Below are 58363 nucleotides of genomic sequence, written 5' to 3'. Positions count from 1 at the left end.
ATTGGGGACATAAAAGGCGGTTACGGGGACCTGTGCCAGGGTCAGGCTGTTGCTGTTGGGCCTCTCTAACCCTGTCCTCCACCTCCCAGGAAACAGGGGCTACAACACAGGTTGCAGGTAAGATGATATCAGGTGAAACTGCAGTCTTGGGTGGAAATTGGCGAGAGAGAGAGTCCGGTTTCTGGTTTTTGGACCCAGGTCTGTATGACAGCGAGAAGTGGAATCGATTGAAGAAAAGAGACCAACGGGCCTGTCGGGGATTCATTTGTCTAGCAGACTGTAGGTATTCCAGGTTCTTATGGTCAGTCCAGATGAGGAATGGCACTTTGGATCCCTCCAACCAATGGCGCCACTGCTCCAGGGCGAGTTTGATGGCTAAGAGTTCCCTATCACCGACATGGTAGTTCTGCTCAGCTGGTGTTAGACGTCGAGAGAAAAAGGCACAAGGATGTAACTTCTGAGACTCTGGGGATCGTTGGGACAAGACAGCTCCAACGCCGACATCTGAAGCATCAACCTCCACCACAAATTGATGGTTGAGATCAGGGTGGAGGAAGACAGGAGCAGTGGTGAATAGATCCTTTAACTTGACAAAAGCCTGAGCCGCCGGCTCAGACCAGATAAATGGGACTGTAGGCGATGTAAGTCTTGTCAGGGGAGCTGCGATGCGGCTATAATTGCGAATGAATCTGCGATAAAAATTAGCAAAACCCAAGAAACGTTGCAGCTGCTTGACAGAAGTTGGGACTGGCCATTCGGTAACAGCTTTGACCTTCTCAGGATCTGCTCGGACCTGCCCACTCTCAAAAATGTATCCGAGAAAAGAAACAGTGTTCTTATGAAAATCACACTTCTCGGCCTTAACGAATAGGCGATTCTCCAGAAGTCTCTGCAGGACTTGTCGGACATGTTGTATATGTTCGGTGAGGTTGTGGGAAAAGATGAGGATATCGTCTAAATAGACGAAAACAAAACGGTTCAGGAAGTCTCTCAGCACATCATTAACTAAGGCTTGGAAAACAGCAGGGGCATTACAAAGTCCAAAAGGCATGACTCGATACTCAAAATGGCCGAGTGGGGTCTTGAAGGCTGTCTTCCACTCATCTCCCTCTTTTATCCTGACCAGATGATATGCGTTGCGGAGATCTAGCTTTGTGAAGATTGTTGAGCCATGGAGAGAGTTGAAGGCAGACTCAAGAAGTGGCAGAGGATACTTATTCTTTATGGTTATAGCATTTAATCTCCGGTAGTCAATACAAGGCCGAAGAGAACCATCCTTCTTAGAGACAAAGAAAAAACCTGCGCCAACAGGGGAAGAAGAAGGTCTAATTAAACCAGCAGCCAGCGAATCCGAAATATATTTCTCCATGGCCTCAGTCTCTGGCTTAGAAAGATTGTACAGACGACTGGCTGGCAACGGAGCCCCAGGTAACAAGTCTATGGCGCAGTCATATGGTCGGTGAGGAGGAAGAGAAAGGGCCCTCTCTTTACTGAACACCTCAGCGAGGTCATGGTAGGCTAGAGGAATGTCTGACAAATCCTTAGAAGTGGGACAATGACTGGTAGTGGTTATACCAGATGGGACGGCAGAGTGAAGACAAGTTGCATGACAATAAGAACTCCAGTTAATAATCCTCCCAGTAGTCCAATCCAGATGGGATTGTGTAACGATAACCAGGGGTGTCCTAAAACCAGGGGTGAATTTGGTGAGTTTACAACAAAGAAACTGATAAACTCCTGGTGATTTCCCGAAACAATTTGTTTAACCGGAACAGACTCTTGGGTGATGGAGTAAAGAATGCTACCATCCAGAGCCCGGGCAGAAACAGGAGGGAAGAGAGACTCCAGGTCTAGATTAATCCTTGCAGCCCATTCCTTGTCAATAAAGTTTGCTTCAGCTCCAGAATCCACTAAAGCCTGTACTGGATGAGAGAAACCCTTGACATATAGCACCGCTGGAATGAGTGTCTTTGTGTGGGGAATTACCTTTGGAGTGGTGGTCGTCAGTACTCCCACAGCTACTGACGACCCAGATCTTTTGGCCGTTCTGTGCAGACAGCTCTCTGGTGTCCTGGTCTTCCACAATAAAAACAAACGCCGGTGTCCCTCCTCCTCTGTCGTTCCTCCGTGGACAGATGAGCTCGGCCCAGCTGCATGGGCTCCTCGGACTGTGTTGTGCTAGGAAGGGAAGGGCGGACCGCTCCGATGGTGGAGCCGGGAAAATACAGCTCAGAACGAGTCTGCCGCTCTCTGTCTCTCTCCCGTAAGCGGTTGTCCAGCCTTATTGAGAGGGAAACCAGGTCGTCCAGGGAATCTGATGCATCACGGGTGACAAGCTCATCCTTAAGCCGGCTGCTTAAACCATTTGTGAAGATTCCACAAAGAGCCTGATCATTCCAGCCCGAATCCGCAGCCGCAGTCCTGAAATCCACAGCAAACTCAGCAACACTCATTTTTCCTTGTCGGAGATTAATCAGCCGCTTAACGGCATCTCCCCCTCTCACTGGATGGTCAAACACCTTCTTCATCTCATCCATAAAAGCTGGATAAGACATGTGCCTGAAACCCTGCTGTTCAAACGCTGCTTCTGCCCATGACAAAGCCTTGCCCTCCAGAAGTCCGATGACGTAGGAGATCTTGGATTTGTCACTGGCATAAGTGATGGGCTTCTGGTCAAACACAAGTGAGCATTGGAGTAAGAACCCTCTACAGTTACCCAGATCCCCGGCATAAGGTTTGGGGTCCGGGATGTGTGTCTCTCTTACCGGGGTGGCAGAAGCGGTAGGATGCCTGGATGAGTCAGGAACCTGTTGCTGATCGGGAGCAGGCTGTACCAGACCAGCCACATGACTGGTGAGTTGAGACAACTGCGTAAGGATGGTGTGGTAATTCTGGTCCAAAGTTAGAAGCATCTGCTCATGTCGAGCTAAGTGAGCATTCTGACCGGATAGGGCTTGCTGAAGTTGTCCGGCGGCGCCTTCTGGGTTAGAATCTGCTGGATCCATACCTCATGGCCTGATTGTTCTGTTGTAGTGTAGGACAAACAAGGACCCAAGTGCAGATTGGATGTGGATACTAGGACAGGTTTATTGTTCTCCTGGGCAGAATGGTAGGTGGCCAGGCAGGCAGGTTGGCGGGCAGGCAGGCTGGTTGGCGGGCAGGCAGGCAGGTTGGCGGGCAGGCAGGCAGGTTGGCGGGCAGGCAGGCAAGAATCATGCACTGGTGACAGAACAGACAGTTGTGAAACAAGCAGTTTTAAATTCTTAAGCAGAAATGCTGCAATGGCCGAGAGCTGTTACCACAGATGAAACAACAATCAGGCGATGACTGGTGAACTGAGCTGGCCTTTTATCTTGCTGCTGCTGCTGCTTACCCGATGAGAACCTGGTGTGGACTTGATTGCCAGGGAAACAGGCACACCCACTGCAGCACAGGTCAGAGCAGGAACCACAACAGCATCACTTTATGGTAACAACTTTGCTCAAAAGGAGCAGTTGTGTCTCAATTATGTTGAACACAAGTTAATACTTGTCTTCTGTTCCACGAAGCAGAAGATCTCACAATAACAGTTTTGATAAAGGCCAAATAAAGGCCTTTATATAAAAAAAAATAGACTTTTCTTATCAATTTTCCATGGTTGGGGCTTTACAGGGTAACAGCCAACACAGTTGAACCAGATTCTGTCCTTTATTGTTCATGGCAGGAACTCATGGTAACAAGTTTCCTTCACAATTTGCAATGGAAGTAATAATAATTACTCCCTAAGCCATCACCTTGTCGTGGTGGTGGGGTATGTGTGTCCTGAAGATCCTAGCAGCTATGTTGTCTGGGGCTTTATGCCCCTAGTATGGTCACCCATGGCAAACAGGTGTCTAGGGGAGAGACCAGACTAAGCACGGCTCATCGACCCCCATGATGACCACAAACCTGGGCAGAAATGTTCCCTTGCCCAGACGCGGGTTACCGGGACCCCCCTCTGGAGCCAGGCCTGGGGATGGGGTACGAGAGTGAGTGTCTGGTGGCCGGGCCTTTGCCCCATGGGGCCCGGTCGGGCTCAGCCCGAAAGGGTTACATGGGCCCCACCTCCCGTGGGCTCACCATCTGCGGGAGGAGCCGTAGGGGTTGGGTGCACTGTGAACTGGGCGGCAGCAAGGGGTAGGGACCCTGGCGGTCCGATCCCCGGCTGCAGAAGCTGGCTCTGCAGCCAGTAGGCTCCTTCCCCTCTCTGGTGGGGAAGGAGCCTGACCTTGTACGTGAGGTTGAGTGGTTCTGACTAGATATAGTTGGACTCACCTCAACGCATGGCTTGGGCTCTGGAACCAGTACCCTCGAGAGGGGCTAGACTTTCTTCCACTCTGGAGTTTCTCATGGTGAGAAGCGCCGAGCAAGTGTGGGCATTCTCATCAGCCCCCAGCTTGGTGTCTGCATGTTGGGGTTTACCCCGGTGGATGAAAGGGTAGTTTCCCTGCGCCTTTGGGTGGGGGAACGGGTCCTGACTGTTGTCTGTGCTTATCCACCGAACAGCAGTTCAGAGTACCCACCCTTTCTGGAGCCCTTGGAGGGAATGCTGGAAGGTACTCCTTCTGGACTCCATTGTTCTGCTGGGGAACTTCAATGCTCGCGTGGGCAACAATAGTGAGACCTGAAGAGGAGTGATTGGGAGGCATGCCCCCTCCCCCCCTCTGAACACAAATGGTGTTTTGTTATTGGTATTCTGTGCTCATCATGGATTGTCCATAACGACCACCATGTTCCAACATAAGAGGGACCATATGTAAACCTGGCATCAGGATTCCCTGGGCTGCAGTTCGGTGATCGATTTCGTAGTCGTATCGTCGGACCTGTGGCCACATGCCTTGGACACTCGGGTGAAGAGAGGGGCGGAGCTGTCAACTGATTACCACCTGGTGGTGAGTTGGCTCAGATGGTGGGGGAGGAAGCCGGTCAGATCTGGCAGGCCCAAACGTATTGTTGAGGGTCTGCTGGGAACGTCTGTCTGAGTCCCCCGTCAGAGCGAGCTTCAACTCCCACCTTCAGCAGAGCTTCAAATGTCCCGACATTGAGGGACATTGAGTCCGAATGGGCTGTGTTCCATGCCTCTGTTGTTGAGGCGGCCAGCCAGAGCTGTGGCTGTAAGGTTGTTGGTGCCTGTTGTGGCGGTAATCCCTGGACACGTTGGTGGACACCAGCAGTGAGGGATGCCGTCAAGCTGAAGAAGGGGTCCTTTTGGGGCTTCTTGGATTGTGGGACTCTGGAGGCAGCTGATGCGTACCGACAGGCTAAGGGGCATGCGGTTTCGGCTGTCGCCAAGGCAAAAACTCGTGCATTGGAAGGAGTTCAGCAAGGCCATGGAGAAAGACTTCTGGACGGCTTCAAGGAGATTCTGGTCCACCATCCGGCGGCTCAGGAGGGGGAAGCAGAGCTCCATCAACACTGTGTACAGTGGAGATAGGGAGCTGCTGACCTCAACTCAGGACGTTGTGGTTCGGTGGAGGGAATACTTTGAAGACCTCCTCAATCCTACCAACACGTCTTCCGTTGTGGAAGCAGAACTGGGGGACTCAGGGGTGGACTCTTCTACTCTGGGGCTGAAGTCGCTGAGGTGGTCAAAAAGCTCCTTAGCGGCAAGGCTCCGGGTGTGGATGAGATCCGCCCGGAGTTCCCTGAGGCTCTGGATGCTGTGGGGCTGTCCTGGCTGACACGCCTCTGCAGCATGACGTGGACATCGGGGACAGTGCTGCTGGATTGGAAGACTGGGGTGGTGGTCCCCCTTTTTAAGAAGGGGGACCGGAGGGTGTGTTGCAATTACAGGGGAATCACACTCCTCAGTCTCCCTGGTAAGGTCTATTCAGGGGTCCTAGAGAGGAGGGTCTGCCGGATAGTGGAATCTCAGATTGAGGAGGAGCAGTGTGGTTTTTGTCCTGGTTGCGGAACAATGGACCAGCTTTATACCCTCTTTGGGGTCCTGGAGGGGGCATGGGAGTTTGCCCAACCAGTCGACATGTGCTTTGTGAACCTGGAGAAGGCGTTCGACCGTGTCCCCCGGGGGCTTTTGTGGGGGGTGCTCCGGGAGTATGGGGTACCGGACCCCCTTGTATGAGCTGTCCGGTCCCTGTACGACAGGTGTCAGAGCTTGGTCCGCATTGCCGATAGTAAGTCGGATTCGTTTTTGGTGAGGGTTGGACTCCGCCAAGGCTGCCCTTTATCACCGATTCTGTTCCTAACTTAGATGGACAGAATTTCTAGGCGCAGCCGAGGTGTTGAGGGGATTCGGCTTGGTGGCCTCAGGATTGGGTCTCTGCTTTCTGCAGATGACGTGGTCCTGTTGGCTTCATCTGGTCATGATGTCCAGCTCTCACTTAAGCAATTCGCGGCCGAGTGTGAAGCAGCTGGAATGAGAATCAGCACCTCCAAATCTGAAACCATGGTCCTTAGCCGGAATAAGGTGGATTGCCCTCTCCGGGTCGGGAGTGAGGTCCTGCCTCAAGTGGAGGAGTTTAAATATCTCGGGGTCTTGTTCACGAGTGAGAGAAGGATGGAGTGTGAGATCGACAATGGATCAGTGAGGCATCTGCAGTCATGCGGACTCTGCGCCGATCTGTCGTGGTGAAGAAGGGGCTGAGCTAGAAGGCGAAGCTCTCAATTTACCAGTCGATCTAAGTTCCTACCCTCACCTATGGTCATGAGCTGTGGGTTGTGACTGAAAGAACGAGATCTCGAATACAGGCGGCTGAAATGAGTTTCCTCCGCAGGGTGGCCAGGCTCTCCCTTAGAGATAGGGTGAGGAGCTCGGTCATCTGAGAGGGACTCAGAGTAGAGCCGCTGCTCCTCTGCATCGAGAGGAACCAGTTGAGGTGGCTCGGGCATCTGGTCAGGATGCCTCCTGGACGCCTCCCTGGTGAGGTGTTCCAGGCACGTCCCTCTGGGAGGAGACCCCGGGGAAGACCCATGACACGCTGGAGGGATTATATCTCTTGGCTGGGCTGGGAACGCCTCAGGATTCCCCCGCAGAGTTGGCAAATGTGGCTGGGGAAAGGGAAGTCTGGACCTCCCTGCTTAGGCTGCTTCCCCCGCGACCCGACCCAGAATAAGCAGCTGAAGATGAAGATGAAGTAATAATAATTTTTTTTTTTTTTAAAAAGAACACCAAAAGAAGAAATATGGAAGTGACAGAAGATTATGTTAAAAAATATATAGTTGATTACAATAAGTTCAATGCCTACACACATGCAAAAATGTTAAATGTATAACTTTGCTTACATTCAAATATCTCACCAGTTTCTTTTTATGTATCGAACATTGGAAGATACACACACAATGATTCTTGCTATTCATCAGAGGACATGGCAGTCAATCCACACCACATACAGGTTCTGCGTGATCCATTTAACAAAACAAGACTGGATTTATGTGCAGTGCCAAGAGGACCTAAGTCAACTTGGGGGGGACTTGCATGAGCCACTGGATCTAAACACAATTACTTCTGTTTTCTTTTATTATCATTAGATGTTAAGAAATGTAGGGCTATCCAAGCTTTAGAGCTGGGGTAGGTAATCTTACTCAGAGACATTGTTTTACTCTGAATTAAGTGGTTCCTCGTCCTGATAGTAGTCTATACATTTTGTTGTCATGCACAATGAGAAATATAGTTAGACCCCTCAGTTTACTGTAAATCTGTAAAAATTCTGACCCATCCAAACGTTCAGATCAAAATGGAGTTGTTCATTCTTTATATTTTGTAAGCTTCTTTTCCAGGCTCCCCTCCTCCCCGTCCTGCAGCGCATACCTGACAGCCACACCCTGCATATAAATAGCGTGTTAGGATGAAAATACAAAGTATTGAAGAAGAAACTCGGAAAGGAAACATGGCTGAGAAAATGCAGGAAGGATTTCCCCGACCCGGTTCTATTTACTTGCCTCCTGCCGCTAAACGGCAGAGAAAGAGAAAATCATTCGAAAAAGCTGCTAATAAAAAAGCCTTGGATCAAGCAAGGAGTAAAACCAGAGGGGGAAGAGCCAGGAGAGGGTGTCACTTTCAAATCTTGCTAGCTCCCCAGCATTACCTACCCCAGCTTTAATACATCTTAGCTTTATTTTGCTTTATTGTTTTTCAGTTTTTTGTTTGCTTTTGTCCTAGTTGCTTCTTCTAAATGTATTTGCTTGAGTTTTAAAATTAGCATTGTAAGGTCTGAAACTGAAGGCAGAAGCATCCAGGTGCATGAAATTCCTTTTTAGGGTTGGAAACATGCGCCAGATGTGATATCTGGAAATAAAAACTTCCAATTCCTGTCACAGTGCTCTAATCTGAATGATGCAGACCCTTGCTGTCACTTTGGGGATCACGACTGACAGCAGAGTGACAAGAATCAGAAGTTTTCTATCCCAGATTCAGCTGAACACATGCCTGTACTCATCCAGCGCATCGTTCATTTCTGACCGTGAGCAGATTTTTCAGCCATCCAGAAATCAATGCAGTAGCTGGCACTATGCTGCACTGAACTTTGGTTCCACACAATGCTTTTCAGTATCCATGGTTTGTTCTCCATGTCACTGCACTCATCGAACAGCCATGCCCATTCTGGGACAATTACAGGATGGACATGGACCACCAGCCGTGATGTGAAAACAGCTTTTCAAAGTTTTTATCGGGTGCCATTTAAAGGCAAGGCACGTAAAGTTGAATGGCACATTTCATGTAGGCTGCAAGACCATTCAAAGTGCTTTACATGAAACATTAAAAGCATTTCAGCAAGAAGCATTAAAAAGTAGAATAAAATCAAGTATTAAAAAGAAATAAAACAAGTTAAATAAAACCAGAAAAAAGCTAAATGTTAAATAAAAGTTACATATTGAGGAATTAATAGTTGTTTTGATGGAAGGCAGTAAATGGAAAAGTGTTTAATCTTGATTTAAAACATTTCAGTTTCAGTAAACCTAAAGCTTTCTGGAAAAATTGATCTGCACATGTGAGGAGCATAAAAACTGAATGCTGAATTTAAAGTCTGAATGGGCCAATAAATCGATAAGAATTCCCTGCGTGGTATGGTCTTCAGTATCATTTTCCATGGTAATCCATAAGTCATTTTACTGAAAACCATAAATGTGAACCTCATTGCTTCATTAAAAGTTGTTAAGGATTTTTTTTCTTATTAATAATGACTAAAACTTCATGATACTGTGTTGCTGGATCTACTGGTTCACATGAAGACCACTACAAAAATATGGCTCCTAAGCTGGCATCATCATTATGTTGGCATTGAAACGCTTGCAGCTGTACTCAGGTTTCTGGGTGTTTGCAGCTTTTGTAAACACACCGATGCACATGGCCACACACAGTCCCAGTCCCCTCATCAGGAATCCAGTCTTGTTCTCAGGTATTCACTGTTTATCACTCAGTTGGGACTGCCTGTTACTGAATAAGTGCCTGTGACTCACCACAGAGTAGAGCAACAGCTTTAGTCTCCCTTCTGTAATCCTTCCGTTTCTTACTGGTTTCCTCTCTTCTTAATAAATCCTGAGTACGCACACTGATTACATGTGGCGTTTTACCTGTTAAAACACCAATGCAGCCTAGCAGTTATCAGCCTGTACAGCATGCGGTAGCAGAGACTTACAGTGACACCGGATTGGAGTATTAAGAGAACTAAAGGAGAAAGGAAAGTGATCCAGACAGAAATGATAAAACACTGAAGACAGAACAGGATTATGGTAATGTGTGCTAATTTTGTGTTAATTCTCACTCTGAAGCTTTAAGTTCCCCAGTGCCACAGATTCACTGCTGCACTGTATCTGGCTTTGTCTTATCTCCCCAACACTCCCACCTTCACTCACCCCTTTCATCCCAAGCCGAGACCACTTCCCCAAAGCTGCTTTTCCTGATTGAATATTAATACATCATGGGCTTATCTGCCTTCACCCTCAGAAAACATATTTTCCTTTAAGGTTGCTAACACAAAACTTCAGTTCTGAAACACAGCAGTCTGAGATCTGTTGGATTTTCTTTAAAGTTAAAGTTTGGACAGGATACAGCAGCATGCATGAAATACTGATCACATTTTACTCACCTTGAAGAAGCACATATAAAATTTTACTGTTATTCATATCCAAAGTTATTTAGGTAGGACTTTAGTTTCCATGCACATTTTGCCTTTTCCTTGTCTTCAGCTGCATGGCTAGGCCTGCAGATATATGTTCACAGCATGAAATGAAATCTGTAATCATAATTTTGCAACAGTATGTTGTTGCATTCAGAAGCAGATTTGAATTGCATGCTAAAATATTTTTAACGCTGCTTTTGTTTTAGTAAACTGGTGCAATCTAGAAAAAAAACAAGAGATACTGACAACGTTTTTTAAAATGTTTGTCGCTTATTTCTTACTTCAGCATATCATAGGAATATTTACGTCGGAAATAGCAAGCTAGGAGTTTGATGAGCTAAAACTAAAATACTGGAAGCAATATGGTAAGCCTGATAAATGTCTGTCAGCCACTGCCAAAAAGGAAGATTGGAAAAAGCTCTGTATCTCCAGAGAGAAACTTCACTGAGAGTACAGATTTACATAGAGTGATATAGCTGGAGTAATCTGCTGTGTCATTCAGTTCCAAAACTGGCTTAGTAATGCTGTGGATTAAGGGACACTGCATGTTTATGGTTGGTTTAATGGGAAGTGCAGCCATTTCTCAAGCTTTATGATCACTGCTTTGCTGATCAATACAGTTTTTAGTGCTTGTTAGGCTATTTGGAGTTTAAGGTTGCAGTCTGTGAACTGCAAATATGAAGAGGCAAATCAGATCATATGTGCACTTAAGCAATGTATTTTTATATGTAGGAGTGTTTTTCAATATAAAAAAGCTATTTTTTTCCCCTGCTGCTGATTGGTCCTTTTAATTTCTTAATCCAATATATTACATTATTCCATGTGACTGGAAATTTGTTCAATGAAGTCACAAGTTTACTCATTTATTTTTGTTTACAATCAGAAATGGCTGGTTTGTTTTCTAGAAAAGGGTGAAAATCCATGCATATACATACGCTTTGTTTACATAAAACATGTCTTATGTGATGAAATGGTATTGATATGATCCCATCATGGTATTGATATTGAATGTGATAATAAGACCGCACAAATAACATGCTTTTAAAAAGATTAATAGTCTTAACACTGTAATAATACATGGATATCTATCTATACACAATAATAATACAAATCTATTAAGTGAACACATACAATGATATTAGGGACTTCATTAAATAAATATCTAACTGATTGCATATATTAGGACTGACAAATGATGCACTTTTCAATTTATCTTTCAGTGTTTTCACCCTGTAAAGTTTTATTTTTACTCGTTTTATTTCATGACTACCCATATCTACCTCATTGCAGTTTCTATGATTATTGTGATTGCATCACCTCACTATTTCTTAAAATTTATGTACTTAATGTGTTTTAGTTTAGAAAACAAAGTTTACTGTGTGCTAAATCAACCCGATCATGTTATATTTCAGACTTAGGTAGCTTAGCTGCTCCACTATGCAGAACATTGCAGTTAAAGGCTACAACATTTAGCTGTTTCTACAACATTTATTTTTCTTATTTTTCCACCACAATGGAGACAAACTTTGCACATTAGTAAACAGTGCAAGTCCCAGTCAATCAAACTGATTGATGGACTCAGATCTTGTAACTAAGTTGCCCTAATTTGCACCATATTTCTACTGCTTATTATAATTGCATCACCTCCATGTGAGCCCTGTCTTAGTGTTTACCTGGCTCCAAACGATTATAAGGAGGAGTTGGTGGGAGGTCCAAATCAAGGAACCTTTGTATGCAAGACATTGCTGGCTTGATAGATGGATGGTTAGAGCGTAGAAAGTTATACATTCTCAAACTGTGATTCATTTAATAGAATCAACAATGTGGGGAGACATGACAATCCCACAATTTACAGCTATGGATTGCAAACTAGTATGCATTAGCAAGTGGAAAAACATGTGTTTATATATTCAGAGCATATTGGGCATAAGTCAGTTCTCCCTTTAAAGAAAGAAATAAAGAAAAGGAATCTTGTCTTTAAAGTCTGGTGCAGCTTTTGTTTATTCTTCTGCAAACACGAGAAAAACACATGTTAAGACATGCTAAAAACCAGTCACAACTCAAGCCCAGCTAAGTGTATATAAAATTACGGATTTAGAACACATATAATTTTTATTCCACAGTATCAAGAAGCAATTTAACTGGCTGAACTGATATTTGTTTATCAGCATGTTTGAGATTAATAATGTAATTTCACATTCGCAGCAGCATTTGTTCCCCTAAGAAACCTTTCACATTTTCAATATGCAAATATTTTCTGTTATTTTAGTTGCTGCAAGTCCTGTGGAAAAGTTGGGACAAACTCAATTTCACACATGAGATTTGGAGGATGACTTCCTGCATATGTGTATGAAGATGGAGAGATTGCAGTTGTGTTGTAAGGCCTTGCAGTTATCTCCTCATCCAAAGAATCATATATATTTTGTATTATCTCTTGCTGGACGATTTAGATAAGGATCATAGTAAAATAACTTCTTTCTTTTTTTTTCTTCTGTTATCTCTACTGAGTTTTACAAGGTGGAGAGGATAACCGCATCACATCTGTCTCTGCAGATTTCCAAACCACAAGGGAAAGCGCTACAGAACAATTACCTCTTACTTTAGAGATAAGCTGTTGCCTGCAGTGATCTATTAAGGTGGGTTAAAGAATTTCCAAATACGTTATCCCCCCTGAACTCCCCCCTTGGGTGAGATGCATTGTAACAGCAGACTTAACTTTCATTCATTAGTGCTGTAAAGTTCAGCTGACGTCTTGGTGTGTTAAGACGCTCCCATTCTCGCATCTAAGATTTTAAACATGACAAAAAACTAAAAGAAGAATAAACAGAAAATCTCAACAGGAATAAGGAAAGTGAAGTAATGAATGGGGACTCAAATATACAGCAGTAAATCCAATAAAACCAAGACAGGTTAAGTTGGTGGTGGGACCCGCTGACTCTAAATCACTGGGGTGAATGCTTTAACAGTGAAGGTGATACATCTTCTTTGGTTTTAGTGTCTTATGTCTGTGGCAACTAATAAAGAAAAAGCCGTGCAGGGTATTAATGTGTAAAAATCTATTGCTTTGATATCTGAGAAGCTGGGTGATGCTGAACTCGTGTCTGTGTTCATTACTGAATCTTTCTAAGTTGTCCACTTGTAAAAGAAAAGCAAAAAATGGAGATAAATGTGCTTTTGAATTCCAACAGAAAAACAGTCAGTCATAAATTGTGTATCAAAAACATAATTTCAAATTCATTTAAATCCAAACTGATTTGGATATTTTCTGCATAAAATTTCCTGAAATGAAAACAGCAATAGGAATCATGGATGGCCTAATTTGAACTGATTAATAGAACTGTTTTCCTGTGCCAGGACATTTGAATGCAGTGGTTTGATATTATTCCATAACTAAAAAGGTCCAGTGAGACTTCTTGAATCCAATAAATGTTTTAGAAACGGTTTGTGGTGTATCACCCCCTGTGACTGGAGGGCAAACTTAACTCAGAGCTGTTCCTCCGCTGCTCGCCACACAGTCCCACCGGATGCTCCCACCACTCTGCCATCACCGCATGCTCTACTTCCCCTTCAAATGTGAATACTCTCGATCCCTCTGTCTTCTGTATCGCTTCGTGACAGCTGCTGGTGATATCTGTGTGTGCAGTGTATTTGTATGCTTGTGTATCTGCTCTGTACCTGTTTGCATGAGTAAATGGACACGTGTGCTGTGCAGTTAAATGCACTCACACAGAATTGCACCAATGTCCATCTCACTGTAGAGTTTTTGCCTTGACATTTTTCTAAGCACTGGTTGTTGTACGAGTCTGTGTTCATGTATGTGTGCACACTGGTTGACTAGAGATCTCTAGAGGGTTAGCAGAGAGAACAGAGGGACTGAATGTCAGACATTTTGGATGGCTTCCAGTTCGATACAGTGCAATATCTTTCTTCTTTTCCCCACAGGCTTGCTTGACATTTATTTTTTTTTTTATCCTGGTGACCAATGTATAAAAGAAAAGGTCCTGCTGCAATTACAGCCAAGGTCAGTGCAGTGAAGTGTAGTGTGCTGTGATGTTAAGATGTTGCATGGATGCATTTATGACATCATTTTTCTCTCCTGTGCATACACACGAAAATATGCACACTGCTGTCCTCATGCAGGCAAAAGGAAAAGTCACTCTTCATTTTATTCAAACGAAGGCATTATGGTTCAGCTCTGCTGGAGTCATAAATGTAATGCAGCATTTTGCTCTGCCAATCAGGATGTGTGCATGTTTAATTTAATCCATTTATGTCTTCTTCAGTTAACAGGCATGGGAGTCATGCATGTCATGAATTCTGTCTCCTGCTAATGGTTTTAACATAATGCTTTGGTTTTACTCTGTCAGCCTGATAAATATATGGGATTTCACGTGCATTAATGACCAGTCTGTCATGGAGAAGCCCAACCACAGCATCCTCGGATATACATACTGAGACAAACAAACAGTACTGAAACATAGAGACAGAAAGGCATCCAATCACCCTTGTGGACACACTTATAGAAGTAAAGAAGCAGACACAGGCATATGAAGAGTTTTATTTTTATTCATTTCTAGTATTGCCTCTTAGTGTGCAGATGTTGTTTGTCATATCCTGCCAAAGCATTATACACGACTCTTTACACCTGGCCAAATGAAGCAGGATTGCAACACCTCCTTATCACTTTTTTTTTCATTTAACCCCACTCTCTGCAGCTTTCAGTCGCGCCAATATTTTTTTTTCTTTCCTTGCATCTCCTCTGCACCTCTCCTATCTCATTTTGTTCCTTCCCTGAGGCTCATTAAGAGCTTACCCTGGACGAATGCCTGGCTCAGGATGCTGCCAGTTTAAATGGACATGGAAGATGTAGTTGCGATGAGCTACCACCAAGAGGCGGTAGTGTGCCACAAAGTGTTGATCAGATCAAAGAATTTCTTCTTTTTTTTTTTTCCACCTCTCAAGTTAAAATGAGCTCAAAGATCAAAATAATACCAAACAGCCAAAACACATGTGCTGCAGTAATGGAGGAGGCTTAGAGGAGATGAACAAAATGAAACTGTAGTTGATTTAGGAGTGGAGGTAAGGAGTTGGAAGGATGGAACAGATAGTAGACAGATGGAAGAGGGAGGACAGAGAAGAGAGACGTTGCAAGAGAGGAGAAAGGGCAGCATTGAGGGTGAATCCATCAGCCCCTTCCTGTGAGGCGTGACAGAGCGCCAGACAGATAGATGGATGCCTCTGGGTGTAGCTCGCTGAGTGGCAGAGCAGCTGGCTGTTCACTCCTCTGTCTTTTGTTGGATTCATCTGGATGCCCCATCAACACATACTCTGACACGCCACCGGTGCCGCACACACTCACATCTCCCTCGCCCACCCTCAGCTAATCACACTCTCACCAAAACATGTTTAAAATCACATTAAGTTCTGTGAATAGAAAGAAAGTGGTAGCGCAAAGCGGTGGAGCAGACAAGCACGGCGTTGTATAAAACAGGATTGATATGCTTGTGATGCCAAGCAGTTTCAGGATGTCACCCAATCGGCTTCTTCAAATGGAAGTTAGTGCAAGGGTAGCTCTTTAAAATTTTTCTGAGATGTATTTGTGAGGATATCTGACCCCACTGGGAGAATCGTGTGGGAATATGTAGTGCCAGTGAACAACCAGTGAGGCTCAGTGGAAGGGATGAAGAGACAGGGGGAGATAAGTTGGTAAGAAACTGAATGCTGTGCAGGTCTTGCCTCAGGGCTGTGAGCCAATATCCGTCACCGTGGCAGTAATTATATTCTCTATTCATTAGAGCACACCCTCGGGACTGCCTTTATTAGACACAGCCCAATTAGGCCTGCAGTGAACTGACGATGGCGGAGCGAGGGGCAGTGGGATGAATAAGAAAACCTAGAGGGCTGCAGCAGCGCCTCCATCAGCTCCTTTTCTGGGATTGGGAGGACACAGAGCAGATGGAGAAAGATGATGTAAGAGGAAATTTAATCTTACAAGACATATCCTCAAAGAAATAATTTATTTTTGCTGTGATTCTCTTTGAGCATACGAGGCACAAAAATTAGGATTTATCTTTAGTGAAATATTTATCTGAAAGAAAATCGACGTCAAAGGATAAAGCAAGAGAAAAAAAAAATTACTGACGCTTTTATTCCCACAGTGGAACTGAAATCTGCACCAGAAATGAAGCTCTTTGTAGACAGCAACATTGTGACATAGTGTGAAAGCATCATGTTGTAAATCTGAGAGGCGTTGTGTCTTTTGAAGACTCATATTTCAGGGATTTCTATATTTTTACTGCTCAAAGAAAGCCACTTGGGAAAGTCTGTCCCATGAAACATACTGGCATTTTCTATTGCTCATTTTTATTATCCCAGAAGGATGCCTTGGAAGTAAAGAAGAGCATGTGAATTGAAGAAATAATACTTCATTTTTATTGTCTGGTAAGCAGCTTCCAAATTTAAATGGGCTTTAGCTGTGGAGAGGAGACTCAAAGTTAGTACCGCAGAGTGACTATGAAAGTTTTACTGCAAGAATTCCTATATTTCATGTTGGCTGAAATATAGCACAAAATTATTCAGAGAAATATTTTGCGGTCTGATTTATTTTCTCTGAATCAATGTTAAGATATCGTGATGTCAGAATCAAACAGCAACCTCCGTGGGTTAAAAGTGAAGCCTGTGTTGAAGTGCCAAAATTGCAGTTCCCCCTTGATCCACTAGGTGCTTCAAAACAGAACAAACCCCCATAGACCCCTATGTTAAAAATGCCAACTTCACAGCGGATAAAAACAAGTTTACAGCCTGCAACAAAAACCATTTTAGGTTTAATAGGTCAGGTCAATATCCCGCTTCAAGGAGGAGGAATGTAGAAGACTTGCGGTTTTTAGCCGGTTAACAGCGTGATTTAACTTTAGCCATGAGCTGGTTAGCTCCTGTTAGCTCGGATAGGTATTAGCTACAGGCAGGTCGGAGTTTGCTAAATGTCAATCATTCACCCCCATGCTCACAACCCCCTCTCAGCTATACCACTTTGCCCATTTTTGTATTTTCCAGGAGAGACGACACGTGTGACTGTCAAGATGACGATGGTAGGAACCGCCCAATGAGCTTCAATTCAGCTCTTCAGAAACCTTCAGGTGATGTCACGGAGGCTTTGCCTATCTTTTATATACTGTCTATAATCAGTCTGCAAAAATGCCTGAATCTATGTTATCTCTCTCTTTGCTGTGACAGCTGTGTGTTTGAGAGTACTGTGTGTTTGGCTGTTCTGGATCAGGCAAAGCAGATAGGCTGTTATGGCTGGAGGTGAGGTGAATCATTGTGTCAGCACTTTTTTGATGCAGAGCCTGTTTCCCCACACCGTGTCTTTGGTTGATTAAACACATTGACTGGCCTGTCAGTGGCTGGAGGGATGGCCCACTGCAGTACTCTGTGGCACCTCTTCTCCACCAGCTCTGAGTGTTAGCTGAAGGCAAAAAATTAAGAAGCCACCCTGGATGTAAGGTGTTATCAGTGCAATAAATTTGGCAATGGAGAGAAGTATTTCTTCATCTCCTTCATCTTGCGTTTCGCTACAACTCTGCCAAGGCTGTCTTTTTACCCTCTATCCTTCCCCACTGCACATCCTGCAGGCCTTTTCAAGGTTCAAGACTAAACAACCGACTATCAATGGCAATAACGATCCAATTTAAATGCTAAATAGATGGTCATATTCTGTAATTGCCTCAGCCTGCTCTGTGTCTTTTATTACTGATTTAATCCTTTCAGACTGCCCTCTGTCGTTGTTCCTATTCCCTTGGTCTCTTAACTGCCTTCCTAACTATCTCTGTCTCTCTGAGGGTCAGCTGATGCCATCATATCGACAACTGTCTGACTCCAGTACATCTTAAGGCTGATGGTGCAGTTTTCCTTCCTATCTAATCCAACTAATGATCCAGGGATTTCATATTTATTAGACAGCACAGTGTAATTTATCATTTCTCAGCACCCTGCACAAATTTTCATACAGGCTTTGAGCAAATTAGAGAAAGGCAAAGCTTAATGTCTAGATGCTCAGACAAATGCTGTAAAGGGCTGAAGCAGACATTTGTCTCTCAAAATAATTTTCTCATTGTCTGCTAAAAATGAATTAAGTTTCATTTTAGAAAATGTTAATTCAATAAGACCCCTGGCTATTTGTTTTTTGTATTTCTTTGAACATGGTGTGTTGCCAGTTTAACACATCTGTACAATAAAGTGGGATTTGTAGTGCAACCAGATAATTTGGGTTTAAAACTAGTTTTTTTGGTGACATGAAGTTGGTTCACCTTTTTTAGCAGAATGTATCACTATGACGCAAGAACTGTTGCCTGGTAGGTAGCAAAGATATGCATCAATGAAAGGGTGAGTGATTGGATACGTCCTCTCCAGTCCACAAGCCAAAGTGCTGTTGGACAAGACACTGAAGCCCAAGCTGCCCCTGATAATGAGAATGTATTCTAGGCAGGCCAACTTCCCACCAACATTAACAGACCAGGCAATGGGAGCAATAATGAGAGAGACAACAAGCTGATTAAACTCTGGAACTGGGAAGCTCCATTGCAGTGATTGGTGTTTGTTTACATCATTCGAGTTTGTAGAATGTCCTACACTCTACAAAGCTGGGCTATATGGAATGGTAGCCACAAAGTCCATTGCATACAGAAAAGTTTTTCCAAAGGTATGTGGGAGACTGTCCAAACATATGAAAAAAGACCACCTGGTCAATGGAGATTTCTCTTTGAGAATTCTCTGTCTCTTCCCAGCATCTCTGCAAGAACACCTTTCTTATGCTTGTGACGTACTCCACGTCTTGTTGTTCTCAAGGATCCGAGAAGAAAATGACACAATTTTGTTCTCGCGGACGTATTTGAAGACAGTTCTCGACACATCAGGCTGACAGAAGTTTTTTTTTTTTGAGGGGCTCCGAAAAATATTGTGTGACTGGCCGGACATTTGTGGTGGGCGTCGTAAACACAAAAAAGCATGAAGCAAACCGTTGCTGCATCCGTATTTTTGCTGTTGCAGGTAAAACGGATTGGTTTGATAAAACTGCAGATCGAGGTGGTGAGAAAGTACGAACATTTTTACAACATGTGTTATTAAAATACCCGGACCCAGCTATGCGAACAAACTGCCTGCCACGGACGAGGTTGCTCGTTAAATATGAAACTAGAAAAGCACTCAGAGAGCACAAAACTTCTCCAAGCACAATGTTTAAGAATCCTTCAAAAATTCCTGGATCCAAACAGTGATACGGTGAAGCAGGGAAGCATGACAATGGGAGGATCATTGCAGGGATGCTATCAATCCACATCCACTTGGAAAATGGTAGTTGAGTAAAAGATTTAGCTAAATACAATTCATCCTTGAGGAAAACCTACTGAGTCTTTCAGAGTCTGAAACTGGGATGGAAATTGATCTTTCAGGACAACAATCTAAAGCATATGTTAAAATCACATTTGAGCGGATTAAGGGGAAACATTTATTTCTATAGCAATGGCCTACACAGGTTTCACCTTTTGCAGCTGTTGTAAATCCACATCCAGCATCCCAGCAGAGGCAGATATAAGAACCTCCTGTTTCATTTTTCTTTAATCCTTTTCTGTGCTGCATTTCACTAACTCAGAGTTTTAATCTTCCAGTGGAAGATATCCCACTGGATATCTTATGCAGAACCTTACATTCACCTGTGCCTGTGTATGGAAGCACACACACACACACACACACACACACACACACACATACATACACACTGGAGAAAAAAAAAGTGGATTACAGATGGATTTGATATAGTGTTTGCTTTCAGTCGGGCCCTATGTTCATTGACCCCATTGATTCTGTCAGACTGATCCAGAGCCTGCAGGCTCTGTGCCACCCGCACTCTTCAGCACACATTTTCACCTTAGTTCATATTCCTTCATTCATACATACACATACACCCAGTATTCTAAGACATAGTGCTGCAAACAAATGCATATTTTAGATCATGATACTACAGACTATGAAACTGGTATTTAATTTACTCCTGTCCTATAATTACAACCACTGTGCTGATATTAATGAAATGGAAATTCCTCTTGTTTCAGCTGCTATACGCCGCTCTGTGTTTTCATTCATAAAGAAGAGCAGTTGTAATTTCATAAAAGGGTGGCAGGGAAATGTAACATGTCTGTCTATGTAATAAACTTTGCAATGGCAGCAGCAGCATTTCTTGTCATGGCTAGTCTGAAGTGTGGAAGTAAGGATCAATACTTGGCTCCATTCTTAATGAGGTCACATTATAGTCCCTCGATCAGCATATGAATGACAATAATTGCCACAAAGCTAAAAATCATAGATCAAGCAGACTATTACAAATAAGCTGTTTTGTTTTTTTGTTTTCAGTAAGTCCTAAAGGCTCATATGTCACACAAATCTGATTTAGATTTTTTTGCATGATTGCCCCACTTGGGCAAAAATTGTGGTGCAAAAAATAAATAAATAAATGAGGTACTGCAAGTCGATCTGGTTGAGTCTTACCATGTCTGTTGGTTTGCATGTTTGCCATGACAGGAGCGAAATTTGGTTGTGATGGGGGAAAACCAAAATAATTTCATGACAGAACTCCTGCAGCACTGACAACAGCCTAAAATTGTTACCTGTGGAATTTTTATTGAGCATCTACACACACACAAGATCAACTCCGTCATATGCTAATGGTTCTAATATTTATGTAACTAGGAGCTCCCTGTCCTCTCCCTGTGCAAGTCAGTGTGAAAGGCAGCACTACTTCAGCACTGCACCATTTTTAATGAATTGGAAAAGATCCAGGGAGCATTTCACAATAATTCCCCATTGTGCAGGGATAGCAAGTCACAGTGTAAAGAGTACAACACTGTACTGCAATTTTTCTTTGTCAACTCTTGTAGCGTCTGCAGCTGATAAATAGGGGGTCACAACAACTAAAGTGGAGGTCTAGGCCAGATATGTAAAGTGTTTGGCACCCACCATCCTAAAATAGAGATCTAGATTCCACAGGTCTATTAAAGCTGAAGAAGAAGACTCCATTTAATCTCTGCAACAGTATTATCTACTCTATGAACCAGACCTTTGATGTACTGTGTCATGGCAGGGCTCGGGAAGAGCCATATTCAGAAATTGTCTTTAATGAGTTCATCCATGCTGAAGAGTAAAGTAGTGTGATATTAATTCTTAATGAGAGCATTAAAAGCTTAGTTAATGGAGAACAGTGAGCATTTCTGATTAACTGGTTATATTAATAGCTATGTCATATTAAAACTTTGCTGAACTATGAGTCCCTGCCGCTCTGCAAGAGATGACAAAATGAAAAGCAAACAGAACAGAAACCCAAATTCTGCTTCTGAGAACTGCTCATTTTCCCCACCTTGAGCGATGCTCTCAGCTCATCGGTGTGTCCTTGGGAGAAACACAAGTCAATTTTCACATGCAACACCTTAACTCCAGTGCAAATATTCCTGCATTTAAAGAGGATTAACACATATTTGGCACACAAGTGAATTTGTAAAGCAGCTGAGATTCAGTTAAAAATACAACAAAACACTAAAAAGTTTAGTTAACTTTAGTCTCCTTTCTCCTTAACAGCATAGATTTGATTTAATCGTTCATTTATTTATTCAACTGTTGATTTATCCATTTCTTGGTCTTTATGCATTATTTTAGGTATATTGACTGAGTTTGCGCAGCTTCTACTGAACCGCCAAAAGGCTTTACATAACCTTCTCACATGGACCGAACTACTTTGCCAAGACCTTCAAACACACTCTGTTATTTTGGAGTTTTCCTTTAATGCTCTTATGCTTCCAGTGTCTCAAGTCTTTTTTGTCATAAAACTGCCACACACTGATAAACTATAAAGCTCTGAAGTTATCAAATGTATAAATTCAACCTTCATTATTCTGAATTGCTTATTGCTCAGCAGCCAAGTCCCATTTTAAAGCCCTGAGGGATGTACTGGCCCCCTGCCTGCACAAGCTTTATCTCTGACAGAAACATTTTATTTCTTTCGTCTGTGACTTTGCTGCTGCTGTTTTTTGTATATGAATTTCCATTGGTCTTTGTGAATTTTGTTTTGTTATGTTTTGTGTGATTGGTATCAGTTTTAAATGACACTGCCAACTTATATTATTACAGTATATTTCCCAGTGCTGATGCCATCCACAGCTAAATACTGTGGATTTTGCTCTAAATCTTTTTTTTTTAATGCTTTTACGTGGATAATAACACTCCCAAAAGGTTAACAATGCTATCAAGTGTTTAATTAAAATAACCTTTATTGTTAACCTTTGACCTTAATGTGTTTCTGTCTGCATGCTAACGCGTTCTCCATCTTTGAAGGACAAATGCTTCATCTCTTGTTTGTGTTTTCAGTCCCATCCCACACATGCAAATTAGCTTTTATATTCTAAGAATTTAAAATATAAAGCACATAACACTGTGCCAATTTACTACTCAGCATTTTTACTGTGCTATTCCCAAAATGCCAGAAGCGCATACATTAAGCACTATTACAGAGCTATGAGGATGTGTTGCTTTCATGTGAGTGTAGTGGGATGCTGTTTGTCACATTTGTTGCCCTATGAATCACTTTACTTTATCATAAACCAGAAGATGACATGCTCATACATTAAGTTTTGTAAGACGGCTTCAGGACCTACACAACATGCCCTCATCCACCATCATGCACCTGACCTAATTCATTTTGATAGTTTTTTATTCAGCATGCAGAGATGCACATTGCCATTTAATCTAACACATTTATTCAAATTTAGTCACTGACCCAAGCTAATTCGGTCAAGCTGCAGTAGAGACTAAGCAGATAAAAAAACAAAAACCTGCTAAGCCGCACAGGTACTGCTAATTCATCATGTCCATCTTTAAAACACAGACGTTTCCCTTTCAAGCCATAAAAGACTCCATGCAGACTCATAGGAGAGAAGGCACAAAGCAGAACTATCCACCACACATACAGTCATCCTCACTTCTTGGAGCACTCACGATTCCCCTCCACAATCTCTTGTTAGGCCAAAAATCAATCCCTCCATAGAGCAGCAGCCCATTTGTCCTTGGCTTTGACAGAGGCCTGGGTCAATAAAGGCACTGCAATGCTACTCCCTCCCAGCAAAGCCTGTGCTGGGCACAGCAATTCTCTGACTGGCGTCCATGATAGATGGTACAGACATGTGAATGGAATCACTGGTGCACGTCAGAGCTATGCTGGGCAGCGCCGACATGTTTTGTTGCCTCTTGCTTTTATCTCATGGCGTTGCATTTGATGGTAAAATGAACTTTTGACCAAGCTTCTTGTTTTACTTGTCCCTCTTTACTTTTACTCTCTAAAATGTAACATCGGTTTTAATAGAATAGAGCTAGTGAATATAAGTTAATTTTGGTTTCTTATATTAATTTTGTAAAAGTTGTGTGAACTTTGGAGAGCAAAATGTTGAAAAACTAATATACTCAAATCAAATAGCATAATTAAGACAAGTACGGTGCAGGGTATCCTACGACACTGTAGCTTGAAATTTTGCACTTTTGTTTTTACCCTGGCACATGAACAGTTAAAAGTACTTTTTTTCTACATTTTTAGTTTCAGGTGACATTTTCAAATCCATTTTCTAAACATCCAAGCTACAATATAAAAAGTTTTCTTCAGTTTTATCTTTCATTTTTGTGTCCAGGTTATGCTCATTGCTCTTATAGTTGTGGGTAGTCTAGCCATTTATTACTTATGTAGTATGGGGATGTTACCTGATGCACTGAGACATACCTCGCTCTATTTCTCTAATATATTAATGTATAAATATATGCCAGTATTGCCGTCTTTAACTTATTTCTCCTTTTTTCCACAGATCTTCCTGAATAAGTGCAGTTGTACATGTTGTTCTGTCTTTCCTGTCGTCACCACCTCAACTAGTCGAGGCAGATGGCTGCCCTCCCTGAGCCGGGTTCTGCTGGAGGTTTTCTTCCTGTTAAGGGGTTTTTTCCTTCTCACTGTCACCGCTGGGGGATTGGATCGAAGTCATGACTCGATGCAATCAGTTGGTTTCTATTATAAGATATCTATGAATTGGCTCGAAATGATGTGTATGTTGATTCGTGTATGTAAAGTGCCCTGTATGTAAGTGTACAACATTGTTGTGAAGTGGCGCTATACAAATAAAGTTGAATCGAATTGAATTGTTATTTAGGAATAATAAAATAAAAGAAAGTAGAAAAAAAATAAAACAAAATAAAAAACATCACCATGTCACTCTTGTTGATTTCTACCGCCAAATGTCCTGGTGTGAGGACACCAGTTCTCAACTAAATAGACAGGAAAACATTTTCTGGTTTCCATAATGACCTCAGCAGTTATTAGCATTTCACCATAGCTTCAGTGTTCGACACATTCCCGATATAAAAATACTGTTTGAGTTAGAATATAGATTGATTATGAAAATGAGGGATTTATTTTAAAAAAAAGTTGTCGATGCTCTCCAGTCATGTCAGAGATGTCTGTGGTCTGACATTAGTTTTAGCGGAAACCCCACCCACACCAAGTTTCTGCTGCAAAGCAAGAACAATTTTCAGTCCATCAATTACTTAATGTAAAGTAAACTTGAAATTATCACCTGTGTTAAAAATGAAACCAACATTTTGTGAAACATCTCATCTAATTTATGCAAAATAAATACAAAGTTTCTTCAGAACCACATGTACTTACCTCAAAATTAAGCTGATCAAGTCTGTGAGTGTTGAACAACTAAAACTATTTTAGTTAATTGTACTCAATTCGTCGAAATAACACAAAAATTCATTTCTTTTAAGGCAGCAAGTTTGCATATGTTGAAGCAGAGTCAAATAGATTTTACAGTGTAACGTTAATAGCAATAATCCACGGTGTCGTCTTCATTCAGGATCAGTAACTTTAATCACAGCTGAGAGTGATTATAAGTAGATAAGTACCCATAAGTAGATGTTTCAGCAAGTTCACTACAAGGTTTGACCATGCAATACTGAGTGACCCAAAAACCAAAAGGTACATTTCACATTTCACAGACCGTGTTAATCCTGTAATCGACACATCTGAAAGATCCAGCAGGAATGAAATATTCATTACAATCTTTTAGTCTGGCTACTTTTTAACAACTAACAAAAGCTGATGTAAAACTGTGTTGAACTGGACTGAAATCGACAAGAATGACTGAAATGTAATAGAATTAAATTAGGTTTAATTACTTTGTATTTACTGCGATGGACTGGCGACCTGTCCAGGGTGTACCCTGCCTGTTGCCCAAAGCCAGCTGGGATAGGCTCCAGCTTCCCCGCGACCCTGAATTGGATTAAGCGGTTTAGAAAATGAATGAATGAATAGAAATGAATACTTTGTATTTAATTAAATTTAGTTTTGATTAGATTTAGTTTACATATTAATTTTTATATAAAGTGCCCACCGATAACTTTTACTAAGGCTACGTTCACACTACAGGCTGAAGTGACTTAAATCCGATGTTTTTGCCCCTATCCGACCTGTAACCAATCTTTTCTTAACAGTCTGAACGACACAGATCTGATATTTTCAAATGCGACCCAGGTCGCTTGGATATGTGGTCCTAAATCCGATATGTATCTGATCTTTTGCTATGTGACTTCAGCATGAACGGTCAGGTCGCATTAATCCGACCGACGTGTCATTGACACGCGACAAACATCATTATTCTGTGTTTGATGTTTATGAACTCTTTATCGCTAAATGAGCTCACATCACTCTCTAACCAATCCTGACTGCAACTCCGTACCCAAACGTTTCTCTCTACAGTTGTTGCTGCCACAGCTCAACAAAAGGCCTTGACCAAAACTTAAACTTTCCTCTTAATGTAAATGTCCTAAACGTCTCCTTAAAATGAACCCATTCACAATGTTGTGGCTACGGTTGGACAAAACTTTTAACTTTTATTTAACTTTTACGGTTGGACAAAACTTTTAAAATAGCAAATGCTCTGCTGGCATCCGTATTTACTTCCGCAAACACAAAGACGTCACACGCACGCTCACTGCACGTCGCCGTGTCTTCTACGCATGCGGGACACTTCTGGTGCACATGAGGTTCATACAGGAGATCACATACAAGTCACATTTGATCGGAAATGTGAACGGACTTTCAAAAAATTCGGATTTCACAAAAACATCCGATATGAGCAGCGAGCCCTGCAGTCTGAACGTAGCCTAACAGTTGACGAGATTAATACAAATAAATCAAATGTAACTTTATTATAATCACAACATCACTGGATTTCAATCTGGTCCAACACTTTAAGCAATCTCTTCAATGGTTGTTAAAAGAAAGTAGGAACCCCCCCCTTCTCGAACTTTCAAGTTTGGTGCAAATTCAGATCATTGCTGGAGGGACTGTGGTCTTGTGGGAGACCACACTTATATTTTTGGACTCCCCCTAAACAAACAAAATATTGGGAAGTTGTGCAGTGAAAAGTTGTAAAGTGAAATAAAAATGTCTGCTTGATGTAGAAATTCCATCAGAGCCAAAGTTTTCAATATTAAACATAATTTTTAATTAAAGGATAAATTCTTCCTACTGAAATTACTATTAATTGCTAAGAATACGGCTACTGTCTCCTCAGCCCCCCGCTATTGTTCAGTGGAAGAATAAATTACAAATAAACCACATCGAACAAATAATGGCAGCATTACAGATGAAAACTGACTCGTGAATTCTTTCTTTGTTAGTTTATTTTATCTATTCATTTATTCAATGGATAAATTGAATAAACCATATTAATAAACCATAACTATATAGACAAATTATATAGATATAGACTTGTTTATGGTCTATGGATAGTTGCGTACAGATATGTATATGTGTCTATAACTTAATGTATTTGGTGGAAAATGTTTTTATTCTGTAAAATGTAACCAACAAAATTGGCTTAAAGTGACACAAAAAAAAAAAAAAAAAAAAAACACTGATGTGCATCTAGTTCTTCTAATTAAACTACATAAAGTAAATGTATCATAGGAAATTTGGTGATGCTCAGAGGTTAATTCTTCTTTTAACATTTGTCTATAGATTAGCTTTTGGCCCTGCACCATTCAGGACACTGTCATGTTTTTTGATTGAACTAAAAGTCCTCAGGGAAACCCCTCAAAAAACTAAAACAGTCAACAGTCAGAGCTCAACGGTCTACATGGAAAGTTGGTAACCCCCTGGCAATGAATGAGGGTGACACTGGTCCTTAAATACTGAATTGGATGATAATGATACAGTGCAGGTGTTCTGACACATCCCTGAGCCTGTAATTTTCCTCAAGGAATGGAAAAGTGGGAACAAATTCTTTACAGCAGGAACCAACTAATACATGAAAACTGAAAAACCTGAAACCATAAAGCTCTGAACCTGAGCAGTGACAAATATGGCATCCAAGCATTTCCAACAGTGTGAAGTGGGAACTATTAAGACCACCTTCCATTCCTCTCTGTACATCCATGTGCTTCTTAAACGGCATTACCACGAGTGGTATGAATCGCATGGACTCTGGAGAGGAGCATGCCACAAACAAATTGGCAATTTAATTCTCTTAGTGTTAATAAAAGACAGCTTAGCCCAGCTAAGGGGAACGTAATTAACAAAAATCCTTCCATTTATTTGCCTATCCCTTGAATGAACCTGTGATTTACTAATTAATCTGTTGCAGTTCACTTTCCTCACTTCAGTTAATGAGCAAACTTATGTCTGCTTTCACCCTGACCGTATCATTATGTCTCGTGAATAAATGCATGTGCCGACATTGTTATTATCTGTTACATGGCTGACAATGTATTATCATGCAGATTATGCATACCCCCCCCCCCCCCCCCCCCACACACACACACACACACATACACACACACACACACACACACACACACACATACACATTCACATACTACTGTTTTTCTGCTCATGTGAAAATGGAACAAGCCTGCTTATATGCAAACAACTTGGATACAGACACAATAGAAACACAGCACACATATAAACCATACACACACACGCACACACACACAGCCAGCTCTAAATGGACTTTCCCTCATTCTCCAAATGGTGAAGCTAACTGAGTAAAACAAGCGCTGCATGCAACATAGTGCAGGGTACAGTATTTAAATAACCGCAGTGGGACAGGCCCTCCATCATGGAAGGCTGAAACTGTTTGTCATTTCCTTTCCTTTGCGTCATGTGGCTCTTGCTTTTGGCTACTTCCTCTTTTGCTTTATATCAATACTGACTGAACTATTTGTACTTTCCACCACACTCTGAGCAGAGGCTTTGTGAGGAGACACTGTCTAATACTTGATGAAGATTCAAGCATGTCATCGGTCATGGATGGAGACCAGCATTCTTACTCATCCTCCTCATCAGCTTCACCAGCAGGAACACAGAATGACACTCCACCTAAGAGTGACAGCGGCCTCCCTGAGAGCCAAGAGGAAAACAAATCAACCGAGGAACTATGGTTTGTATGATCGCAATAAATCTAAAACAGGAGTGTTAGAAACCGTAATCTCTAACAATCTACCACAGCCTTACATTGTACACATTGAGGTATATTGCGTTACTTTAAAGCGTTTCTTTATTTATAAGAGAACGTCTGTGCTTTAAAGCTGCTGTAGTTTGGTCCACCCCCATGTTTTTATCTTCCTCATATGGTGTTTTGAGGTGAATCAAGTGTATCCAGTATATTTCATTGTTAGAATTGAATATAAATCTTCTAAAATATTTTAAAAATCTGTCTGAAATTTTTACAGATAGATATTTACACAGTTTATTGAAGATGTAGCTGAGCAAAAGGAGGAATGGAGAGTGATGGTGGAGTTTCCCATGAGATCATAAAGATGTAGGTTTCAGCTAGTTTCATTGGCTCCGTTATGTTGTAAAAACCACTAATAAAATGCTATCTATTACGTAATTCTATGCCTTCATCCTGAGACAATGTTGCTTTTTTATAGACATGGCCATTGTTCTTAATGTGGACACACTTTAAGAGAGGCCGTCTCCTCACCACTAACCAAAATGTTTAGTTTGTCTTAAAATAGGTATGTTGAAGTGGTGAAATTCCACAATGTTCACTGTTAGGATGTTCAGCTGTAGCTGTTGGCGGCTACATATGGAGAAAGATGCTGAATGACATTTGTCGGGGATGCCTCCAGCAAAGATAAAAGATATTATCTCCCTCTTTATCATATGCCAAGACAGTGAGCTACCACTTTACTACAAAAAAATAAAAACGGTGGCATTTTGGTGTTTGTCCAACTGAAAAACTTTAGGAAACTGGGTCATACAGTATATATGGTCTGACACAAACTCTAGAAACACTGGTTTAGGGAGGCATGGAATATCCTGCGGTCCCAATAGAACAGCTGAATCCACAGTGCTAACTCGCCAAGACAGGGTATTGGACATGGCTGAGTTAATCATTTCATGCCAGTATACTGACCTCTAAAACTAAGCTACGTTTTATTCCATTGTTTCATTTTACTTCTGCTTTAATTATATACTTCTCAAACTACAAAGCTGATGATTCACCTGTTGGAGGAATCATACAGCTTTATTTAAAGGTATTTCCTAAATTGTGAAAAGAAGTTCAAGAGCATATATATATATATATATATATATATATATATATATATATATATATATGTATATATGTATATGTATATATATATATGTGTATATGTATATGTATATGTGTATATGTATATGTATATGTATATATATATATATGTATATGTATATGTGTATATATATATGTATATGTATATGTGTATATGTGTATATATGTATATGTATATGTGTTTATAATTTTCAGTTATGAAAATATAATTTTGAGGTTTGTCAATAGCACTTATATCGCAGTAAAGCCCCCAGAGTGCAGAAATCTGCCAAGTCATTGTGTCACTCACCTGAGAAAGCCCCTAGAGGGCCCAACAGCCCACCCAGTCACCATCCCAATGCGAACAGTCATATGTTCACTATATTTTTCAATCATCAAGATAGATGCCACAAATTACGAATGTTTGACCATGAAAACATGAACTTAGACACCAAGATTAGGCAAATTGCTGTCATAGTCTTGAAGAAAATTACATTTTCTCTAATAGTGGTGATCTACGCTCGAGTAGCCACAATCTTAGCTGTTAGTGTATTGAACATCAACCATGTTTTTTCGTTTGCTTTGTTTTGTTTTGGGGTTTTTTGCCAATGTTTTTGGGCATTACCTGTTGAACCAGATGCTGTAATGGCAAATTTATGCCCAATAGTAAAAAAATCCTTTAAAAAATGTCTTTATCCAGACAGTAAACTTGATCACCTAAAAATTCCAATAATTTATTCCTTATTCTATGTCTGAAATTTCCAGAAAATGTAACCAAAACCCATCTATAATTTTTGGGCTATGTTGCTAATAGACGGACTGACAGACAAATCAACCACATAAAAAAACAGAACCTCCATCTTGGCGGTCTTCGTCTGAATTCTGTACCTCATTTTTTTTGTCCAAACTAGAGAAATGGAATAAAGACAAAACTTCAAATCATGAAATTAAATCTAAAATCATTGCCCATAATATAATAAAGCCAAACACATAAGTGAAAATGCTTTTAAGGTCTTATTGTTAGCTGTTGTTGTATGTAATGCTCGGCTACAGTAAGCTAATTTTATCTTTACGTGTTCCGATCATTTTCATCTCACAGCTGTTCCTGTTAAATATTCCTTATTATAGAACAAACTCTAATACTTTTAGAATAAAACAGCTATTTTATGTGTAAAATTAGCCATGTTATTTTGGCATTAGATTCAACAGCACTTGTATTACCTTCACCTGGCAATGTTGCTCTCTGATATTGTGTAACAAGGTTTTTCACAGAGCAGGACACTGTACATAAGTGGATGAAAGCATGTATTTGTGGAGGAGTTTAGCCTTAAGGGGGATGAAAGGTGATAGCAGATTGTGACTCTTTGTAGTACTAAACTCTGGGAGGTTACAGGAGTCCAACAGTATGTTTGTGTGAAGAAGCCCTGGAGGAGTTTCACGCAGAGTTGTGTGTGCTACTCTATGAGCAGATTCCCTTAGGGTATATCTGCCACATCCCTATCAGCTTTTTCTTCTGAACCAGACTATGCAGCCGAGCTAGTAGAAATTAAGCCATTTTAACCAATTAATCCATGCAAATATTTTCCTTTTCTGCGAGGGGTTCAGCAGAAATAAACATTTTCCAGGGATCATCACCCACATTGTTTCCACAGGCTATCAGTGCACACATATTTCTGATTTTAAACTAAGGCGTTGATTGGCTAGTAGAGCAGATGCAGAGAAATGCATCACAATGTGCTTGCGTGTGTTTGTCTGAGTGTCTTGAGTGCATAATGTGACTGTGCATGTGTGTGGGTGGGTGTGCATAATAGCTGCTTTTCGATTCTCTCTAAGTGCACTCTATGCAAGTGGGTGTTCAGAAGTGCCCTGACTTTCTTTGTGCATGCAAGTGTTTGCTTAATAATAGAAATGCTCTTCTAATGTTCATCACCGTGTGACTTGTATTTATGGAACATAGTGTCCTCGTTCTTTGCGTTTGTGTGTTTGTGTGTGCAGGACAGACAATCTGAGGTCCGTGGGTGACAGACTGCTGTCCACTGAGGAGCAGGTTACTCTGATCACTGAGAGTTTGACAGTTACCTCCAGTGACCAGGAGAAACTGCTGCTGCTCAACAAGAATACTGAGCTCCGTAGAGTTAACAAAGAGGTACAGCGACTCACTAAACCAGTCCAGAATCTCTACTGACTCACATTTCATTACTGATGTTGGCAATGACATTTAGTATTCGCTGAAAACTGGAGGAGGGCAGTAGGTGTTGGGTGAAAAGTGCTGCACAGCTGTAAAAGATGTATGATTTAACATTCGTTTTTGCACGCGTAACCCCAGCCTCTCGATTTTAATTACACGCTGCTTAGTAACTGTAACTGTAATGTATTTAGAGACTTAGAGACATACAGAGAATAGCATGAGGCGCCTCATTTCTGATGCCTACGTTGTTGTGGAGGCACACTGAGAATGAGAGCAGTAATGGAGAAATGAATGATGTTATTGATCACTGCAGTGGAGGCCTTGACAGTGATGACTATTATGTGATGATGATGATGATGACGGTGTGTCACAGCTGATGAAGCTGAATGAGGACTGGGACCAGGTTTACCGCAGTGCCACGTTGGGTCTGCAGAGCCGACTGGAAGCCTTGGAGCTGGAGAACAGTGCCATCAAACAGCTAAACAGTCGACTGCTTCTCAAAGCTGAACACCAACAAGTAAACACCCGCACACCAGCATGTTTGCTGCACTGGCCCATGTACTATATTGAAAGTTGGTGTAAACATAGCGCTTGGGGGGAATTCCTTGTTACAGACAGCATTGAATGTTTACATGTGAAATATTCACTGAATTGCAGAGTGCAAAAGAGTATTATGAGCAGGCACTGATGACGGAGATGAAGAAGAACCAGGAGTTGCAAGAATATATCAGGTTACTGGAAAATCGGATGCATCACCAAAAGGGAGACTGCAAACCTGTTAAACAGGTATTCCTCATGTCAGATGATCAGCTTCTGTCCAGTTCTTTCAATTTTCTTTACTTCATGACTGGAGTGTTGCTCATTGCCTCACCTTATGTTTTCACCACAGGGCAGCTTTAGTGCTGGGATGATCTGTCCCGGGTCATACCCCACCATTAATAACCACAGAGGACCCGATATCTCACGCAGCCATGTTTCAGGATACAGTGCTTCAACCACATTTCCCCCAGTTACATCCAGTCCAGAGGCAAGATGGCCGGGAAAATGCCTGAACAGGACTTCACTGGGAGCACTGGAAGACTCCCAGCAAGAAGTACAAGATTTAAAGGGGCAGCTGGAGGCACTGCGATGTCAGGTGGGCTTCTCTCTTCAGCACAGCATCAATGATCAACAAATGTTTAACATATTTCTGTCTAAAAGAATAAAACTGATGTCAAGTCACTGTTGCCGGGTAAAGATTTGCTTCATGCTTGTACAGGGGTTGTAGTGGGATGGTGAACTGCGCCACCTAGTGGTGCCTCTCTACTGGTCCTCTTCACAAGAAGACTATCTGTGGACACAAGATAAAGCTCTAACACTGGCTCACTGCCATGTTCATGTCTTGTGTCAGCAGACTGAGATTTATGAAGCAGAATATCAGACAGAGCACAATGATCACAAAAACACGCTGCAGGAGAACAGAAAGCTGAGGAAGAAGAGGGAGGAGATGTGCCAGCAGGTGGCGCTGCTGCAAGAACAGGTAATGTTTTATCATCTGCGCTCATGCTTAAACCTGCATGTCTTATATTTGTGTGTTAATCATAAAACACTCAAAGGCAAAGCAGGTTTCTTTCTACATTAAGTTTCAAGTAAAAGACCGTCCAAAGTGTTTTATAAAAGACAACAGAAGCACTACGCCAGGGTTCAAGAAGAAAAAATAAAAAAGATTTCAAAAGAAATTAAAGAAATTGAGTAAAAGGAGAAAAAGAACAAATAAAGTAGATAAAATGTGTGAAATTAAAGTTACAGTGTAGGGAATTATTTAGGTAGGAGGCAGCAACTAAAAAGCTTTTTAAAAAGGGACTTTTTCATTTTATTTATTTATTTGTTTATTTATTTGTAAAAAAAATTGTGTCATTTCCACATAATCCTTTTACTTCCACATTCACCTGAGGATCACCATGCTGTTTCCAAAATGATGATCTTCTGGAGAAGTTTGTAATAGTCATATGCAGATTGGGAGGCATCTTGTAGCTAGTGAGCTTTAGCTGCTGAGTAGCTGAAGACAAAGCGTCTTCTATTTGTATATCACACTGACTGGGACCTACAAGATTATAAAAGTCTTAAAATATAGTAGTACCCAGCCAAATCTCCAACAAAATACAGTCCTGGTGATTAGTGAGTATCCATGAACAATTGTCCATAAGTTTCTTCAAACAGAAGTGTGTGTGCTGTGTTAAAAGTAATTAGATTTTTTTTTTTTTTTTTTTTTTTGCAAAAATTTCAGGCAGTTGGAAAATTTAAAGTTAAAATTATAGCTGATCTGATTTTTAATCTGATTTTAAAATGATCTTTCATCATATGACTTAATTATTTCCTCTTTTCCACATCTCCCAAACCTGTTGTAGGACAAACACACACTCAGCTGCTGCCTAAATGTAAAGAATGTACACTCTCAAAAATAGAGGTACAAGATAAGGACATTTCTGTACCTTTAGGTACATTTTAAAGAAATGTTCTCTCAAAAGTACAATACTGGTCTTTAAGAGACCAGAAGCACACCTTCAGAGTACGAAAAAGGGTTCAAAGTGACATAAAGTACAAATTTGTACCATTTCAACCATAAAGGTACCTGCAGCATTGAAAAATGTAATGTTAATGGCTGTAATGTTACAAACTAGAGCAGAGTTGAGTGATGACAGTAGTACTACTTAACAGTCATTTACTACACCAGACAATGAAGGTCAGATGCTGCAAACTAAGTGTATGGCTGGTCAGTATTTTGAGTTTTTGAAGATTATTTCTAGATTAAAGTTAAGATAATATTGCTAAATTGCATGGACCAGGCCTAATCCTGTGAAAACAAAAAAACATAACTTGATAAGGTGAGGTTGAACTTGATAAGGTACAAAAATAGACCAGAACTGAAGGGTACAGAAATGTCTCTCAAAAGAGTACACCCCCAGCGACAAGCATTTGTACCTTTTTAGGTACAAGCTGGTACCTCTATTTTTGAGTGTGTATATTTGTCCCTGAAATCTCATAATCTCTGTTAATCCTACAATTTCCATTCTGAAATTGCTACAGCTCAAGATCTATGAGGATGATTTTAAACGGGAGCGGTCTGACAAACAGATGCTGCAACGACTGTTGCTACAGAAAACACCTGCAAACAAAGATCCAGTGCTTATTCATCGTTGCAATAATGATCAGCAGCGACTAGGGGGAGACAAGAGGACGCAAAGTGGAGAGAAGAAAAAGCAGCACCACCCACTTTGTCCAAAGCACAAAAACAGGGACAAAGAGTTGGGCTGAGGCTTGATGAGAGAGAAACATATGATCATACAGAGAATACAGCTGATTAAGTTGATTTAAGTGGGAAAAAAAAAAAAAGAATGATTTTAGTTGTTTTTTTTGTTTTTTTTTTATAGGAAAATTAAATCATTTGTACTGACTATCGTGAAAATAAAAGTATTATTTAAGAAAATCAAACTTTCCAAGAAAGTCCAAACATTTTTATACTTCCAAGCTTTGGTACTTTAATATATCTAATATAGTTATTCTGCTAATATTTCTGTTAAATGACTGACTGTTTTATATATAAATGTATCCTACATGCATGTGTGTGGATATGTATGGAACACCAATGTTACATCATGAATGTAAGACATTTAAAAATAATTTTACAGTGGTAAATTCTCCATGTGAAACACTGAAAGACAAGCTAACCACAGTGGTGGGCATACCACCACATAAAATCTGTGTCTCAGGACTTGTCACACATTTGGTGTTGTCTGGTCTGATGATGTCAAAATATGAAGGGAAATGATAAAAGAGGACTCTTTCAGTACATGTTGTCATTGAACCAGAACAGTTAGTGGTTCAGATACTTCTTTTCTTTGTTTGATTGGCAGATAATCACCTTGTTGGAGAACAATATGTTGTGCAATAAGTTTCTAAGCAATGAGCAGTTGTACACGTGCTCTGTAAAGTTTAGCATAAGTAAGGATTAGTTCCCCTTTAAAGTTAAAGTTTATTTTTATTACATAGTATAAAAAAAAAAGAAGAAAAAAAAAAGGGGGGGGGGGGGTATCCTGATCTTTTTCTGACTTTTTTGATAATCTATTTAAAAAAAAAAAAACAATGTTGTGACTGAAGAGCTTAGCCACAAGTCTGCTGACTTTTTCAGTTCCTTATTTCCTCTTTAACTGTGATTTTTTGTTTGTTTGTTTGTTTTTTGTTTTAATAGTTTTTAAAGTGATCTATTGTCAAATTACCAGATGCTTAACAATAATTTTTATGTGCAATGACAAAGTTGAATAAAAAGATGTTTATGTTTGCTATGTCACTGATTCTATTTATGGTGGCCCTCCAGGTCACTGGTGATCTGAACCACTGACGTGTATCAACAGTAGGGTACATGGGGTTTTCCTCTTAGAATTATTTTCTCAGAAAGCATAAACTGTTCCTGTTCCAGATAGGAAGTCATATTCCACTGACATATAAAATGACTGACGCAAAGGACTAAAGTAAACAGCATGAGAGGTGACTAAATAAAATGTGAGACACCAGGGGGCGGTGTCACGCTGCAACAATCTGCATGGTCAAACTCCTCCTGGAATTCACAAAAGTTATCTATCTATCTATCTATCTATCTATCTATCTATCTATCTATCTATCTATCTATCTATCTATCTATCTATCTATCTGTCTGTCTGTCTGTCTGTCTGTCTGTCTGTCTGTCTGTCTGTCTGTCTGTCTGCCTGCCTGCCTGCCTGTCTGTCTGTCTGTCTGCCTGCCTGCCTGCCTGCCTGCCTATAATATATATGTATGTAATAATACAGTGTCATTGAAAATACAATGAGATGTTAGACATATGAAGGGCAAAATGGAATGATAATAAAAGAATAATACATTGTTTTTCTTTGTTTATGTTTTTTTCTTTTTTTCTTTTACTTTGATTAGTATTTTTCATTATTTGCAAAGAAAAAGTCTGTTTTTTATTATTTCATTTAATTGAATTTATATTAGTCATGGGGAAAACTGTGAAAGTTATGAATAAATAAATAAAATACACAATATTTTCATCTGGGAAAATGGATGAATTTAACAGCTTGAAGACAGCTGGCAGAAAATGTGTCCAGTTTCATGAAACAACATCATTGTTCCTTTCATTTTCATCCTCAGCTGTCCTCACAACTTAATTTCACACAATATAAATGATGTTTCTGCCTGTGATCATTCATTGTTACTCTCTCTCTCTCTGAGTCTCCAAGCAGAAGCAGAAGCCTTTAATATAAGTTGGTGATGAGTGGAAAGTTGGGCTGATGCAGTAATTAATTCTAAATTACAGGTTTTTTTTTCCCATCAGAATTAAATTCTAAAGAAAACTAAAGTAGTTTTGTGAAACAGCAAAGACATTAAAATGTCCTGTAAGTGAGATACAGATGTCTGGTAAGTATCTGAAAAGACAAAGTTTCAGGTTACTTGGTGAAAGAATATGCTTTCAGTCGCTCTCCACACCTGGTTGACGTAATGGATTTCCTCCTTCCTGTTGTGTTTCTGAGAACGTGTACTCCCATATGATAAGATGTGGCATACTATTATTTTAAGGTTCTGACTCAGCAGTAGGAGTTTCCACAAGATGTTCTGAACAGTATATAATCTCTGCCTAGAAAGCACTCGGCAGAGTTGAACTCAGCGTGCAGGAGAAGTCAGCACAGCAGACAGGTAAGAAGACAGCATCATATTTTCTCCTGTAGTTGCAGTATTGATGATTAATAATTGATTTGCAGATAGAATTAGCTTGAACAGTTAGAAAAATGTAAATAAAGATGAAGTATTTTAAATGGACATGGCGGAATGAACTTTATTTACTGTGGTTGCACTTTTAGGATAGTTTGAAATCTGCAGTCCGGGTGCATGACTGCTGTCAGTGTTCATTAAGACAAAGGTTAGGTTGTTTTCTCAAACCGTTGTGCTCAGCAGATTTTAAAATAGATTTAAAAAACTCCTAATTTGGATGGTAAACTTCAGCCAGTCATGTAATGCGGTGTGGTGTTGACGAACAGGATTTTATTTCCTTCTATAAACATTTATTTTTTACATTTATTTATTAAGTTTAAAATAATTATGGGAAACAGGATGAATACCAAACCATTAATGAATTTTAGCACCTTTAAATATCCTTACTTTTTCTTTCACTCTTTTTGTTCAACTTTTAAGCCGCCACCATCATCAGCAGCTTTCTCATCTAAATCATCTAAAGGCATCAACAGTGAAACTATTAAAGATGACTACATCCATGGCTAAACTCCAAGAGAGCTACAAGCAGCAGGGCTTCCTCTCGCCGCTGCCGGTGCTGAATGAGACCCAGCTGAGGGAAGTCATACAGGCCTTTTCCAAGCTGGAGGAGGAATTTGGTGAGAAACAAATGAAGCTGTGAAGATGCAATGAGAGCATTAATGCAAGAAGAGTTAGTCAGGAAAAAAAACAGAAGTGGGAAACTTAATTAAAAAAGAAAAAAAACAGACGTGCGGCTGTAAAGATTAATTTAGCATATAGCTTTCAATTCCAGTTTTGAAACCATTACTTCCATGCTGCTCTTTTTGTCCAATAAAACCTTTCGAAATAAAGAAAGAAAACTGGGATTTTCTGGTTAATGTATTTTCATGCATTTCTAGGCGAAGAGTACACTCAGTACAGTCTCCACAATGTCCACCTTCAGTATCCATGGGTGATGAATCTGACCAAACACCCCCGTATCCTACAAGTGATCCAAGCTATCCTGGGCCCCGACGTCATACTTCTGGATTCCCGCTTCATCTGTAAATACCCCACACTCAAACCAGCTGAGCATGCAGAAAATAATATCAGAGCTGATGGGAAGGATGGAGAAAATGAACTTCCCTATGTGGCCTGGCACCAGGACATGAGGTGAGTCTGGGTTACCCAAACCAAAAATCCCAAACACATTGTTCAACTTCATTTTGTTTTCGTCACAACTGTGACTGTTGTGTTCACAGGTATTGGGGAATTACTGGTGGCCCTGTTCTCTCAGTATGGCTCGCTCTGGATGACTCGCAAAAAGAAAATGGGGCCCTTCAGGTCATCCCAGGTATCTATGGCGGCTTCTTTATGAGACTGCAGTCCTATGGCAGAATTAAATCAGGATTCTTCTTCATTTATTGACCTTTGTGCCCTGCATGTAGGCACCCACTGCTCTGGCATGTTGCCTCATCGCCAAGCCACCCGCCCCGGAAACATGCTGTCAGTCAACCAGGAGATCCCGGAGGAGCTGGTGCAGATGGAGGAAGCTGTGTTTTGCCCTCTGAAAGCTGGACAGATGTCTGTAAGTTTACTTTTGTGGTGAAGATCTCAATTCAGTCCACAAAAACACATTTCCAAAGAACAGAATCATGAAATTAATAAATAATAAAATTGTTTAAACAGATTCATGATGGACTTCTTGTCCATGGAAGTGACTCCAACACGTCGCAGAAAAGACGTTGTGGCTTTGTGATCCGTTATGTCCCAACCTGTGCATATCCCACAGAGGTGAGACAAACACATTTGTTATTTTAGAGTGTTGCACTTGCATTTTATTGACTGTTTTATTCTTATTGTTTTGTTTTAAGGATCCTGATCGACCCAGGAAATTTCATGCGACAGTGTTGGCTAGTGGGGTGGACCGCTTCCACAATTTCTCCAATAAAAGTTCATAAATTATTCCTGAAGTCTTTACTGGTGTTTATGTTTTGCAAAAAAATCCAAGTTCAAACTTATGCTTGCTGTTTATCATAAACCAAGTATATTTCTATGCTTTGGCAGTAATGATGTGATGAATGTTTCAGTCTTTTAATGTATTTGTTTTTATGTGGACAAATAGTTGTAATGCAGACAAATTTACTGTTACATGAAGCTTTAAATAAAATTTTGTGATAACCTCACCAAACAATTGTACATGTTACTTCTTCTTTTATACTTTTGCACCAAATGAAAGATTTGGATACAGTTTTACAGAATAAAGATGGTACTGTAACATCACTGGAAGCTAAGAGAATACTTACTGCAGCAGTCTCTTGCAGTTTTATTTATTTTACATATTTGGGAATATTTTAATATCTTTAAGAAGAAAATTGCGCAATTTGCTTAACTTCAGCGCCACTAAATACGGATCAAACAACAGTGCCTTTAGTTGTAAACTTTGTATGCTTCACTCGACTAAAAGAGTACTCCTAAGTATCATACCTTGCTTTTACACACTTTTTCCTGCGAGCATATGACACTAATGGCTAGCACTACTTTCTCACCGCTTCCTGGTTTGAAGCCTGACTGAGGTCTTTGTTTGCAATCTCTCCCCATGAGGATAGTCCTCAGATTTAACATTAATGGTTGTTTGTATTTGTTTGCCCTGAGATGAACTGGTGACCTGCACAAGATGTACCCTGCCTTTCCCCTGGCAGCAGCTGGGACAGACTCGAGCCCGCTGGGACCCTGAGCTGGATTAAATGAGTGTAGAATGAATGTAGGTGGTGTGGTGCAGCAAAAATCCTCTGCCATTGTATTTATGGCTGATTTTCATAATTTTCCCTGGAAAATAAAGGTTGTGGGTATCTTAACAATGATTTACATGTTAATTGAAGGGATAATTACACTAAATCATCATTGGATATTATTTTAGATGTGAAGTCCAAACACTGTGTCAGAACACTGTCAAGTATTTATGATGTGGATTCCACCTTTTAGTACTGGTTTAAGAGTTTTCTAAACAATACAAAAAAAATGCCCACAAAGTTTTTATTAGATAGAGATTTTATTGACAGTCTCAAGACTTTGACTGTATAATTTCAGAGACAAATGAAAATAATTCATTCAACATCTGTGAGCAAATCTTGGGACCTTAACAAACACAACTAATATTCCATTAACACTCTTGTTAAGCCAGTTTCAGTGTCTCTTTCACCATGACACCGACTCCATCAAAAACATGGTGAATGGGAGCGTTGCACATGAAGGCAGAGGTGGTGACCAGCTTATTCTTGACATCAACATGAGCTTCCTCCACGTTTTTGTTCACATGTTTGCAGCCCATCGCCTTCACAGCACCTGCTGTTTGAGCATACGGCCACCTGAGGATGAAGAGAAAGGAAACACTGACTGGAACAGTTTCACATCTTTAAAAAAAAAGAAGATAAACTTGTTATATATTAACGCACTTTTCACACTCTTTGTCTTGCCCCACGGTGACCTCACAGCCAGGCAGGATCTTAGCAGCCAGGATGGGAGAGATGCAGCACATGCCCAGAGGCTTCCCAGCTTTGTGAAAAGCCTTGATGAGCTTCTCCAGATGTGGCTGGATGGTGCAGTCCTTATTCTTCACAGCCCAGTCACTCAGGTTCTTCGCCACACCAAATCCACCTGAGTGAACACAACATGATTTGTTTAGAAAACCAAAGAAAAGGTGGAGATGGATTAAACAGATGCATCACCATGACTCAGAGAGTCTCACCTGGAATGATGGCCGCATCAAACTCTGAGACGTCTAATTTGGCCAGATCGGTGACGTCACCCCTGGCGATGCGGGCGCTTTCCTGCAGGATGTTTCTCTTCTCCTCAGTCGGTTTCCCCTCACAGTGATTTACAACATGCATCTGATCTGCATTTGGAGCAAACATCTGCACCTAAAAGCAAACATCAGCATGTTAAACATGTCATACCACATTAAACTGTATAAAAGTACTGTGGGTTTCTTTTAGTTTCTTTAAGGGCTAACCGTATTATCAGCATTAAAACTCAGATAAGACACTAAATATAGATATTTGAGACACTATTGTGGGTTTCCTTTCTTTTCTTGTTCTTACTTTTGCTCCAGCACGACTCAGATGGACAAGAACAGCAGAGGCTTCGTGGATCTCAGTGCCATCATAGACTCCACATCCTGAGAGAATAACTGCAACACGTTTTGCCATGATTCCTGTAAAACACACATAAAAGCACATACATCTGCATTTCTGCACACCTGATAAATTCTCCTTAATTTTAGACCAACGGGCTCAACATGGTTTGTTTCCCTGGAAGATGAGAGGAGTATATTCATACCCTAGAACTGCTCCCAGGCTTACGGAAGCGTAGAGCTGTCACCCTCATAAAAAAAAAGTTTGGGCCTTATTACGTTATAACGTGATAGTTTATTGTAAAAACGTTAAACATACCATGTATCTGAAAACGTGAACTTGGTCATTTTCGACTTTAGACGAGGAAATTGTGTGCGGGGTGGATAGGAGATCACAAATGGCTCATTTACAGGACTTGATAGAGTTTTTCTTCATACTTGGGTTGAGACATTGTGAGATTATGGTGCTTTGGAGCACTTTCGATCACATTGTAATAAATATGCGTAGTTTAAGGACAGTTTTAAAAGGCATGGGTCTGTACAGAAGGAAAAATGAGTCCAATCCCCATGACGTGGCATAATTTCTAATTTAAACTTGAGCGGCACGAGAATCGCTATGAATGCAAACATAATCGGTGCATCTAAGTGCCATCTATCCATCCCTCTTCTACCGCTTATCGGGGGTCTGATCGCAGGGGCAGCAGCCGAAGCAGGGATGCCCCCCTCCACAGCCACATTTGCCAACCCTGCGGGGGGGTCCCAATGCGCTCCCAGGCCAGCTGAGAGATGCAATCCCTCCAGCGTTCAAGTGGTCATACGTTTTTACATTAAAACATATCATGTTATAAAATGATACGTTTCACGTTTTTACAATAAAACTATCACGTTATAACGTAATAAGGCCCAAACCTTTTTTTTTTTTATGAGGATGACAGCTCTACGCTTCCGTATAGGCTTACCTGCTGCATGTTCACATGAAATATTTACAGAGTCAGAGAAGAAATGAGTCTCAGGAGCGCCGCTGCCTCTGCTGCTGCCAAGTAACACAGCTGACAGTGCAAACCTGACTTAGGACTGCCTGTGCAAGACTTAACCTGCCTGAATAAACTCACTACTCTAAACAGAATCAAACAATGACTTATCACATCTCTACTTCCTATGTTGAGGTATTTTTCATTTCATCCTTCCTTTTCAAATATGTACTTTTTTTTCATAAACTACACAAAACAAAGTAATAAAGATGACAAAGGTAGTGTGCATGGGTTTCTCACCTTTAAAAGTGGCCTGGACTTTTGCTGAGTGTGTCTTTTGCTTTTTGGTGGAGTTGTGATGACTGAGCTCTTGGGCAGACCTTTTATGGCCCTGCTTGCCTCACCTGACCCCTCCCACAACATGCTGGCCAAAATGCTGACATCATGCATGGAAGGGCAACCAAGAAAACCTCTCACCTTAGAGTCACAAGTGAGGGCACATCCCTCTCAGTCATCCGTAAAGTGACACCAAAATAATTAAACAGCAACATCGTCAAGACAAACGTCATCTAGTTTAACCTTATTTGTTTTTGGGGTTTTTCTTTTGGGTTTGTTTGTTTTTTCTGATTCTCCAAATATTTTGCTCATTAGAAAAGGGAACAGGTGAAATTTGGAGAGGAGGATGAAGGGGAAGAGTGACTGATTGGGCTTTATCTATACATTGATTCCAGAAAGTTAGTGTCCTTTGCAAATCTGGGGAGATAACGCGAGAAAGAGTCAAGCGTGTATTTATCTTCTCTTTAGAATACTCATCAAATTATTTTATTTTATTTTATTTTATTTTATTTTTTTAATTCTTCCCCTGAACATCAAATATACATTTTTAAATACTTTCTTCTGTAATACAGACAGAAAGAGATTATTTCCTTTTTCTATTCTAACAGGTCTTCGTTTTGTTTCCCTTCCCCAGCGCTCTGCGTGCTGACGTCACACGCAGCTCTCTTAAAGCCGCAGTCAGGCTGAGAGAAATCCATCAGTCATGGCTCAGCGCGGCTCCCTCCACGAGTCTGTCGGCATCTTGAGCATTTCAGCCGGTAAGCTTGTAGTTTTGCACATCAGCGAGCGGTTGCAGTAAGTATTCAGCTCTCCGTGAAATTAGCCAGTTTTATTTATTTTTTCTATGTAATTACATTGTGAAGCGCCTCTTTTTTCTATTCTCATTAATGCATACTTTAAAATAGCATAAAAAAAAGAACTTTTAAAATGTGTTATTCATGTTAAAGAACAACTCAACATGTATAAAAGGGTAACCTATGAAAAGCCGGTTTTATCTTTCTTTTTTTATTTTTAATCAATTATTTAAAAGTCTGTTTAAAGGATAAGACTGAAGTCCTCTTCTGGTTTTATTGCTTTCTTGTGACAAAACATTATCATAAAGGAGAAAAAAAAAGTAAACTAAAACTTTAACATGATGTTTTTTTAAGCATCTCGGGATAATTTCCACATGATTGATCATCAGGTTCGCTGCTGCTTTTGGTGAACAGCTATGGCAGCTCTCCTGGGAAAGACTTCATCCCCTACACTGCTCTGGGGATTCTGCTCCTCATCATTGCTGCTATTGTTGCTTATGCAGGTTTGATTTTTTTTCCCCACATATGCTCACAAAGCATATATGTAATATATATGTATTGATCTACCTGTTTCCCCTGACTCTGCCTCTTTGCTCTCCCAGGTGTCCGTCACAGTCTGTCCCACGCCCAGCTGTTTTCTGCTCTGTGTCTGACCGTCTCTGCTCTGTGGTGTGGTTCAGGTCTGGTGTACATCCTGGTAGGACAGAAGGTGCTGCCGCCCACAGAGCTGAGATCCTCTCTAGTCCCTGGTCTGGCAGCATTTGCCTTGGCCTTGTTCATCATAGGAACTGTTGCTGTCTTTGTGAAGAGAGTCGTTCTCTTTCTTATAGCTGTGGGCATTTCTTTAGCCTGTGCACATCAGATCGCGGGCCTCTCAGCTGCAGGGTTTGGCCAGTCTGCCACTGCTGCTAATTACTTCCTCGTCTGTCTAGTATGTGTGTATTTTGGTTTAGGTCATCTGCTGTCCTTGGTCACTCAAGGCCAGGTGGGACTTCAAAAATCCGGACTGAAGGAAAAATCTGAGCAGAACCAGCGCTGCAGTGATGCAGTAACTGCAGGTTTGGTGATGAACTTGTTGTCAGCTTCTGTATTAGCGTGTCCCCTGTTAGGTGTAGTCCCCCAGCTTTATGTTGGTCATGTCCCTTGGCTGTGGACAGCTGGAGTCTTCCAGCTTGGCTTGTGTGTCCTCTTTTACCGAGCTATGGACACTCTAGCTGCTACTTTCTTTGGTTTCACTGCCCTGCTGAAATTTGCAGAGGGTTACAGCGCTCTGTTATCTTTTTATTCCATTCAGCCTTTCTCTCCCGTCCCTTTCCCTGTTGTCTTTTCCGTTCTTTTCTCCGTCCTGGCTGTGTTCAGCTGTCAGAAGAGCTTGTTGGAGGGACTCTACCAGTTATTCTTCGTAGCCTACTGTATTTCCATAGCAGCCCAGCCTCAAGGCTTCTTCCAAGGAGGCACTCAGGGTGTACAGGCAGCTATATTTGTAGCATCTGCTGTCATGCTTTTAGTGACTACATTCAACATGGTCTCCAGTACTACGATTCCTACAGGACAGGGACTTTTCAAAACCTTAGTATCCAAGATGCAGAGTGTTACTCTCAGAGTACATGATAAGGAGATGCATACACCTCACCTGGGCTACTCTAAGTATGCCAATGCAGAGGTGTTGGGCCATGCCTGCAGTGTGTTGGCTACGTTCGCCATCACAGCCACAGTTGATGACAGAGATCCTCTGTCTGTGCTGGTTCTGCCCTGGGTGGTAGTGGCTGGTGGGGTGCTCCTGCTGCTGTGTGGCTCCGTAGCATTTGCTCGAGGTAAAACCTTTGAGAGCACAGCCTTTATCCTCTATGGGGTGATGTGGACAGTGTGGGGGCTGACGAGATACGGTGGTCTCTACGGTGAGACCAGAGGCTTCAATGTGGCTGTTGGGATCATTAGTTTCATGCTCTTTAACTTTCTAGTGACAGTTGCAGCGTTGTTTGTAAATGTGACCTGGTTTGTCTATGCCTTCCTCTTCCAGCTCATACTCATCAGCTTTCTGCTGGATGCAGTGGGGGCACTGCCGTACGGTTATGACATAGGGGTCACCATCATCTTTGGTCTAGTTAGTTTTTACTGTTTCTTTGCACACATTTTTAATAGCACCTTCAAGTCTCCCCAGATACCCTTAGGAAGACCTCTTGTCAGGCTGGGTGGGGTGGGGGGAGGTTCCAATCTTTGTCCACATGTACCAGCCCGCAAGGCCACATCAGTCCAGCAGATTGCAGGTGAGAAATAAAAGACAATGCTGCTGATTTCTGGGGGAAAAATTATTTATATGCTGGGTTTGAGTTTATTTTTCCTTTTTTTTCGTATGCAGAAATCATGAAAAATGGAGGCATATGTGGAATGCCAACAGACACCGTCTATGTGCTGGTAGCAGCCTGCAACAGACCAGATGCTGTTGTCAAAGCGTACAAGTAGGTTTCTGTTGTCATTAGAACCACCTGAGTTAGACTCATTTTCTGAATCCATCTCTTTGCTTTTTGACCACAGTGTGAAAAAACAAGCTCAGGACCGGCCCATGTCCATGTGGATCTCCTCCATCAAACAGCTGGAGCCTGTAAGACACCTGCTGAGCCCCCTGCTTCTGGACTTCATGGAGGCTGCGTGGCCGTCCTCCATTAGTATGGTCATACCTAGAGGTGAGCGTCCATATTTATATTGGTTGCACTATATTTGGTTGGTCTGGATTTGTGAGCATTGTATTGGTTTCTTGTCTCGTACAGGTCCCTGGATGGACACATTTGGTTTGGGAGATGCAGCCAAACACATCGGGACTCCACAAAGCATTGCAATCAGAAGTCCAGACTGTGCAGTAGCAACACACCTCATTAATCTGGTAAAGCTCATGAATATTAACACTTGCACATCTTTTTATTTGTGTTCCAATGGGAAAGTGACAAAATTTTCTTAACAGTCATAATGGATGAAAATCAACCATTGAAGCATTAACCGAGCATCCTATTGGTTTGTTTTTGTTCTTGTAGGTGGGGCCCATTGCTGTAACCTCAGCCAACCCCACAGGGGAGGCAGACACAACTCACCATAACCAAGTTTACGCCAAACTCGGAGACAAGGTTTTGACATGAATGACGTGTTTATTAATCCACTAACAACTGACGAGTTTTTCAAAGTGTTCATTTTATTTATTTATTTTTTTGTTTTAGGTGGATGGAGTGTTGTGTGATGGACCCTCCCCAGAAAACATTGCATCCACCGTGGTCGACTGCACCAAGATCGAAACTGGACACATTGGTTTTTTCAGAGTGGGTCTCATTCCTAAATCCAAGGTATTGTAAAATATGTCAAATTATCTGATTTCTTCACAATATCTTGTCAGGATTCGTTGGGTGTTCACATTAATGTGCTTTTCTGCTTGACAGGTTTTTCAGATTTTTGAGGAGGTTCAGAACCGGCACAGACAAGGACAAACAAATCCTGCTTTTGAACCTGATCTGCACTCATCAGATGCACAAACAGAGCTGAGTTCAGAAGGGGGTGACACAGAAGAGGAAGAAGAAGAATCTCAGAGGACATGATCCACTGTCTGACATGAACAAAGTTCAGTCCCTCACCGGATCTTCATTCTGAGCAGTGTGTAAAGATGAATGCTACGCTGTAATCAGAATAACTGATGTATACATATGTGTTTGTCTAATCAAGTTTCAGTAGAGATTCATCTTAAATTGTGTTATTTACAAGCAACATCTTTTTTGCATCATTCATTGTGTATTTATATTTTTAAAAACTTTAAATGTGATGTATATAATATTTTAATTTATGTTTGTATTTACTGTACAACAAGTAAAAAGGCTATAAGTCATTATTATACTTCGCCAAATACCACATATGCACCTGATGTGCTTAAAAGTGGAGTATGTAAGATTTTCAATATTTTCAAAATAAATTAACTAATAAAATAATTACAATCATAATTAGAAAGTTTTTTGAACATGTCGGTTCCAGTCTGTTCATATTTGATGTGTTGTTAAATTACAAGTTTAATTAATGACATTAAGCACAAAAAGCACTCTTTTTTTTTTTTTACTGGTAGGCAAACATTTAAGAAGGGTCTTTATTTATATTGAAAATATTGAAAATCTTACATACTCCACCTTTAAAGGTTATTACATAATACACTACTTCCATTCACATGATCTGTTGATTACACAAAATAAATATATTTAACCAAGCACATCTACATATTAGGTAATGTTATATATTCAAAATATACTTATTAGCAATAGATAGCAATAGATTTGGTGACATTCATTTGTGTGTGTGAGTATAAGGGGTGAGACATTAACACTTTAATCACAATTAATTAATTACAGAAAAATTTAATGCATTTAATCGCAGAACATGTAACGTTTCTTATTGCCGATCACACTGACGCACAGCACAGACCTCAGCTAATATTTTAGAAACTTTGGTGCTATATTTAGCAATTTTTCAGACCCCTCTGAAAACTTTTTAAAGAAAAAGCAACTAATCAACAAGTCTAGCGACTTTTTCTGGTGGTATTGGAGACTTTAGCTAAGTAACATTGCAGTATGTACAGTTTTCCATTCTCTCTATCAGCAGTGCATAAGCCCCTCCCCTGCCCAAAAACACACGAGAAGCTCGGTCCTCATGCAGCATCCAGCTTTCAGCTGCAGTCAGAGCAGATGATCGTCTCTGATCCATGACCAGACTGAAGTTGTGACTGGTTGGTCCCATTCTGGTTTACTATAATTCAATGTTTATTCCTGAAGAGTGTGGTGAAAACATTTTAAAAAGTTATAAATACAGTAACATGTTGGAGGAAACAACTTTAGATTTGGTGAACACTCATTTTTGAGTAGTTGTCTGTGCAATTTGCTTTGTCAGGAACAATAATAGTCCTGATACATGAAGTAAGCCACCATTTAATATTAATAATCTACTAAAACAGCAAACATCCCCAACAAGTCTTTTATCCATAAAACCAGGTTTTAGGTTAAAATAAAAGGGTTTTAACGTGTTAACAAAGAAGGCATGAGTAAATAATAAAATGTCATAACTATCTTTTCTTCTGTGATTACTGTTTCAACGGTGCCCTTTGTAAATGAAAAAAGTCTTATTTGTCAAGTAAAAATACTTGACATTGAATAAATGATCTACAAATGTAAATAATGTGAGATGACTCATGTTTTCTTTTCTGTTATAAGCAATGAGCAATCCTTGTTATTGTGTTTGATCTGGTCCTTGTTGAGCAGGCTAACAGTTAAATTCATTTATGGTTAAATACTTTTATTTTTATATTGCATAAAAGTAAAAGATATATTACAATAATTGTCACTGGAATTTCTCTTGTTCCATTAATCCAAAGAAAGAAAATACATGACTATCAGAAATGTGTCTACGTTAAAAGGACTCATTATTAGGATGAATGGGTTCAAACAACACGTCAGTGTTGAACAGGTCTTTAGGAAATACGTGCTTAACAAGATAGTTATCAGAGAAAATTTACCCAGCCCAAGCTTCTAGAAAATACGTTTCCTGGTAAAACTTTGTTACAATTAAGTTTTATTTGCAGAGAATTTCTTTAATTAACACCAAACATGTCTTCTTCTCCTGAAACAGAAGGTTTATTTTAACATTAACAAACTGCTGTGGTTTGTTGGTTGAACACATAAAATAATATAAATGAAAGATTATTTTTAAAAAATCGATGAATTATCATTAAAGCCAGAGATGATAAGAGATATTGCTCTCATTGCAACTTGAAAAAAATGATGCTGAAGATTAAACAAAAGAAGAACAGTTTTCCAGATTTCATCTTTGATTTAAATGATGGGCAAATGTTTTCAGAGAGCATCATCATGTTAAATATGCATTTCCTCTAAATGTATAGAACAATGATGCTTTTGTATGAACCTCTCCCTGGTGACGAGTCTTTCATGAAACGTTTCCGTTTGTCTGAAATGCTGGTTGTTTCCTCCTTTTCATTAATGAGGAAATCACAGAGATGTGAAGGAAAACTAAGATAGAATTATATAGTCTATTTTAAACTGTTTCTTTCCATTATGCCTTGTTTGAATAAGAAAATGTATTTTTCTCTAATAAAAAGTTTTTTATTTACTGCATAAATAAACAAAAATAGATGATTTCCACAGTATGATTTGATGGTTGTTTTTTTTCTGTTTTGACTGAGATAAAACTTTATAAACTGGTAAATTTATAACACACAATTGTCCTTCAAAGCTATTTTTTCAAAAATATTTAGAATATAAAAACAAACCAAAAACCATCCTGATCATTAAGTTTCATGTGGATGTCATTTGTTTAACCCACAGAGAGCAGGGATGCAGTGGTAGATCCTAAATCTTTACTGGGCCTGAAAACTGGATGTATTAAATATCTGCATTTGCCTTGTTTTACCTTTAATTTTATTTTAACTGATGTTGGTTTCATTGTTTAGGATAAGAATCAGATTTTAGCACAGAATATAATGCTTTCACTTTTGATTTAATCTGACAATTACTACTGGAATTTCTCTTGTTCCATTAATCCAAAGAAAGAAAATACATGACAATCAGAAATGTGTCTACGTTAAAAGGACTCATTATTAGGATGAATGGGTTCAAACAACACGTCAGTGTTGAACAGGTCTTTAGGAAATACGTGCTTAACAAGATAGTTATCAGAGAAAATTTACCCAGCCCAAGCTTCTGGAAAATACGTTTCCTGGTAAAACTTTGTTACAATTAAGTTTTATTTGCAGAGAATTTCTTTAATTAACACCAAACATGTCTTCTTCTCCTGAAACAGAAGGTTTATTTTAACATTAACAAACTGCTGTGGTTTGTTGGTTGAACACATAAAATAATATAAATGAAAGATTATTTTAAAAAATCAATGAATTATCATTAAAGCCAGAGATGATAAGAGATATTGCTCTCATTGCAACTTGAAAAAAATGATGCTGAAGATTAAACAAAAGAAGAACAGTTTTCCAGATTTCATCTTTGATTTAAATGATGGGCAAATGTTTTCAGAGAGCATCATCATGTTAAATATGCATTTCCTCTAAATGTATAGAACAATGATGCTTTTGTATGAACCTCTCCCTGGTGACGAGTCTTTCATGAAACGTTTCCGTTTGTCTGAAATGCTCGTTGTTTCCTCCTTTTCATTAATGAGGAAATCACAGAGATGTGAAGGAAAACTAAGATAGAATTATATAGTCTATTATAAACTGTTTCTTTCCATTATGCCTTGTTTGAATAAGAAAATGTATTTTTCTCTAATAAAAAGTTTTTTATTTACTGCATAAATAAACAAAAATAGATGATTTCCACAGTATGATTTGATGGTTGTTTTTTTTTTCTGTTTTGACTGAGATAAAACTTTATAAACTGGTAAATTTATAACACACAATTGTCCTTCAAAGCTATTTTTTCAAAAATATTTAGAATATAAAAACAAACCAAAAACCATCCTGATCATTAAGTTTCATGTGGATGTCATTTGTTTAACCCACAGAGAGCAGGGATGCAGTGGTAGATCCTAAATCTTTACTGGGCCTGAAAACTGGATGTATTAAATATCTGCATTTGCCTTGTTTTACCTTTAATTTTATTTTAACTGATATTGGTTTCATTGTTTAGGATAAGAATCAGATTTTAGCACAGAATATAATGCTTTCACTTTTGATTTAATCTGACAATTACTACTGGAATTTCTCTTGTTCCAGTAATCCAAAGAAAGAAAAACACATGACTATCAAAACACAATGAGCTCAAAGATTCAGGAATGTGTCTACGTTAAAAGGACTCATTATTAGGATGAATAGGTTCAAACAACACGTCAGTGTTGAACAGGTCTTAAGGAAATACGTGCTTAACAAGATAGTTATCAGAGAAAATTTACCCAGCCCAAGCTTCTGGAAAATATGTTTCCTGGTCAAACTTTGTTACAATTAAGTTTTATTTGCAGAGAATTTCTTTAATTAACACCAAACATGTCTTCTTCTTTACAAACGACTGTGGTTTGTTGTTGAAACACATAAAATAAAATAAATAAAAGATTATTTAAAAAAATAAAATAATCATCATTAAAGACAGAGATGATATAAGATATTGCTCTCATTGCAATGTGAAACAATGATGCTGAAGATTAGACAACAGAAGAACAGTTTCCAGCTGAGTCTCATCACTCATTTAAAACAGAAATGTGGACTGAAAAGCCCAACAAGGGGACCTTCTCCTCCTAAAAATTGTGTTTTTGGGTGACTTACTGCTGGTTCTGTATGCAGTTAAATATTTATACTCTCATGTTGCACCAAGTCTAATTGGTTTTACTTTAAAACACTTCAAATGATGAAGTTGCTCACTTGGTTGATGAGTACTTCACATCTGTTCCAACCTTTTTTCTTTGATTTAAATGATGGGCAAATGTTTTCAGAGAGCATCATCATGTTAAATATGCATTTCCTCTAAATGTATTGAACAATGATGCTTTTGTATGAACCTCTCCCTGGTGACGAGTCTTTCATGAAACGTTTCCGTTTGTCTGAAATGCTCGTTGTTTCCTCCTTTTCATTAATGAGGAAAACAGAGATGTGAAGGAAAAATATGATGGAATTCTTTTATAAACTGTTTCTTTCCATTATGCCCTGTCTAAATAAGAAAATGTCTTTTTCTCAAATAAATAGTTTTTTATTTACTGCATAAATAAACAAAAATAGATGATTTCCACAGTATGATTTGATGGTTGTTTTTTTTTCTGTTTTGACTGAGATAAAACTTTATAAACTGGTAAATTTATAACACACAATTGTCCTTCAAAGCTATTTTTTCAAAAATATTTAGAATATAAAAACAAACCAAAAACCATCCTGATCATTAAGTTTCATGTGGATGTCATTTGTTTAACCCACAGAGAGCAGGGATGCAGTGGTAGATCCTAAATCTTTACTGGGCCTGAAAACTGGATGTATTAAATATCTGCATTTGCCTTGTTTTTCCTTTAATTTTATTTTAACTGATATTGGTTTCATTGTTTAGGATAAGAATCAGATTTTAGCACAGAATATAATGCTTTCACTTTTGATTTAATCTGACAATTACTACTGGAATTTCTCTTGTTCCATTAATCCAAAGAAAGAAAATACATGACTATCAAAACACAATGAGCTCAAAGATTCAGGAATGTGTCTACGTTAAAAGGACTCATTATTAGGATGAATAGGTTCAAACAACACGTCAGTGTTGAACAGGTCTTAAGGAAATACGTGCTTAACAAGATAGTTATCAGAGAAAATTTACCCAGCCCAAGCTTCTGGAAAATATGTTTCCTGGTCAAACTTTGTTACAATTAAGTTTTATTTGCAGAGAATTTCTTTAATTAACACCAAACATGTCTTCTTCTTTACAAACGACTGTGGTTTGTTGTTGAAACACATAAAATAAAATAAATAAAAGATTATTTAAAAAAATTAAATAATCATCATTAAAGACAGAGATGATATAAGATATTGCTCTCATTGCAATGTGAAACAATGATGCTGAAGATTAGACAACAGAAGAACAGTTTCCAGCTGAGTCTCATCACTCATTTAAAACAGAAATGTGGACTGAAAAGCCCAACAAGGGGACCTTCTCCTCCTAAAAATTGTGTTTTTGGGTGACTTACTGCTGGTTCTGTATGCAGTTAAATATTTATACTCTCATGTTGCACCAAGTCTAATTGGTTTTACTTTAAAACACTTCAAATGATGAAGTTGCTCACTTGGTTGATGAGTACTTCACATCTGTTCCAACCTTTTTTCTTTGATTTAAATGATGGGCAAATGTTTTCAGAGAGCATCATCATGTTAAATATGCATTTCCTCTAAATGTATTGAACAATGATGCTTTTGTATGAACCTCTCCCTGGTGACGAGTCTTTCATGAAACGTTTCCGTTTGTCTGAAATGCTCGTTGTTTCGTCCTTTTCATTAATGAGGAAAACAGAGATGTGAAGGAAAAATATGATGGAATTCTTTTATAAACTGTTTCTTTCCATTATGCCCTGTCTAAATAAGAAAATGTCTTTTTCTCAAATAAATAGTTTTTTTTTCTTTCCTACATAAATAAACAAAAGTAGATGATTTCCACAGTATGATTTGATGGTTGTTTTTCGCTGTTTTGATTGAGATAAAACTTTATAAACGGATACATTTGTGACACACACTTGTCCTTCTAAGCTATTTTTTTTCAAGTAATATTTAGAATATAAAAACAAACCAAAAACCATCCTGATCATTGAGTTTCATGTGGATGTCATTTGTTTAACCCAAATCAAATCAAATCAAACTTTATTTGTATAGCACTTTTCGTGCTTAAAAACAATACAAATTGCTTTACATTATAAAACAATTTACATCCAAATAGATAAAAATAGATAAAACACTAACACAGCAAGCTTCTGAAACTGGTGGAAAGTGTCAAGATCCATTTGTTGCATAAATATTACCCACTCATCATGCCCCCTTCCATGGAAATCAGCTGAAATCATACCACCCTGGAAGGACAAAAATCTCCCCCTCCCAGATGCATCCAGTCATCTCATTTACCTGCTACCCATTTTCAGGTAGATATTGGAGAACATTGCCATTGGACAACTCAAGTTTTACTTGTTTATTAATAATTCAACGACTTCCAACATTCAGTAAGAAACAAACACTCCACAGCAGGGAGTCGGACATTGATGGTGGATATTATTTAAAACCAACAAATCTCTTGGTTTTTCTTAACATGAACTGGTTCCAGTTGATTTGTCTGTAACCTGAGACGTCGTTGTTGTGAAGTGGCACCATACAAATAAAGCTGAACTGAACTGAATTGAAAAACTTGTTAGCATAAATCATTAAGAAAAAGATAAAGGAGCAGTAAAGCATGATTTCTCTGCCACTTTTTTTCCTCAATCACTTTTAATATCATCAACCATGTATAATTATTGAGGAAACTTGACGGCGTGGCGTAGCAGTTAAAAGCAATTTGACCATAAGATCACAAACAGTCTTTTTCAATGCATGTTTTATTCTCATGTCAGGAATGTCACACGTGGAGTGTGAAGTCCATTATTGTTCACATTTTTTCAAACGTTTTACTGCTCGTCTTCAAATATCCAAAACAATGGTGAACACTGATGATTCCACCACATTTTTCTGCACCCACATCTACTTAACACAGTGTACAATGTGGAGCTGGGGGGAGTTCCTGAGTGGCTGGGAGGTATTCAACATAATAAAAACCTGCTCTCTGACAATTGGCTCGAGTTACTCAATCTGCCCAAAAACTGAACCTAAAAAAAGAACGTGGCTGTTAAACTAGTACGTGAAACCAAGCTTCTTGGTGTCATTAAAGATAACAAACATGGAAAAAACATGTTAATGACATTAAAGAGCAAACAGGAGAAATAACCACTGCACTTAGTAGAAAAGCATTTCTTTTTTTTTCTTTTTTTTAGCCAACAAATGCAGTGAAGGAAATAAACCAATTTCTAATCCTGACCTGGATTATTGTTCATTTATTTAATACAGTCCATTAAAGCAAATACTGAAGAAAACATCAAGTACCTGCAATATTTGTAGATGTAATTACAATAACAAATTTAATATGAAAATTTAAATAGGGTTTTGAATAAACACTTGAACAAAAACTTCAACGTCATTATAAATATCCATGGGTACTTCACACAGCTAAAAATACTTTTACACTACTTAAAGTTAAAGAATGCAATACAGAGAGTTTCTTTTTTAAAGGAATAAATGGCGGGGAAAGCAGAATGAAAATGTAATGAATCAGCATTAAAAATACAAAAGTAAAACATCACCAAAAAGAACACAAGTTTTTCACTATTGATATTATCTTGTACTGACACTTTAGAAAAAAGCCTCAGAAATTTCATTTGTTCCAACAACCCAAAGAAAGACGAGAAAGACAGAAAATTAAAGGACGTCTGTTTGCAACACCTCTTGAAGAGGCTTAACAAGTTAGTTATCAGTGAATATTTGTCCAGCACATTCGCCACAAAATTACGTTATGAGTTACAATTTTTGTAACCGAAAATTGCACCAATTCCTTTGTTTTCTTAAATATTATTATTATGTTATTATATAGTATATTATTATATAATAGGTATATGCCCTTCCAAATACCCACCTAAGCCTGTAATTACTTTCCTTTACAAAACTGCTTTGGTTTGTACGTAAAACTGAAGAAAAGAAAGCCGGTCCACTGATTATTTGTACTTGCATTTGGTTTTGCTATATTTCAGCTTCTGTATCTTCAATAAAAATAAAAAAGTAACACATACATAACACATGCAGACATTGTGCACATGACTGAAAATACATTAAATAAAGATAATGCATGTATTGTTCTGTTTTCTTAGCAAAGAGGTTGTGTTTGCCTCCGCACTAGAGTTTCATTATCTATCATTTAAATCTCTTTAAATTTTTTATAGTTTTATATTAAAAGTAAAAACAAATGAAACCTCAGTCATGAAGACATGACATGTTTATACTGTTTTTCCATTTTTTTGTGGTTTATATTGAAGCAACTGGGTGTGAACTTTGTAAAGTATGTCAAAACAGACTGAACAAATACTTTTTGGCATCTTGACAAAGTGATATGAAATTTAAAAAAAAAAAAAAAAAATGATCAGGATAAGCAGGTTTAAACAAAACGTGGTTGTTTAAGACAAGGAGGAAAAGCAGTGACATCCTCTTGAATCCCTGAATGTTAAGTAACATCTATGTTGTTAAAAAGGGAGCTTTTGTATTCTGACAAGGTCAGCAGGTTGAGCTGTTAGATTGTTGCTACTTCACTGGGAAACCTTTCGAAAGCAGCTCATAAAACAAACTGACAACAACTCAAAAGGGTTTTTCAGTCAGTCGTTCCACAGCTGACACGAAGGAAGGTGAATTCACTCAAGATCATTGCAAAATACTTCACCATTTCAAAACTCAGTTATTTCGTTTTTGTGGAACTGTGATGTGATAAACGTTAAGTAAAAACTCTAAAACAGATGACGACTAGATACAGACGACCTTCAGAATCTGACCGTCCAACCCAAGATTTAATTAATTTTTTAAAAATTATTTTTAGCTTTGCTCTAATGCATGATTGATTTTGGTATTAATTAAGTGCATTTATATGACGGCAGTCCATGTTCATCACAAATCCAACTGGATACAATCGAATTCAGTGTTATCATCTAGTTAAATGTGAAATGCTTGTTAAATTAAATTACATTCAAACTAATCAGAATTCAAGTTTAAACAAGTCAGTCTAGTTCTTTAAAGTTATATTAGTATAATCCTAATTTTTTAAGAAACATGAAAAATACATCATGCTTGTCAAAAATCCTGCCAGAGAAACAAATTTAAATAACTTCAGTAAAAAAAAAAAAAAAATGCTTGATGCATCAAGAAAAAAAAGTCATTCCTTGTTGTACCGGTGTATTTTTACCATTAAGAGATAAAATACTGAATTTTAGTCTCATATTTCCAAGCTAAATTACTGACTATAAAAGTTAACAACCATGTTCATATTTCAGCCCTGTTGATATTTTTTTCATAACATTTTCATGACATGATAGCCTGAAAATACACAATGACACTTTGAAGGTTCTAAGAATTCTCCATGGATTTCAGCACTAAAGATGTTAAAATAGTTTGATATGATAGACATGAAACATATGTAATGTAAAGATGGAAAATGACAGATTTTCCTTCACAGGACTGCTTCAGAGACTCTTCAAAACTCTCCACAAAATATGGCCTGAAATTTTGAATTTAAAAATAGATCTATACTTTTGTGACTTATTTGTGTTTTTTTTAAGTGTCATTGATTGTTATCATTCAGTTAAACAGTAAACCTGCAGCAAAGATCTTCTTCTTTTACTTCAGATATTATCTCATTCTGACACGTTAAAAACATGCGTTTGGAATTTCAATACTTTAAACAATGACAAGAAAGATAAACACCTGACACTCAAACACAATGAGCTCAAAGAGAAGGAGATTTGTCTTATGGTGAAGGAGTCATTGACAGGATGATCAGGTTGGAGCAGCACGTCAGTGTTGGACGCCTCTTGAGGAAAAACAAGCTTAACAAGATATTTATCGGAGAATTTTTGCCCGGCCCAAACCTCCAGGACGATATGTTTCCAGTTACAAGTTGTTAGAAACCTAAAACCACCATAATTCCGTTGTATTATTTGTAGTGTATAAACACTTGCTATTAAAAAAAAAAATCATTTTTGTTAACATTGACATGACATTAAAGCTGATTGATACAAAACAAAAAGCTTATCAAAGTTATTTCTGGACCTTTTATTGTAACACTGTAAAAGTGTCCCTGAATGAGCCAATTATGCTCCAAC

At 39.4% G+C, this 58363-nt stretch overlaps 3 protein-coding genes across 3 annotated transcripts; 2 read left to right on the top strand and 1 right to left on the bottom strand.

The window, feature by feature from the left end:
• Window positions 1-38220: 38220 nt before the first annotated feature.
• LOC306763383 (L-threonyl-[L-threonyl-carrier protein] 4-chlorinase) lies at window positions 38221-39652 on the top strand (the record flags this gene model as incomplete). The annotated part of the gene is made up of 6 exons (XM_079250169.1): window positions 38221-38350; window positions 38612-38864; window positions 38954-39045; window positions 39140-39279; window positions 39381-39485; window positions 39566-39652. 6 exons carry the CDS (start codon window positions 38221-38223, stop codon window positions 39650-39652), a joined length of 807 nt encoding a protein of 268 aa, XP_079106295.1.
• Window positions 39653-40866: 1214 nt separating this feature from the next.
• On the bottom strand, window positions 40867-41899 carry LOC306763073 (glutamine amidotransferase-like class 1 domain-containing protein 3, mitochondrial; the record flags this gene model as incomplete). The annotated part of the gene is made up of 4 exons (XM_079249753.1): window positions 40867-41059; window positions 41147-41348; window positions 41440-41611; window positions 41792-41899. 4 exons carry the CDS (start codon window positions 41897-41899, stop codon window positions 40867-40869), a joined length of 675 nt encoding a protein of 224 aa, XP_079105879.1.
• Window positions 41900-43833: 1934 nt separating this feature from the next.
• Window positions 43834-47505, top strand: LOC306763382 (uncharacterized protein; the record flags this gene model as incomplete). Its single annotated transcript, XM_079250168.1, has 9 exons — window positions 43834-43888; window positions 44314-44427; window positions 44527-46191; window positions 46284-46383; window positions 46460-46608; window positions 46693-46805; window positions 46954-47043; window positions 47134-47256; window positions 47350-47505. 9 exons carry the CDS (start codon window positions 43834-43836, stop codon window positions 47503-47505), a joined length of 2565 nt encoding a protein of 854 aa, XP_079106294.1.
• Between the last annotated feature and the right edge of the window lie 10858 nt (window positions 47506-58363).

The sequence above is a fragment of the Telmatherina bonti genome (assembly GCF_933228915.1).
Source record: "Telmatherina bonti genome assembly, chromosome: 12".
Classification (NCBI taxonomy): Eukaryota; Metazoa; Chordata; class Actinopteri; order Atheriniformes; family Telmatherinidae; genus Telmatherina; species Telmatherina bonti.
This window is presented reverse-complemented; position numbering and strand designations above follow the sequence as displayed.